The 72,089-nt window shown below is 36.0% G+C and overlaps 3 protein-coding genes, 1 long non-coding RNA gene and 1 pseudogene across 4 annotated transcripts; 3 read left to right on the top strand and 2 right to left on the bottom strand.

The window, feature by feature from the left end:
* Positions 1–29,903: 29,903 nt before the first annotated feature.
* LOC110923090 lies at positions 29,904–31,916 on the bottom strand. The gene is made up of 3 exons (XM_022167269.2): positions 31,761–31,916; positions 30,521–31,104; positions 29,904–30,306 (listed from the first exon to the last, which is right to left on the bottom strand). Exons 1-3 carry the CDS (start codon positions 31,818–31,820, stop codon positions 30,162–30,164), a joined length of 789 nt encoding a protein of 262 aa, XP_022022961.1. The 5' UTR covers positions 31,821–31,916; the 3' UTR covers positions 29,904–30,161.
* Positions 31,917–37,940: 6,024 nt separating this feature from the next.
* On the top strand, positions 37,941–39,082 carry LOC118479341. The gene is made up of 3 exons (XR_004887116.1): positions 37,941–38,195; positions 38,294–38,689; positions 38,797–39,082. It is a non-coding gene; the product is annotated as an uncharacterized LOC118479341 (long non-coding RNA).
* A 472-nt stretch (positions 39,083–39,554) lies between these two features.
* On the top strand, positions 39,555–40,940 carry LOC110924180 (annotated as a pseudogene).
* A 14,451-nt stretch (positions 40,941–55,391) lies between these two features.
* LOC110926352 (putative transferase At4g12130, mitochondrial) lies at positions 55,392–59,373 on the top strand. The gene is made up of 5 exons (XM_022170102.2): positions 55,392–55,904; positions 58,152–58,414; positions 58,492–58,590; positions 58,658–58,816; positions 58,901–59,373. The coding sequence occupies exons 1-5, from the start codon at positions 55,459–55,461 to the stop codon at positions 59,140–59,142; spliced, it is 1,209 nt and encodes a 402-aa protein (XP_022025794.1). The 5' UTR covers positions 55,392–55,458; the 3' UTR covers positions 59,143–59,373.
* On the bottom strand, positions 59,250–61,786 carry LOC110926351 (probable leucine-rich repeat receptor-like protein kinase At1g35710). Its single transcript, XM_022170101.2, has 4 exons — positions 61,263–61,786; positions 60,988–61,176; positions 59,986–60,852; positions 59,250–59,910 (listed from the first exon to the last, which is right to left on the bottom strand). Exons 1-4 carry the CDS (start codon positions 61,684–61,686, stop codon positions 59,438–59,440), a joined length of 1,953 nt encoding a protein of 650 aa, XP_022025793.1. The 5' UTR covers positions 61,687–61,786; the 3' UTR covers positions 59,250–59,437.
* Between the last annotated feature and the right edge of the window lie 10,303 nt (positions 61,787–72,089).

Here is a 72,089-nt window from a genome sequence, read left to right as displayed (position 1 = left end):
TAGCTGTCTTTTTGTTTCTTTTGTTAATTTGAGCTCATTTAATCCTGAAAATACAAAAGGAAGACAAAAACACACTTTTTCCAACATTAGTACTTAAAAAGGGTTAGTTTTATGCCTTATTTGATGTAATTTATATGTTGCATTTTACACACATCAACCACCTACCCAAAATCCCCCTAGTTAACCCCTTTGAGCCTAAACCTTTTCATTTCTTAACCCAAAACAATCACCCTTTTTACCCACCTAAACCTTTTTATTTTAACCCTTTCTTTTAATAACAAAACTCGGTTTTTCTTATGACTTTTCAAAAAAAAAAAAAAAAAAACTTATAGTTGATGAAACCAAATAAACTAACAAGTTCATCAAAATTAACCTTGTTTGAAAGAAATGGTTCATCATAATAAAAAAAATAAAATTGTGAAAACTAAAAAGTCTTTAAAAAAACCGATGCTTTTTACGATTTTCACCCTTTTACTAACCACTAACCCAACCACCCACCTTTAGCCCAAGCCTAACCCTTCACCCAAAAAAGTCCTCTTGATATTTACAAAGGTATATAGTTAAAAAGGAGGAGGATTGATTGCTTGGCAAGCCTATGGTAGGAGTAAGTTCCATGCCGCTCTCGAGTGATTCACTAAAAATACACCTTCGGTCGAGTGTTGAGTGATCCCCCGTGAGGTATGTGAACTTGTATATAAATGGAATTTTAAAAAGGCATGTTATGCCCTAATAAGTAATTTATCTTATGAAACGTTTTTTATAAATATGACAAATAGGATTGTAAATAAATAAAAATAAAACTTAAATAAAGAATCTTGGAAATCCCGACACTCTATGACAAGTCCAAAAACCTTCTCTTCTACCCATTCCATTTGGGAGTGAAAAAACTACATTACAAAGAGTTTTGCTTGAGGACAAACAAAGATTCAAGTGTGGGGGTATTTGATGTGCACAAAATGCAACATATAAATTACATCAATTGTGGCATAAAACTAACCCTTTTTAGTACTAATGTTGGAAAAAGTGTGCTTTTCTCTTCCTTTTGTATTTTCAGGATTAAATGAGCTCAAATGAACAAAAGAAGCAAAAAGACAGCTAAATCTAACATAAATACAAGAAAAGGAACAAACGTGGCATGCCCGACTGTAACATCCGTCAAAATAGATTTCCCAAAATCCGACCCGTTTTAAATTTTGGATCCTAACCTTTGAAACCTCAGAATTTTTCCCGAATTTATTTAACCGATTTAGAAATTCTATGCTATTTAATCTAATTATCAATATAGTTATTTTGTTTATTTAGTAATTAACTAATTTAATTAACCTCTTGAAACTTAAAATTTGAAAATTTATTTCAGTTAGTTTGGTTAAGTTTTAAAACAAGTTTTTAAGTTATAGATTGAAATTAGTCAAGTTAAAAAAGAAAGATAAAACTTTAATTACTCAACATAAAAGCACAGGGACTAAATTTGTCACTTTTCAAATCCTTTTCTTCTTTCATTTTTTTGCCGCCAAGCTAACAACAGTTCATCACCTTCCTTTTTGATTATGATCGCTGACTTCTTGGTAATTAGAATTTGTTACGCATTTCCATCTTTAACCCAATCCTGAATCTAGACCTATATTGTAACATTCATGCAAATCAATCACAGCCAATTTCCATATATTACGAGACTTTTGAAGACTATAAATAACGAACCATTCTCCATCACTGTTTCCCCCACACTACCGGTTTCGACACCCTCGCCATCACAACACATCTCGACACAATCCTTACATAGCACACGTACTGTCGAAGGGCCTGCCTACTCGCCGGATTTTGAACATCTCATCGGAGTCCGTCGGAAGGACGTCACGAACTCATCGTCGCCATGTTTCGGTATAACTTCTTGTTTGTTCTTAGTTTAATACCGTTGACACATACCTCTTTTTAACAATGTTCAAACAACTAAAATTGCGGGTTTCATAACAAACAGTTGGTTTTCTTAATGAAGAAGGTGATACGAACACGTCGGGACTCGGGATTCATGTCGGAGTTTAACTCGGTTCGTTCGGTATACAATCCTTTCCCTCTTGTTTTATTTCTTTCCTGTTCTCAAATCCTTTGCGTTTGAGTCTTATATATGTAGCTTGATTAAGAAATAAACTACATTAAAGGGAATGGTGGGTTTTCACAAAGATGAACTACTGTTGATGGTTCCCATTAGTTAAAGATGATAACATGTCTGACCGTTATAATGAAGGATGAACCAACTGACTAATGTGTAAATGATATAAAGATCTAATTCTTTCACATCAGTTTAAGGTGGTACAGTGGATGAGTGGTTGAGCCAAGGCAAATGGTGCGCGTGTTCGGGTCTCGGACCCGACCTCCACGTTGCAATTCATCTCTTAAAATGGCTTTCTTTTCATCTTTTTTATTCATATTTACTGTTTTATTTTCTTTTATAATTTAACCCTAAAAACTAATAATCACATTAACACATAATAATCCTTTTATAACTTTAAAGGGGTAATAACCTAAGATCTAAATAATCAAATTGTGAACCCTAAATATTAGGAATGTTATCTTTTTTTTTATATTAACTAGATCGTTACATATTATTCCAAATATCTAGGATAATTGCTTTGCTCGTTCTCTTGGATTATTCTCCATCTTTACTCGTACGTTCTTACAAGAATCGCAACGCAATCAATGTGAGTATACATGACCCATTTTCCATTTTAACACTTTCGGGTGCAATATGTATTCTATATCAATCACATTATTCACTTCAAACAGCTTTATGCACACTCTATCCAAATTGCACGTGATACATTTGATTCATGTTATACATGTTATGCTATTGTAAACTCTCATGACTATGTGTTCATTAACTTTGCAAGCCTCCCCTAAAAATGGTAGCGCTATAGGTTGAGAAACGCCTCTCCCGTTATTCTCGCGGGTATTGTTAGGTTAATCTATGTTAAAACCTCCCGTTATTCTTTGGGATTGGCACGTTAATTGCGTTAAACTTTGGTTTGGACACATAGAGTAACATCGTTTCGAGTATATACTGTTAATGTGAAGTCATGTTATTCACGTTGGATATGAGCAACTTCAAACATTTCATTATGCTATGTATCAAACTGGTATATTCGCCAACATATTTTGTTGACTTTATTTTAATACATATTGCAGGTTGATTAGTACAAGACTCAAGAAACAAGCTAGGATGGCTTTAGATACCCATTTTAGCAATTAAACAATGTTTGAATTTATGGTTATTATTTGAACAATATATTATTCTTTAATTTTTAATAAAATGATTTAATTCATATTGTCACATTTAGTGTTATGTTGTTTTGAGCAATTTGTTCGTCTCATCCCGATGTTTCCGCCATCGGTTGGGGTGTGACAGGTTGGTATCAGAGCCATAACTATAGGGAATTAGGAAAAATGCTATACTTTTCCCTAGTCTATAGTAGGAATACTCTGATACCAGATTGGTATCAGAGCCATAACTATAGGGAATTAGGTAAATTGCTATATTTTCCCCTAGTCTATAGTAGGAGTGCTCTGATACCATATTGGTATCAGAGCCATAACTATAGAGAATTAGGAATGCCTTGCCTAGTCTATAGTTTAAGAGCTTATTCACTATGTGTTGCTTAAAACAACTTCCTTTCTATCTTCTTTGCTTCCCTCTACTTTCTTGGACTCTTAATATACATGCCCTTCCTAAGGCTAACACAATACACACTTGGATTTGAAGACACTCTTATAACACAATCGAAATGACTCACCAAAATAGGCGTGATTCCCACATTTGGTGATGACTTTCACTCAGCTGTACTTTGAATTTTGCACGAAATCTACCCTCAAGTTAGGAGTGATATCCAAATCTTGAAGGGGAATTTCCATTTCATACTCTAGTGGACCCTTATCTTTTGATAAGTACCAACCACGTTAGGGTTCGATGTTATCAAGTTAGACGTAAAACTCGCATCTTGTTAACTAGTCCCATTCCTCGATTTTCAATCTCGCCAAAGTTTTGATTTTCCCAATCGATTAAGGACGTGTAGTAACTGGAAGGACAAATATCATTAGTCGTTTCTCGATGAGAGTATTTGTCTATTAGGCCAAAGCACGTTTCCTAAATTCGAAATGGACTTCGATTTACTTTGGAATAGTCATATGTTACGTTCCGTGACAATCCATGTTTTACGTTGAATCTCTTTTATGCTATTTTGATTTTCATGTGTTTTACATTTGTACGTTATATCATTTCAATTTAATACATGCATACTAATATGTTATACTGGATTCGTGATTATTGGGTTATTCTTATGTGATGAACTTGTCCTTGAACCCACACCTTAATATGTATAGCACTATGCGTAGTGCTATAGGAGTAGCGCCCGCCCATATTCTAGTGGTCATGTTAAGTTATTCAATTGCGGTACACGATGGGTTGACATGTTTATTCACATGCCAGTGATACGTTAATCTTGTTAACTAAGTATGTCATGTGAATTGGTCTAAACTTTTATGCTAATACTCATATTCCCAAAAAAAATGGAAGCTTATCATCAAGATAGGAGTGATTTCCTTACCTTGATGATTAACTCCGCCCACTTTTCAACTTCACCAATGAGCTAGGGGTGATTTCCTTACCTCAGAGGTAGTTACCAACTCTTTTTCGTGCTCAATGAAACTTTATTTTTTTAACGTTACTTTCATTTCAAGTTTGGAGACACGAATCGCACTATCTTCGCATTCTAAAACAAATAATGATAATCTCTCGTGAACAAACTAAATGTACAATGCTTTCATTTTACATATTACACTATGTGAAAACTCATGTTATGCTATGTGGAATTATTTGAAAACTATATGCTACGTGAAACTATATGCTATGTGATGCATTCATGAAAACAATTTCCTTAAGCAAAACATTATAATCAACTCTCATCTACTCTCTCTTTCGAATCTTTAAATGTCATCTTTTCGAAAGTCTTTCACTTAGATTTCGAGGACGAAATCTCCTAAAGTAGGGGAGACTGTAACATCCGTCAAAATAGATTTTCCAAAATCCGACCCGTTTTAAATTTTGGATCCTAACCTTTGAAACCTCAGAATTTTTCGCGAATTTATTTAACCGATTTAGAAATTCTATGCTATTTAATCTAATTATCAATATAGTTATTTTGTTTATTTAGTAATTAACTAATTTAATTAACCTCTTGAAACTTAAAATTTGAAAATTTATTTCAGTTAGTTTGGTTAAGTTTTAAAACAAGTTTTTAAGTTATAGATTGAAATTAGTCAAGTTAAAAAAGAAAGATAAAACTTTAATTACTCAACATAAAAACACAGGGACTAAAGTTGTCACTTTTCAAATCCTTTTCTTCTTTCATTTTTTTGCCGCCAAGCTAACAACAGTTCATCGCCTTCTTTTTTTATTATGATCGCTGACTTCTCGGTAATTAGAATCTGTTACGCGTTTCCATCTTTAACCCAATCCTGAATCTAGACCTATATTGTAACCTTCATGCAAATCAATCACAACCAATTTCCATATATTACGAGACTTTTGAAGACTATAAATAACGAACCATTCTCCATCACCGATTCACCCCCACAACCGGTTTCGACACCCTCACCATCACAACACATCTCGACATAATCCTTACATCGCAAACGTACTGTCGAAGGGCCTGCCTACTCGCCGGAGTTTGAACATCTCATCGGAGTCCGTCGGAAGGACGTCACGAACTCATCGTCGCCATGTTTCGGTATAACTTCTTGTTTGTTCTTAGTTTAATACCGTTGACACATACCTCTTTTTAACAATGTTCAAACAACTAAAATTGCGGGTTTCATAACAAACAGTTGGTTTTCTTAATGAAGAAGGTGATACGAACACGTCGGGACTCGGGATTCATGTCGGAGTTTAACTCGGTTCGTTTGGTATACAATCATTTCCCTCTTGTTTTCTTTCTTTACTGTTCTCAAATCCTTTGCGTTTGAGTCTTATATATGTAGCTTGATTAAGAAATAAACTACATTAAAGGGAATGGTGGGTTTTCACAAAGATGAACTACTGTTGATGGTTCCCATTAGTTAAAGATGATAACATGTCTGACCGTTATAATGAAGGATGAACCAACTAACTAATGTATAAATGATATAAAGATCTAATTCTTTCACAGTATAGTGGATGAGTGGTTGAGCCAAGGCAAATGGGGCGCGTGTTCGGGTCTCGAACCCGACCTCCACGTTGCAATTCATCTCTTAAAATGGTTTTCTTTTCATCTTTTTTATTCATATTTACTGTTTTATTTTCTTTTATAATTTAACCCTAAAAACTAATAATCACATTAACACATAATAATCCTTTTATAACTTTAAAGGGGTAATAACCTAAGATCTAAATAATCAAATTGTGAACCCTAAATATTAGGAATGTTATCTTTTTTTTATATTAACTAGATCGTTACATGTTATTCCAAATATCTAGGATAATTGCTTTGCTCGTTCTCTTGGATTATTCTCCATCTTTACTCGTACGTTCTTACAAGAATCGCAACGCAATCAATGTGAGTATACATGACCCATTTCCATTTTAACACATTCGGGTGCAATATGTATTCTATATCAATCACATTATTCACTTCAAACAGCTTTATGCACACTCTATCCAAATTGCACGTGATACATTTGATTCATGTTATACATGTTATGCTATTGTAAACTCTCATGACTATGTGTTCATTAACTTTGCAAGCCTCCCCTAACAATGGTAGCGCTATAGGTTGAGAAACGCCCCCCTCCCGTTATTCTCGCGGGTATTGTTAGGTTAATCTATGTTCAAACCTCCCGTTCTTCTTTGGGATTAGCACGTTAATTGCGTTAAACTTTGGTTTGGACACATAGAGTAACATCGTTTCGAGTATATACTGTTAATGTGAAATCATGTTATTCACGTTGGATATGAGCAACTTGTAACACCTCGAAATTTTGCGTCCAATAATGTATTGACACATGTCATAGGTTTACACGTGGTAATAAATACTAAATAAGGAGTAAAGTTGACAAACATAGAAAGTATGTGAAACCGAGGGTTAAAAAATGTCAACGAGGGATAATTATACTGCTTAAGGTATCAACCTGGAAGGGGGATATGCGATCCGTTAAGAAAGGAAAGCTAAGCCCGAGATATATTGGACCTTTCGAGGTAATCGAACGTGTCGGATCGGTTGCCTACAAATTAAACTTACCGGAGGAGCTCAGTGGTATCCACAATGTGTTTCACATCTGTAACTTGAAGAAGTGTTTCGCTGATGAATCACTGGTTATACCGCATACAGATGTACACATCGATGAGAGCTTAAAGTTCGTTGAAAAACCTGTGTCGATCGAGGATCGACAGGTTAAGAAGCTTCGCAGGAAGTATATACCGATAGTGAAGGTAAAATGGGATGCCCGTAGAGGTCCCGAGTATACGTGGGAGGTAGAGTCCACGATGAAAGAAAAGTACCCTTATTTATTTCAATAAATCTCGAGGTCGAGATTTCTTTTAAGGGGGTGAGGATGTAACACCTCGAAATTTTGCGTCCAATAATGTATTGACACGTGTCATAGGTTTACACGTGGTAATAAATACTGAATAAGGACTAAAGTTGACAAACATCGAAAGTATGTGAAACCGAGGGTTTAAAAATGTCAACGAGGGATAATTATAATGTACAGTAACCCAAAATGATGCTCGTACCTTCAAACGAATGAATCATGGATCGTACAGGACGAAATGCGGAAGAAAGTGAGAGATTACAAACTACAGGGGTTAAATGTGTCAACATGTTTAATTTATACCTCTGAGTGACCCTTTAACGAAACCGAGACTTTGTAACAGTAAATTACGCTCACTAGAGTATACGGTATAAATTTCGCAAGGTTCCGTTTTAAAACGAGAAAGTTATGATCAAATTCGTATGCGAGGGGTTAAAGGCGTCAAACATAGAAAGTTATGACTTTTTGGGTAATAATAAATTAACCAAGGGTTAATAAGTTGGGTAAAAGCCACGGGGCCCTTATACGTAAATAAACGAGGCCCAAAGTGCAAAGTTACCCCTTCGAATGGCCAAAGGCCAGTGCAATAATTAAAAAGATTTGAAAATCTTGAAAAACAGGTCTCAGGCGGGCCGCGCTAAAGAAACAAGGGACTTTACGCGGGCCGCGAGCACAGGTAAGATATGGGCTCTGACATAAGGATTCAGGCGACCCGCGTAAGTGTTGATGTACCATTTACGCGGGCTGCGGCAGCCCCCCAGATACAGAAAAGTCGGACAGAAGCACTGTTTGCTGTTTTAACCGACTTATGTGCCATTATTGTGAGCATGGGCGCCTCCTAAACGTCCCCTAGCACTCAGGGACACTTGTTGATGATCTAGAAACACTTGTAGGCATGTGTGGCAATGATCTAAGGTGCCTAAACTAGTATAAAACGACCTTATGTAGCAACATTGTTCTTCACACCTTCATTCTGCTTTCTGATCATCTCTGGAGCTCAAGCATTCTCTCTAAGCTTCACAAGTCGTGCATAGGACTCTTGTAAGTGTGTTTAACCCTTTGTGGTTTAGTTTTTGCATAGTTATAGCTTAAAAGTCAATCCGTCGTAATTAACGATTGACTTAACGGTTAATCACAAATGGTCCAGTGATTAATCGAAATAAAGGTAGTTATATGTTGGTAATCATGTGGGCTTTAAACCCTTAAAAGGGCACCCTCTGATTCCCACTCTAACTAGTCCAAATGTCGAGTCAAACTTGCTTAGAAAAAGTCAACAGAATGCTAACTTTCGATTTTATGCATAATCAGTAATGTAGATGGCGTGTAACCTGTTTTGACACTCATAAAACATGATAATAAGTATTATAATTGGTCTAAGCTTGTTTGATCCGACCATTTACTGTTTTGACCCGGTTCGGAACCGAAAGTCGCAAAACTTTGACTTTTGCTTTGACTTCAGTTCTAACCCGTTATGGTATGATTTAGATATGCCTTGGGACTCTCTTAGGACCAGGTTACATGATGGTATAACCCTCTGTGACCGGTTCTTTGTTTGTCCGAGTCTTTCACACATTTTCCGTTAAAAGCTCAAAAGTTGACCATAACGCCCTTTTCACTTTAAAACGAGAATTCTGGATATGTGAAAGGACAATAACCTTAGTTACTGATTTCTAAGCATGTCCCTAAAATTTCACGTCAATCCGAGGTCTAGAATAGGAGTTATGCTAAATAGCGTAATTACGGAAACTTTAGTAATTAAACGGCGCATTTAGCATAAAGCCTATCTAAACCCAAGTTTCGACACCAAAATTTTTACACACTGATGTAAAATAATATTTTGGATTTTTTAAAGATTTTTAATTATTTTTAACCTGCTCGTAACCTGTGGTTATGGCATCGATTCGGTAATTACCGAATATACCCTTTTCGGACATAACTTGAGTTCTACATGGTATTTTAACCCGATTCCAGTTGCTACTGATTTTAAATAATAAATAAAGTGTTTTGAACTTTATAAACTGTTTGGAAAACTCAGATTTCCTGTAGAACTCAGAAACCTCTTTTATAAATCTTTAAAAATGACCGAAATACCCCTACGGGGCGTATTTCGGGATTAAACTCATTATGGGCATATTGGAAGGTATCCTACTGATACCACAACCTCTTTAAAGCATATTAACTTAGGAAACTTGTGTAAGACTCTTACGGTTACCCGTTACGCCTTTTACGCGCACGTTTCGGTTTATGTAACTAGTTTACATAAACTAGCCGAAACGGGTCAAACCTTATCGCTTTTACTTCAAAATCCAGAGTGTGGTTATTATACCCATATAAAATAAATCTTCAAACTTGTTGGGTCCAAACCACATTCCATTCCCGGTTTTCGCCTTTCACGCGATTAAACCGTACTTATCCTTTGAAACCGACCGGTCTAAGCTAAGGCTAAATTAAAGACCCGTTAGGATTCTAATAGGTTGTTATAAACCTTCATTCCAGAATAGGAGACCAGTAAAAGATACTTGCATTTGTTTATTGAGGTTATTACTTGCTCAGGTAAATACTTTTAACTTATTTTCCGTTATACGGGCTTTGGTTACGGTATATAAAAATACCGCTTGGTCGGGCAATTGACCCCAACTCATTAGTAGTTGGGTATTATCAATGTGGCCCGTTTAAAAATTCGTTTTGTTGGCTTTACGCCTTTGGGAGCTTAATGACCATGTCCCGGATATCCTTGGCATCATTTTACGAAATGGCCACGACCTCGACACGCGGGTGTAGGCGTACACCCGACAATGTGTCTATATTTATAAAGGTATAACCGTTGGTTTTCCCGCCACGGCTTTATGCTTTGTGGCGTGTCTATTAACCTTAAACCCGACACGACACGGGCGACTGAACGCATAGTGAACATGTAATTCTTTTACAAGATTTAATTGATAAATTATCCCAAGTTATAAAGAGTTTGTGCCTTGTGCATTCAAATCAATTTTATTAAACATTTTTACAAAAGTGTCGGTTGAATGTATTTACCAGTGTAAACTAACGTATTTTCCCCAAAAAGATTAAATACAGGTTCTGTACGAAATAGGCTGGCCACTCCTAAGCATCGTTAGAGTCTCGCAAGCTTGGGATGCCACTATCTGTTGAACAATATTTCTATTTTTTTTGATCCCCTGTGGATTTATTTCGACTACTTGTGATACTTGGATATTACATTCGATGGTTGAAATATATCAATCTTTATGCTTCCGCTGTGCATTTAAATATTGTGTGGTTTGACTATATTGTTGCCAACTACGTCACGGTAATCCCCCACCGGGCCCACCGGTGAAACACGTGGAAATCGGGGTGTGACACAACTTCAAACATTTTATTATGCTATGTATCAAACTTGTATACTCGCCAACATATTTTGTTGACTTTATTTTAATGCATATTGCAGGTTGATTAGTACAAGACTCGAGAAACAAGCTAGGATGGCTTTAGATACCCATTTTAGCAATTAAACAATGTTTGAATTTATGGTTACTATTTGAACAATGTATTATTCTTTAATTTAATTTTTAATAAAATGATTTAATTCATATTGTCACATTTAGTGTTATGTTGTTTTGAGCAATTTGTTCGTCTCATCCCGATGTTTCCGCCATCGGTTGGGGTGTGACACCGACCTCCCGACAGCATCTTCCCAAAGCAAAACAAAAAGACAGAAGATTGAACACGCCCCTTGCTCAGTGAGCACGGGGGCGTGCCCAAGTGTCAGCAGAAAAGACAAAGTGATAGAAGCTTCTACTGCCCACCACGGGGCCGTGCTCAGCGGACACGGGGGCGTGGTCAACTGTTGCAGACGCATTTAATGAAATTGCGAATTGCAATTAATGAAGAGAGAGAGTCGGAGGAACACGGGGCCGTGCCCAGTGGACACGGGGCCATGCCCAAGCTTCTGTTCAGCCTATAAATAGGAGTGCTTGGAGCTCTTGCAACTCATCCCTTGGCACACCACCTCTCTCAAACTTCACCCACCACCCACCACCATCATCCACCACCATCATCCATTGTCCATCATAGAGTGTGTGAGTCGTCTCGGGATCCAAGATTGATCGTAAGAGTTCTTGACAATCAAAGGCCATGTTTGCCTAAGTCTCTTACATCACTTGGTGAAGACAAGTGTTTAGTGTAATACTTTTTATTTTTAATCTTTTGCACTTTTTAATTGGTTTTGTATTAATGACTTTAATTACTAGTTTCTTATGTTGAAGGTGATTCTTCCTTATCGTTTGTCCGTGGTGTCTTGGCATTATTTTACTGTCTATATAAAATAAAAGATTTTCTCCATTCATATCTCCACGGTCTATTTGGAGGTATGTTGGCTACCTGGTCGGGGGTTAAGGGAACAGTTTGGTAAGAGTCTTGCCATTGTTCAGTGTATAGATCCTGCAAAGGACCTGGGTCAAATTTAGTAGGACCTCCTTCAATACCCAACGGTATTGGATGGCGGGGGTCCAAACTCTTTGATCCCCTCATAAGTTAAACTACTATTAAAACTTTAACCCGGCTACTTAGGATTGTATCCCTGCTAACTCAGACTACTTAGCCGAGGGTAACGTCGCCTTCAAAAGAGGGGCCTACCACATTATGCATTAATAACTTAATTAATTATCTTTCAATAATCCAACCCTTTAGGATTGTATCCTTGCTGACTCAAACTACTGGGTTGAGGGTAATGTCACCTTCAAAAGGGGGGCCTACTACAATAACTAAGATAATCTCTTAAACAAGTGCAAAAGTGCAAAAATAATCATAGGTTACACTACACACGAGTCGGATCCAAGTGATTCATCTTGTCTATCTGTTTTTACTTTTATTTTCTTTTTCAGCATTTTAGTTAGTTTTATTTTTCTAGTTTAAAAATCTTTTTCTAACATTTTGATTTGATTAGACGTTGAGGATAAACCGGTACTAAAAGCTCTTGTGTCCTTGGACGACCTCGGTATCTTACCAACACTATACTACGTCCACGATGGGTGCACCTGCCCATATGTGTGTTTAGTGTTAGTGAATATCGTGTTCATAAATTTAAAACTTGGCTAGAAAGTGTAAAAAGGGCTTAAAATATATACCTAAATTATATTACACCTAACGCACATCACTGTCCGATCGGCTGGCTGTCCGTTCGGACAGTAGTCCGATCCGTCAGCACCCTGACCTGATCAGCCTGTTCGTCTATCACTTGGTCGTTCTGATTGTTTGTCGCTTTATTGAGGTATTTTGACAACGAGTTGAACCATAGAACCCTCGTTCTTACTTGTTTTCCCTGATCGAACATGAATCACCCAAATCCGGCCGGTGAACTGTTCGGAACGAAGTTTAACGTTTAACCCGAAATCGGTGACCCTCGTGGGTAGAATCCGGATCTTGAGCCATGCAACCACCGGAATGATTAGCAAGTCGGCACAAGCTCCGTTTCTATCGGTTTGAAGGCATTGAGTGTAAAAGAGTTGAAAGAAAGTTGGAAAATCCATCTTTCAATCCTTTTCACCGTGTATATGTTTAGATCTATGAAAGATCTTTGTTTGTTTGTGTGGAAATCGGCTAGATCCAAGTTATTCTTGGTGGATTGAGGCCAAAACATGAAGTTCTTCAAGAACACCATGATGACATCATCCTATAATACTTGAATCTTGATGATTTCACGGTTAAAATCAAGATTCGAAACATAGAAAGGTGTAGGAGTGTGTGTAGATCAAGAAAGTACAAGATTTAGGACGAAATCTTACCAAAATCGAGAGAAATCTGAGAAAAGGATGAGCTAAGCGTGCTGGTCGGACAGAGGTTTCCAAAAGTGAAAAGAATGACAATGGCAGGGGTATTTATAGGATGCCAAATGAGGAAAGTGCCGGCCGATCGGCCAGGCAGCTTGATCGGACAGCCTGTCTGATCGGACAGTAGTCCGATCGGCTGGCTGTTCGATCGGCTGGTAGCCTGATCGATCAGCTGCACGATTCGAGTGTTCGATGCGACGATTTTTGATATTTCAATTTCGATTGAGGACGATGCGAGTACGATAGAGTTTCCTATTCAAATTACTTTTAATCCCAACTACTCATATCTAACATACAAGCATCTATATCTTGCGCTATCTCTTCTCCACCAATTGTCATAATTCGGTTTCGATTGGGTTCGATTGAGTTTTGATTGCGTTTTGATTGATCACCACATATAACATAAATAAACATGCACAAGTAACACATAAGGCACACACACACGTATAATAACAACCAAAATTCGCGTAATTCGAGTTTCGAGTTCGATGATGATTAGATTAGTTCGATTACTGATTAATTGACTTTATCGCATTGTTACTTCCTATTATTCATAGTCGTAAAGCGGTTCGCATCGAGAAATATACTTCGATTGTAATTAAATACTCCACATAATACAACTAACGTAAAAACATAAAATAGTCTAACTACAGTCAAAGAAGTCAAACAGGGATTGAGCAAGGAGAGACAGATCGCAATTAGCGATCTTTTCTTCCTTTGACTTCAATCTTGACTTTGACTATGACTTTCGGAAATACGGGGTGTTACCGGTGTCACTGTCACCCGTTCGTTAAAAAAAACACTAACTGAGTTAGTTTTTTAAGCCTATGTGGCATTTAGATGATGACTTGGAAGCATACGTGGACAGAGCCTCAATAAATACCCCCGTTCCCTCTCTAATCAGTTGCATTTCATCAAAACCCAGTTCACCAGTTCACTTCGATGTTGGCGATCAAACCCTAGTTCCTTGATCATCGACGATTGCAGGCAAAATTCAGACTCCCAAGAGGTAAGGTTTGTGTTAGGGTTGATTGCGTTGTGATTTTACACACTGATTTAACTTATGGAGCGTATAGATGTTATGCTTTGGTACGGTGGTTGTCTTGATTTCTCTTTTGATCAATCTCAGTATATTGATGATAATTCTAAGTTAATCCAAATGGATTTTGATCATATCGCATACTTTGAGCTAGTTGATTGTGCACTGGAAACCAACGAGTATTAAAGTAGGGATTTTTATATGTATGGGATGGATGCGGATAATGGTGATTTTAAACTGTTTCGTGATGATAAAGATGTGTTGGAACTTGCAATGAAGGCTAAAAATTGGAGTGAACCGTTCATTGAAGTCTTTGTTCAACATATCCCAATTATGTCTGAACATAAGACCCACCACTGTTCCCAACCCAGTAAACCACAGGCCCAGTCCAGTTGCCAGTCCAGTACCCAGCCCATTAAACCTAAGTCTAGTTCCCAGCCCATTAAACGACAAGCCCAACCCAAAAAACTAGTACCCAAGCCCAGAAAAAAAGTAGTACACGTGAAAGTGGGTAGGGCATCTGGTAAATGTTTTACAGCTCCTGAAGTCCCTAGATCTGGAAGTACATCAGGTGTAGAACCAAGTGTTAGACAGGTTGTTGAAGAACCAGTACACGAGGCTTGATGGGCATTTGATATAGATAAGGAAACAAATCTTAAAGAGGTTGTGAAAGAATCAGTAAAAGAGGTTGTACAGGAAGAAGTCTTTGGTCAACATAGTGATAAAGAGGCTGATTTAGAGCAGGACAGTGAAGACAGTGATTACAATGAAGAGTCCAGTTGTGATGATGATGAGGATTGTTATTCTGATGATGATGAGGTTTTGGAAGAATTGGTTGGCTTAGATTCAGACAGAGAAGATTTTGAATGGAAACAATCACAAGATGCAATTAAACAAGCTACCAAGGATGAAGAACCAGCCACAAAGAAGATACTTGAAGAGTTTATCAAACATAATGAAAAAGAAGGTAATTTGCATGAATCTAATGATGCAGGTTGTGCACATGTAGAGGGATACAGTAGTTATGAAGAATCAGATGGTGATATTGCCACACAAGGTGATAGTGAAGAAGATGATGTTCGAGGTAAAAAGTTTAGGGAAACTGCTCCTAGTGTAAGTGCACAAACTAACTGGAAGAAGTTTGTTTGGAAAGTTGGGACAAGGTTTGCTTCAAGGGATTCCTTTAAGGAGGCAGTTAGAAGATATGTTGTGTCTAATGGTAGGAATCTTTTCATAGCAAAGAGTGATAGCAAACAAGAAGGTCGTGTAGTAATCAAGTGTGTAGCAGGGTGTCCTTTCTATCTATTTTGTTCAATGCACACAGGGAAAGAGTGTTACATGATTAAAAGTGTGAAAAACCATCACACTTGCCAAAGAAACATGATAAAGAACAGGCAACTAACTGCTAAGTTTATAGGTGATGAGTTCCTACCTTTATTTAAGGCCAAACCACACTGGTCTGCTAAGGAAATCATAACTGCTGTCAGACAAAAGTACAAGGTGATTATAAGTAAGTGGTTGGCTTATAAGGCTAAGAAAAGTGCACATAAGAAGCTTCATGGATGAATGAGAGATCATTACAGTAAGATTGGTTCATATCTGAATGCATTAAGGAAAGCAAATCCATCATCAACTTTCAAGTTGGAAACTGCTCCACCAGGTTTCATTAATCTAGATCCAGAGGCCACATGTGAAACATTCTTCAGACTGTTTGTATGTTTTGATGGTCTTAAAAAAGGGTTTCTAGCTGGATGCAGGAAGGTGTTGTGCTTAGATGGGTGTTTTCTAAAGACCTTCCTTGGAGGAATGTTGTTAACTGCTGTTGGGAGGGATGCTAATGACCAAATGTATCCTGTGGCTTGCGCAATTGTTGAAGGAGAAAACAATGACAGTTGGGAATGGTTCATGCATGAGCTACTGCTATGTTTGGAAGTAAATGATGCTGGGCTTTCATGGACATTGATTTCTGACCAGCAAAAGGTTGTTACTCAATTTTGTCTTCCTAAATCAGTTGTTTAGTTATTCATTACTTATGTTTAAATGCTTTGACAGGGTATGTTAAATGATGTTTCAATGATGTGGCCCTATGCAGAGCATAGAAACTGTGCAAGGCACATCTATGCAAATTGGCACAAATCATTCAAAGATGAGGAACTGAAAGAGTTGTTTTGGAAATCAGCTAGGGCTTACTCTGAAAGTGATTATCTACAAGCAATTGAAGACATGAAAGCAATCAATCCTGATGCAGTAGAGGCCTTACTGAAGCAGAATCCCAACTGGTTTAACATGTGCTATTTGAACACCCACACCAAGTGTGATGTAATAGTAAACAACATGGCAGAAACCTTTAATGGTTTTATCATTAATGCAAGGTCAAAACACATAATTCATATATTAGAGGATATAAGGATTCAGGTCATGAGTAAGTTAGTGACAAAAAGGACAGAAATGGCTGCCAGAGATGTTATCATATGCCCTAAAATCCAGGAAAAACTTGAATTTTCAAAAGCTGCTTCTTATAGATGTGAGGTGTATCCCTCATCATATCAAGTTTTTCAAGTAAGGGATTTTGATGATGCCTCTGTGGATCTAGAAAAGAGAAGCTGCACATGTAGAAAATGGGATTTAAGGGGATATCCTTGTAAACATGTATGTGTTGTTGCTGGTTTTTTACATAAGAATGCTGAAGAGTATGTTGATGTGTGTTATCACAAAGATACATACATGAAGGCTTATGAGTTCTCAATACCTCCATTGCCTAGTGAAAGGTAATGGACCAAGATCAATCAGCCAATGGCTCCACCACCAATCAAATCTGCTCCTGGTAGGCCCAAGAAGAATAGGAAGAGGGATCCTCATGAAGATCCAAAAAGGCCTGGGAAACTCACAAAGCATGGGTTATAATGAAATGTAGTAAATGTGGGGCTAGAGGTCACAACAAAAGAAAGTGCACTGAGAAGGGGAAAACAACTGAAGGTAAATGTTATTAACTTTAAGTTTTTTCTTTAGTTAATTACATGGCTTAAAGTTTGTGTCTCAGGTGGTTCTGCTCCAAAGAGACAGAAGAAGTCAACTAAAAAGGTAACAAAGCAGTCCACTCAAGAGGCAACCCAGCAGTCCACTCAAGAGGCAACTCAAAAATCTACTCAAAAGGGAACCAACAAGTCAAGTCAAAAGGGATAGAGAAAGACCAATCAAGCCTGAAGTTATATGTGATCTTTTGTGTTTGTGGCGCTGTTATGTATGACTTATTTAAGTAGGCAATGTTATGTATGACTCTAATATTTTGTCTAAAAACACCTTCTAGTAATGTGGGACCAGTTAAGTAGTCAATGTATGAAATTTCAGTGTTGTTTGACTTTTTCAGTGTTGTTTGACTTTTTCTGTGTTGTTTGACTTTTGTTGTTGACTGAGTCACACATTGGTGTACAGATTCCATTATGGTCATTGTGTACTAGGGCTGTTCAAATCGCTCGCCGCTCGTCGCTCGCTCGACGCTCGTTCGGAAATTGCTCGGATAATGCTCGTTCGATTTGACGCTCGGTTGTAAATGAGCCGCTCTGCTCGGTTCGGTTTGTAAACGAGCCAAGCATGAGTAAAGGTTCGCTCGGCTCGGTTCGGCTCGAATTATTATTTTTAATTAATAATTAGTATATATATACATACACATATACACATACATATATAAACATGTATATACACATATATATATATATATAAATATAAATTATACATATATACACACACACCTATATATATTCACACACATTACACATACATATATACTTAGATATAAATTAAATTTATAGTTTTATATATACAACTCTATTAGATTTTGGTCCACTATATACAAATTTACAACTATATCTATGTGTACTAGCCCAACCACGCCAATACAAAATTAATATCAAAACCTATAAGTTAAATCCTAAATCGATAAATGACAAGCTGCTCATATTCTCAATGTTTTATGTCGTTACCCTAAGTCGATCGTCTCCTGCTCTCAACGTAATTGTTCGTGCAATATGATCATCGCCTCATCGGCCACAACATTGTTATTCATAAGAAAAATATTATGTCAAGAAACGTGCATGTTTTTAAAGACATAAAAACTTGAGATCGAACATTGTCACGAGCTCTCTTAGCGAATTTCAATCGGGCGACACGGTTGTCCAAATCGCTCGAACTTCGCTCGACGCTCGCTCAGAATATTTACTGCTCGAAAAATGCTCGCTTGATTTGAGGTTCGGTTTGTAAACGAGCCAAGCATGAGCAACGGTCCGCTCGGTTCGGCTCGGCTCGTGAACAGCCCTATTGTGTACACTTTAATAGGTTGACTCAAAAATTGATGACCATGCTTTCTGTTTGGTATGTTTTGGTCAGTCTGCAGTTTGGTTTGATGATTCTACTGTTTGGTTTGGTGATTCTGCTGGTTGGTTTGGTGATTCTGCTGTTTGGTTTAGTGATTCTGCACTTTGGCCAATTTTGATTCAACTGACAGTTTGACAGCAGTTTGGTTTAGTGCTTCTGCACTTTGGTCTGTTGTTTCTACAAGTGCACTTGCACTTTGGTTCAAAATTTGGCCAATTTTGCACCTAGTTATGCAGTTTGAGTCACTTGCAAGTGCAGTTGCACTTTGGTTCATATTTTGGCCAATTATGCACCTATTTACAGTTTGACTGTAGTTTGGTCAACCTTTGGCCAATTATGCACCTATTTACAGTTTGACTGCAAATTGGTCAAACTTTGGCCACTTTTGCTTTACACAGTTTGTCAATTTTGGTTCAAACATTGGCCATTTTGGCTTCATATGCAGTTTGAGTCACTTGCAAGTATGGTCAACATGTACAATAACTTAGATGTCCAGTTGAGTCAAAGTAACAAAACACTTCATTTCATAACAAGTGGGCATAAATGGTTACAAACACTAAATACCACAACAGTTCATTATCAATAAATACTAATTCCATAAATACAACAATATGGCAATTGCAATTACAAAGGTTAGCACATATGGTTTCTTCGACTTCGTCTTTGTGACAAATCTCATTGCTTTCAAGTTCTTGTTCTCTTCTATTAACAACATATTGTGTAATTCAAGGTTCTTTATCTTCAGCTCTTTAAACGTCACTTGAGTTGAGGTGCCGTATGAACGTTCAACGAACATCTTATCAACATCTTCTTTCCAGAGGAAGAATTTGCAATCCCCTCTCTACAAAACACAACAACTATAAGGAAATTGCAATGGAATATCTACATAACACCAAATTGATATGCAAATTCAACTTACAGGCCAGTGAGAACACCCGTAAAATTCTTCATCATGTCTTTCACTTTTAAGACCAACTACTCGAAGAACAGCAACAATGTCGTGATGACAGTACACATTTCCATCCAAATCGACCTTGAAGACTTTAGGTTTTCGAATTAGACCAGAGGTAGAAGATGACGACATGTTGACTGAATGTTTCAATGGGCAATTAGGGCAAGAACGGCTATGGGGAAGAGGTATTAGGGCAAGAACAGCGATGACCCTCTACCTGCAATTGATCTTCGTCTGCAATTTGATGGGGAGAAGATGAGATTGTTTGGGAATTAGGGTTAAATGGTTAAATTGATGTTAAACAGATGATATATCAAGTTTCTGTCCACGTATGCTTCCAAGTCATCATCTAAATGCCACATAGGCTTAAAAAACTAACTCAGTTAGTGTTTTTTTAACGAAGGGGTGACAGTGACACCAACTTGTCGAGTAGAGGGTGGTGGGAGCCAACTTGAAAGTTGAGTGTGATATTGGCCAATTTTGCATAGTTAAGGGTGATACAGTCCATTTCCCCTAAATAAAACCTAAAGTTAAGGTGTAATCGTTGTTGGCCTGCAGTTTGCATGGTTTGTTTCACATGGTTTATCTTTTAACGTTTTCAACTCCACGAGGAGTTTGGTTTTGATCACGTGTTATATAAAATATGTTTGAAATATTATTAATTTATACATTTATCTGATAATCATAAAATATTGATGAGTAGTACTGATGAAAAATTTTATACATTTATCTTAATTATAGGTTACAAAGGTGCCGAAATCACTAAAATGCCCCTAAAGTGTCTTAAATTTTTGGGAAATGCGCAAGTTTACCCCGTCTAAAATAATTTGGCTCTCTTATACATGTTGCTTCAAAATGTGTACACAATGTAAAATTACCAAAAGGGTAAAAATCATAGTTCTCTTAATAAGGTAGTATAGATTATTTATATTTATACATACTTTTTTTTTGAATGGCAAATTTGGATCACTGACGGACCACTGGAGTATCATCATGCCACCAGTGGAACCACCCGATCATATCCATCTCCACTAGGCATAATGCCTATACACTAATTCAGGAGGAAACCCAATAAATATGGGAAACCCCCTTGTGGGAATCGAACCCAGGACCTATTGGTCCCAAAGTCTTATCCCACAACCAAGATGCCACTAGGCTATAAAGCCATGGACATACTATTAAATCATACTATTAAATCATGAAAATCTCAAAGGTTGCATGTCTAACCTTTAATTTAATCAATTAATTCTTTTAGTTATTATAAATTTTTTATTTAATTCCTTAATTTAATTCAATTAATGGAAGATATAAGTGGTCATGGGTTCCATGGATGAAATGTCTAGATTGCCGTCAAAGTGTCTTAAAACTTCGGACAATGTCCAAGTTTCCCCCCTCTAAAATGACTTGCTTCATTTTTACATGATGCTTCAAGATTTGTACCTATGGCAAAATTACGAAATGGTAGAAAACTCAGTTCTCTTAATATAGTATTATAGATATAGATATGTATAAGATAGAGATGAGTGATGTGTGAATATTAATTTTTTTATCATCTTTATTAATTAGTGGACGTTTTCTAATTTTTTATGATTAAAAATATTTGTGGTGTTATCATTTCAAATTTAATGAAAGGGTAAATTACTTTTTGAGTCCCTGTGTTTTATGGGTTTTAACTAGTTGAGTCCAAAAACAAAAAGTTTAACGACCTGAGTCCCCATAAGCATTTTCTTTAACCATTTGAGTCCAAATTTCTAACACTGTTAGAATTTTTTGGTTAAATATTATTAAATGACCAAAATACCCTTATAATTAAAAATAAAAAAAATTATGTCTTTCTTATATCCCTTTATCTCTTTCTATGAACAACCATGATTCAGTGGTATCTCAAACAGAAACTCATTATAAGAATTTCAAGATTTCTTGAAACATATGTGAGAATGCAAGCTAGTAAAGTAGAGCTTCCCCATGTAAACCCATGCGATCAAGTAGTGGAGATTGGAAATTGAAGAAGGGGATTTTAGGGTTTTGGAAATAAAAAGGGGGAACGATGGGATTGCTCAATCCAGACCCTCCCTTTTCTGGCAAAGATCAAGTAACGCCTTCTCTAACCACTGCTTCGCTGTCTCCATTCTCTCTGCTCCGGTGAGGTGTTGCTGCCGATGCAGATGTTGGTTGGTGGTTTCAATTCTAGGGTTTTCACATTATTAGTCCAAAACTTTAGGGCCGTAAGATCAACTTAATTTCATACAGGGTTATGCAACTCCAGGATCTGTATAATCGATTGAAGGTATAATTACAGGTGATCCTTTAGCAACATTTATCTGTTTTATCAAATAGTTGTTGTGCTAAATGGTAATGTTGTTCTCGGAATAATAGGATTGACAAAAACGAATTTGTTCTCAGAACAAAGAGTGTGCTGAAGGTTTGTGGTTGAGGTGGTGGTTGGAGACAGAGGTGGTTGTGGTTGTGGTGGTGACGGTGGTGGTTTTGATGGTGATCTAGAGAGAGAAAGAAAGATGAGAGGGAGAGATGAAGGTGATAATTTAGAAAGGAGTAAATTACAAGTTTTGTCCTTTATGTTTGTCCCAAATTTCAGGCGCTGTCCTTTACCTTTAAAATTGACGAGTTTTATCCTTAACGTTTCAAAATCCTGCACGTTATGTCCTTTAGGCCAAACCCAGTTAGATTTTTTTGTTAAAGTTGGTCATGTGCCTTGCACATGAGGGCACTTTTGTCATTTTGTCTCCCTAGGGGTTATTTTGTAAATAACTTATAACAAGGGTGCAATTGTGTAAAAATAAAAAAATAAAGATATAAAATAAAATTTGTTCATTCACTCTCTATCTCTCTCTAACTACCTCTCTCCTCTCCTCTCTCTCTCTTTACAAAATGTTCTCTGCCCTCTTTCTAGAATTATACCCATGTAATCTTTTCTTATAAGAGACAAAAGATCAAACCCTGATTTGTTCTAAACCCTGATCTGTTCTAAGCCCTAATTACCCAAACAAGATCAAATTGCAGCAAGTCAGTTGAGGTGGAGTGGTTGATTGTGGTGGGTTAGAAGCGGCAGTGGGTGAAGGGGTGGGTGGTTGATTGTGGTGGGTTAGAAGCGGTTGATTGTGGTGGGTTAGAAGCGGCGGTGGGTGAAGGGGTGGGTGTGGCAGGCGATGGGTGAAGGGGTGGGTGCGGCAGGCGGTGGTCCAGTTGAGGTGGAGTTGGGCGATTGCAAGTGGTGGTGGCCGGAGACTGCTTCACCGGAATTCTCTACGTGTTATGTTCGGACCTCACCATAAAATACATGATTCGCCGGAATTCTCTGCGTGTTAGCCGGAGTTCGAATTTCGCCGGAGTCCACCTTCCTCATCGATACTCGGATACTCAGAACTGGTAAGATCTTAGTTTTGAATCCGAGAACAATCCTCCTTTATTTTAGTTTCTGTGATGTCTGCGTGTTAGCCGGAGTTCGAATTTCGCCAGAGTCCACCTTCCTCATCGATACTCGGATACTCAGAACTGGTAAGATCTTAGTTTTGAATACGAGAACAGTCCTCCTTTATTTTAGTTTATGTGATGGTGGATGGGGGTGGTGGGTTTAACGGTTGTGGTTGTTGATTTGGGTTGTTTGCACGGTTGGGGTTAGGGTTCCGGTGGGGGTGGTGATGTCGGAGACAGTGACGGGTTTATGGTGGTGGTAGTCTGGTAGAGAGGGAGTGGTTGTGGTGATTTAGGTGCGGTGGTGATGGTGCTTGAGGTGGTGGTTGATGGTGCTAGAGAGAGGGAGTAGAAGAGAGTTAAAAAGAGAGTTGTAGATAAAGAGAGAGAGAGATATATATATAGAATTTTATATCTTTAAATAATAGTAATAATAATAATAGTCTTTTTTTTATTTTTTTAAATAATAATATTAAATATATAGGTAAAAAGACAAAAATACCCTTTGGTAAGCAGATTTAACCAAAAAAATCTAACTGGGTTTGGCCTAAAGGACATAACGTGCAGGATTTTGAAACGTTAAGGACAAAACTCGTCAATTTTAAAGGTAAAGGACAACGCCTGAAATTTGGGACAAACATAAAGGACAAAGCTTGTAATTTACTCTTTAGAAAGAGAAAGAGATAAGGGATATAAGAAAGTCAAAGATTTTTTTTTAATTATAAGGATATTTTGGTCATTTAATAATACTTAACCAAAAAATTCTAACAGTGTTAGAAATTTGGACTCAAATGGTTAAAGAAAATACTTATGGGGACTCAGGTCGTTAAACTTTTTGCTTTTGAACTCAACTAGTTAAAACCCATAAAACACAAGGACTCAAAAAGTTTTTTACCCTTAATGAAATGAAATACAAAGGCTGAGTTGAGCGAGTAGAGTGGATATTTTGTATGTAATAAATAATACACAAGTCAATTAGGTGGTGTGAGCTGGTAATGTAGAGACTTGGTGTTTTAAGAGACTCAAGTTCGATTCATAACCTCTCTAGTATTTTCTACGGCGCCTGGTGATGATGAGAGACTAGACGAAAAGGTGGAGATCGCTAGTTCGATCCTTAAACTGAGCGGGTTTTACCTCACCGCGCTATCGTGCCTTCGGGCAAGTGTTCACGGGCTTCGGCCCTAGGTGAGGGTCTTCCCCAGTTCGGAGACGAGTGTATCCCGATGTGATGAATTTCATCAGTAGCTCATTTAAAGGATTCGTTAGCCATTAAAAAATAATAATAAATAAATAATACACAAATTTCAAGAAATCATAACATACACACTTGAAGACTAAAGTAAAACTAAAATGTGCAAAGGTCTTTGTTGGCCATTTCTTTATGTGACTCCCGTCTACGGTCCACTAACATTGGTCGATAAGACCAAGAATATTAAAATTGTTTTTTTTTTTTTTTCTCATCTATTTAAATAAAACGAAAGACAAATTATTACTTACATATACATTTACCATAGCGGTAATAGTTCTGCCATTCCATTAGTGGAAAATGGGCAGCTGTCCTATTTTTTTTTTTCATTTTTAGTTTTAATTTAATTAATGTTAGTATAATATAATATAATTATAATTGCCCCTTTTAAAAATTACGATTTCGCCCTCAATTCAAAATTACGTTTTTGTACTCAGTTCAAAATATTTATGCTTTTGTCTCCAGCTAAAAATTACGATTTCGCTCTTAGTTCAAAACTATGATTTTCCCCTGTTCAAAACAAATTTTTGGTTTTGCGCCCAAGTTAAAAATTACGAATTTGCCCTCGGTTTAAAATTATGAGTTTGTCCTCTTTTAAAAACTTATGATTTTGCCCTCAGTTAAAATCTGGAGTCTTGCTATTGTTTTAATTTTTTTTTTTAAAACTATAGTAGTTTTTATTTTACTTGGTTTACTCAATCTAACTTTTTTGTCAAGCAGGTGTCTGACACTCGCTCATTATTTATGACAAATTCCTATTTTGCCCCCAGCTCAGGCTTGCCATCTTTTTTGTAGCAAAACTATGGCAGTATTTTGGTTTAATTGGTTGAGTCGATATAATTTTTTTGAGATCGTGTTATAAGTAGTATTCACAAGTAACTAAAATACATGCGTACATGTTATTAAAGTAAGAAATATTCAACTTAGCGCCCCGTAACGCAGACGGGGCATCCAACTAGTATGATATATATGTTAGATATAACAAAAGTTTATATATAAATCAACATATTTAACGGTTCACTGGTTATATTAGCTTTTTATCGCGTATATAGGTGAGCAATGTTGGCGAAAGTCAGGGGCGCACGATAGAAGGGGCCCGGGGGGAGGGGGAGTGGAGGTGTCCGACCCCCCGAACTTTTAACTCAGTAGTGTTTGGTATGTAATTTTCGTAACGCGTGGCGTCGAAAACACTAGTTAAAATATTAAAAAACAAAAAGCTAAGAGTTATCATTCCTGTTCATCGTCACTTTAAATTCATTTAAGTCAGGTGCGCATGATAGAAGGGGCCCGAGGGAAGGGGGAGTGGAGGTACCCGACCCCTCAAACTTTTCACTCAGTAATTTTTAGTATGTAATTTTCGTAACGCGCAACGCGTGGTGTAAAAACACTAGTTAAAATATTAGAAAACAAAAAGCTAAAGAGTTATCATTCCTGTTCATCGTCACTTTAAATTAATTTAAGATAATAATAATAATAATAATAGATAAAATAATATAATAACTTAAAGTTGCAAGTACGACAAAATAGAACCAGATATAGTATATAGTCATCTTCAAGAAGAAAAAAATAATAATATATTAGTTTTCATGGTTTGTTGGGTTTGTTATCTTCAAGGTTTTTTATTCGGCCCTATAATATGAAAACGTATTTGGTACTCTTGTCCCCGTCACGGAACATCTAACCACCAACTATTGACATTATTGTGTTTTTGGCGTATTTTCTCTTTCTTAAGTCTTAACTCATTTTCTCTTTTCTTTTCCCTCTTCATAATCCTCTCACATAACCCATTCTCTTTTCGTCCTTGACCGCCCTTAAAGAGACGGTATGGAGCAAAAAGCTCCCGATCCTTACACCGATCCTTACACCTGATAAAGGGGACGACGTTCCTGCTCTCCCGATCCCCTTCGTCTTGATCTACTCTCCCACTCTTCATAAATTGTTCACCCTCTCGATAACTACTTCCCGCTTCACTACCCGAAAAATATGACATCTGTCGACGTTGATTCAACTCCTAGTCTTTCGCCTCTCGCTCCATACCCTCCGCCAAGGATCTTCTCTCCTTTCCCTTCTCTCTCTTTGCTCCATATAAGAAAGATTCTCACGGATCCACCTCCACATAAATATGAGGTCTTGAGTTTAAGTCTTATAAAGAGCAAGAAATTCGCCATTCAAAAAAAATATATGATAACTTCTAATAAATAAAAATACATAATATATTCATATATTACATGATGAATCTTATATATTTATATGTGTGATTACAATCATAAACATATATATATATAGAGAGAGAGAGAGAAAGGTTATAATCACATACGCGACAATGGTAACCGTCAGATCAGGGCTATAATCACGCATGGAACATATAATTACGCATGGGATCAGTTATTTGGTGATAATCACGCATTGGAGGTGATAATCACGCATGGGGAGTATAATCACGCACGTTAATATGCTCGAAAATGTAATCACGCACGTTATGTATTTGGTCGCGTACGTTAATGTAGGTTAAGCCGTGAAGTAAATTATACTTTCTCTCTCTCTCTCTCTCTCTCTCTCTATATATATATATATATATATATATATATATATAGGGTAAGGTTCATGCGAGAACCACCTTTATTGCGAGAACCGCGAGAACCAATGTGAACACAATCTAAAATAGCTAAAAAAACCCTAAAAAAAACCTAACCCCCACCCCCCAAAAACCTAAACCCCCACACCCCCCCCCTAACAAAAAACCTAACCCCCCCCCCCACCCCCCAAAAAACCTAACCCCCCCCCCCCAAGCTAAATGCTAAAAACTAAAACCCTCAAAAAACCTAACCCCCCACCCCCCCCCCAAAAACCTAAACCCCCCTCCCCACCCCCCCACCCCCCCCCCCAAGCTAAAATGCTAAAAACTAAACCCCCAAAAAACCTAAAAATCTAAAAAAATAAAAAAAAATCTAAAATTTTTTTTTTATTTTTTACTATCTTTTATGTTCAAATCGCTAGTTTTAGTAGCCAAAAAAAATTTTCTTTTTTAAAAAAAAAAAGTTTTTTTAAATTTTTTTTTTTTGGATACTAAAAGTAGCGATTTTTATATAAAAAATAGTAAAAAATAAAAAAAAAAACTTTTTTGGGTGTTTTTTAGATTTTTTTAGGTATTACTGTTTGCGTTCACACTGGTTCTCGCGGTTCTCGCAATAAAGGGTGGTTCCTAACGGATCTTTGTCCTATATATATATATATATATATATATATATATATATATATATATATATATATATATATAATAAGGATCATTACAGAACACTAATTATTGCGAGAACAAAAAGAACAGCTCTAAATCACTAAATTTTGGGATTTAAGGTTCATATTTCTTAAATTTTGTTTCTTACATTCATATGTGTATTATATATACATAAAAAAATCATATATTTTTTCCTACACATAGTCTACATACATGTAGGTAATTTAGGCTATACATAACCTACATGTGTGTAGGTTATTTAAAAACCGAAGATTTTTTATTTTTTGTTTTAAATTCTAGTGTAACAAACAATAATCTTACTTTTATAACATTTTTATTTACTTTTTAGGTCTTTAAGATTGAAAAAATGACTGATTCATTTTGTTCTGCGTGTTCTCGCAATATTTAGTGTTCTGCATAGAACTTTCCCCTATATATATATATATGTGTGTGTATTTTACATGAAATAATTAATAAATAATAAACGAGTCAAATTCGAGTTGAAAAAAGTAGTGACGAGCTGATCCCACACCTTATACATAAAGCTCAAAATGAACCGAACTCGAGGGGTTGTAAGTTAGGTGAGCCAAGGTCAAGCACTCCTACAAGAGACTAATGGGTTAGATTTCTCTATTGAGGCTAGATAAAAATTAAACAAATCAGTTAATCAGATATCAATGTTGTGTTAGATGTTAGTCAATAGCATAAGACACTTTTGTACCAAGCTTCTTGAAGTCTTGGAGGGTTTGTTTGACCTTAACTTGTTCTTTGTAATTAAATTAAGAGTAAATTGCCATTTTAGTCTCTGAGTTTTGTCCAAATTTGCCATTTTGATCCAAATAGTTTTTTTTTTTTTTGCATCTGGGTCCCTGACTTTTACATTTTGTTGCCATTTTGATCATTTTGTTTAACTCCATCCAAAAACCCAGTTTGTAACAGGGGTATTTTGGGGATTTCCTTAAAAAATGTTTTCAGTTGCCATTTTGATCCAATTCCAAAAAATCAAAAAAATTCCAAAAAATTCAAAAAATTCTAAAAAATCATAAAAATTCTAAAAAATTCAAAAAAATATAAAAATAAAAAAAATTCTAAAAAATCATAAAAATTCTAAAAAATCAAAAAAATACTAAAAAATCCAAAAATCATTAAATGTTTCGTCACGAACCGTTTCGACCCGTACCGTATCGAACCGAACCGTTTCGACCCGTACCGTATCGAACCGAACCGTTTCGACGCGAACCGTTTCGAACTCGTACCGTATCGAACCGTACCGTTTCGAACCGTACAGTTTCTACACAAACCGTTTCGAGCTGAACCGTTTCGACGCGAAGCGTTTCGAGCTGAACCGTTTCGAGCTGAACCGTTTCGACCTGAGCCGTTTCGAGCCAAACTGTTTCGAGCTGAACCGTTTCGACCCGTACCGTTTCGACACGAACCGTTTCGACCCGTACCGTTTCGAACCCGAACCGTACCGTTTCGACGCGAAGTGTTTCGACCCGTACCGTTTCGAACCGTACCGTTTCGAACCGAACCGTTTCAACGCGAACCGTTTCGAACCGAACCGTTTCGAGCCGTACCGTATCGAACCGAACCGTTTCGACGCGAACCGTTTCGAACCGTACCGTTTCGACGCGAACCGTTTCGACCCGAACCGTTTCGAACCATACCGTTTCGAACCCGAACCGTTTCGAGCCGAACCGTTTCGAACCGTACCGTTTCGACGTGAACCGTTTCGAACCGAACCGTTTCAACCCGTACCGTATCGAACCGAAGTGTTTTCGGCTTCGAAACAACGGTTCGCGTCGAAACGGTTCAGCTCGAAACGGTTCGGGTCGAAATGGTACGGATCGAAACGGTTCAGCTCGAAACGGTTCGGTTCGAAACGGTTCAGCTCGAAACGGTTCGGTTCGATATGGCACGGTTCGGTTCGAAACGGTACGGGTCGAAACGGTTCGGCTTGAAACGGTTCGGCTTCGAAACGGTACGGGTCGAAACGGTTCGCGTCGAAACGGTTCCGCTCGAAACGGATCGTGTTCGAAACGGTTCAGCTTGAAACGGATCGTGTTCGAAACGGTTCGCGCCAAAACGGTTCGTGTTCGAAACGGTTCGCGCCGAAACGGATTTTTTGGATTTTTTAGAATTATTTGGATTTTTTAGAATTTTTATGTTTTTTTAAGAATTGGATCAAAATGGCAACTGAAAAGGTTTAAATTGAAAAGAATAACTGGGTTTTTGGATGGAGTTAGGCAAAGTGATCAAAATGGCATCAAAATGTAAAAATCAGGGACTCAGATGCAAAAAAAAAAAACTATTTGGATCAAAATGGCAAATTTGGACAAAACTCAGAGACTAAAATGGCAATTTACTCTTAAATTAACTCTTGTGGTAACTCGTTCTAAGGTTTTGTGCCTGGCCTAGATGCCTTGCACGTTCTTAATAGTTTTTTTTTTAACGTCAAGCAATGATGTGCCAATTATCGTGACACCGGGCGCTGTGACCAAGGTCGACTACTCGACCAATGCCAGCCCTTTGGCTCTCCCAGATGCGCGGAAACCCGACCTCTGCCCACCCGAAGGCACGACAGTGGAATAATCAGTAAACCTCGTCTCCCATCCAAGACGAAACAACGCCATCCGTATTCGCCCTACACGGCTGCAGAAAATAACACATTCAACCTAACACAATCTCTCAAATTATACTATGAACATATATGATCAAATTAACTACCATTTTGACATGACATACCTAAAACTAATAATTCCGCAAGAATTAACTTGCACTAACAAGAAAAAACCCAAACTATAAATAGTCAAGAAACAAGGGGTTATGTTTTAAACTAGCAAAAACTTGAAACAAACCATCTTACTTTCGGATCATAAACTCTTCACCCGAATGCTTATCCACCCGCCGGATCCACCTACTCTTCTTCACTTTATCCGAACCCGACCCGTTTTCACCCGCTGCCACGTGAGCAATATCCAACCCTTTCCCCACCGGCAAAAAAACCGACCTCACAATCCGCCGTGATCCACCATCAAACAAACTCCTCAACTGGAAATCCGCCGCCACCGCCGCCGCGTTCTTGCAAACCAACACTGCCCCACGGTGCCCGAATTTCGCTTCCTTTATAACCCGACCCAGATTATTCTTCCGAGAGTCCACAACCAAAAAATCTATTACCATCCCTTTAACAGCCTCCTCCGGCTCCCCAACCATCACTTCGGGCGACATTCCGGCTTTGTTCATTGCGGCGATGTACTCCGCTTTCGAATCCTCGTCCGGAGCTATGCAAACATGTCGCCCGCGTGTGTGAATGCTTGCTACGGACAGACCAATGCTCATCGTTGTCACACCGCCACGCGACCATGTCTCGACAATAAGCTTAGCGTTCCAACCGGCCGCCATAGCCGATACTAGCTCCGCCGCGCTTGATCCTTCGAAAAGCTCACACTAGAAATAACACAAGTAATAACATAAGTAACAACATATGACAACACTGCCAATTATGTTTAATTCTAGACGGATCAAACGATAAAGATTCTTAGAAAAGGTTACGCTAGAAATAACACGAGTAACAACATATGACAACACTGCCAAAGATCCGTAGAAAAGGTTACACTTTTTAAACAAAATTTAAAAAAAAAAATCATAAAGCGACCGGAAATATCGTAAGTAACAACATATGACAATACCGCCAAAGATCCTTAGAAAAGGTTACACTTTTTAAACAAAATTTAAAAAAAAATCATAAAGCTACCAGAAATATCGTAAGTAACAACATATGAAAACGCTATCAAAGATCCTTAGAAAAGGTTACACTTTTTAAACAAAATTTAAAAAAAAATCATAAAGCAACCAGAAATATCATAAGTAACAACACATGACAACACTGCCAAATTAAGCCCAAAATCCTTAGAAAATGTTACACTTTTTAAACAAAATTTAAAAAAAGAATCATAAAACGGCCAAAATATTGTAAGTAACAACATATGACAATACTGTCAACGAGGTTTGGTCCTAAAGAGGGACCAAACACGTAGAAAGCCGCTAGAAATACCGTGTAACAACATTTGACAACACTGTTTGATCAGGGATAGAGAGCTTACAGATTTGACGGTGTCCGTAAAAGCTTTTGCAGCAATTTCCGGTGACCAAACAAGCTTCATCTCTTCCGATGAATGTCTTTATTTTTCAGGGTTGTGTGTGAATCTTGGTTTCCGTTTTGGAAATTGTTGCTTTGCTGGCTATTTATATTTCATTTAGTGATGAAAGGGAAAGACATTTAAATATCTTTAAAAGTTTTCAACAAACATCAAATAAATTAATGTGTAATAAAGACTACGATATTTTTTTAAAAGACATATTCTTTCATTGGATAAGTGGTTAAATGTATCACTTTTTAAAGTGTGTGTAGCGGTGTAATCAATTTCGAATTAAAGCTTTTATTTAAGAAATAATGATTAATGTGTAATTAATTTCTGGTGGTTCGTCTGGTGATACGATAATACTTTATGGTTCGTCAGTGATCTAAAATTACCGTTAAAGAAAAGTTAAACCGCAGAAGGAAAGGGTAAATATGTAAATTTTTCTCAGTGAAATACTTTATTATTTCTTGTGAAAATGACCTAATTTTTTTAATTAATTATTTGATATTTGATTATAAAATAGTTTGAGATATTAATGACATCTGTTCTCATAAAAACGTCTTTATTAAGTACAAATTAACTTTTTTTTTGAACGACAAATTTCTTTTATTCATGTCGTTTGTGGGACTTGAACCCAAGACCTCTCTCTTCCAAAGTGTTTAAAGGCTTTGTCTTGGCCAATGGATGGGCGTCACTACTCCATTGATTAGTACCAATTAACTTAGTGATTTAGTTGTTATTTTATTTTTTTTAAATTCAATTGCACATTAAATAGAAATACTTCTCAATAAACTACATGTTTTTATAATCGATGTGTATTCATTCTATTTTAAAAGTATAGGGTTCAAATTCTGCAAAACATATGTATATAAGATTGTCTGTTATGGGCTTTAAAATGTCACAACTCTCGATCCCACCCTAGGCGGGAGCCGTTAGCAGATACAAGTGGTACCGGTGTTTATTAAAATTTTTGCAGCGGAATTTTCATCAGGACCGAGTGTCAAGAAGAAAATATCAAAGTTTTTCAAAACACCGTAGTTTTCATTTCATAAACTATGGAATGAAACCCATATTTACATAAAGGATTTTCACAGGGATAAACCCTTGATTACAAAACACGTTTTTATTCAGGTTACATAGCTACTTATTTAAGCTTGAAGTGCCTCATAGCACTTTTACTTCTTTTCAATGTAAATTACCTGAAACGCATTTTAAAAACATTTGATCAGCGAAAAAAACTAGTGAGTTCATTCAGACTTATAAAAAGACACAATCTTATAATTACAGCCTTAAGTGTTTTTACATTTGTTTATATCTTACAATTACTCAAATCAATATTTGTCACTCGGTGGCAGTTCCTGTGACAGTGGTTATATCACTCATTGGCTAACCCGTTGTCCGATAGTGAAGATTATCACGTAGTCTATACAAAACCCCACATACCGACAGTAATTTCAGAATACAAAAACTTAATCAGTGTAAATACAACTTGGAAAACATTCAGGGTTTTGCAAATCATTTGAGTAAAAGAGAATGACTCACTTTGCAGATTTAGGGTTTTCAGTAATCGTCTCCTGGTCTAAGTCCTGCGTTCCTAATTAAACACACAATGCAACATGTATTAGTGTATTAACCCAATCCAACCTTAACGATAATCACGAGATCAAAACCTCAACGTAGTTAACAAAGTATAGCTTTATTCAGGCAACACTTTGACATCCGTTGATTTGGTTTTGGTGGACCGGGTATCGTACCAGTAATAAGGGTTAGCACGTCGTCTACGGAGCAGAGTTTCGAGTGTTTAGAGTTCTCGGGTATTAGGACAATACTTCGGGAGAGAAAGAAAAAAATAAGCAGTTTGAACTGTCCAATTCTCGTTCAATTTATAGCTGAAATTCTATCTCGTCGCGTCACGCGACCATTTTCTCCAATCACCTTCGCGTAGCGTGACGAGGTGATCTAGGGATTAGGTGGCGTGAGTCACCACGTAGGCTTGCGACGTGGCAGCACGTGTCTTGTGTTGAAAAATGAGGTGCCGCGTCACGCGACCGACTTTTACAACCCTCGTCGTGTAGCGCGACAACAGGTAAAACTTGATTTCGTAATTTTTCATTCTGGTTCTCGTCGTGCGTGTCCGGGGCTTCGATCAATGTTCTTTCTAAGGTATTTCGGAAGTTGTTACATAAAAGCAGGGGGTTCAAATTCTGCAAAGCATATGTATATAAGACTGCATGTTATGGGCTAATGCCTATGTCCAGGTGGACACCAACGGGCGTGGTAGGGCAGCAAAAACACTAGCGGAGGTGGCGGGAAAAGGCGCATGAGAGGGAGAGGTAGGGTTGGGCTGACAGCGTGAGGGTTTGGATGTGGGCCCTATCTTTCTCAACCAATCAAAATTTTCTATTTATTTTAATGTTTTTAAGTTTATTTAATATAAATATTATATTGTGTAATGGAAGGGTGTGAAACCATAGTAGGGGTAAGTAAAAGGATTATGGTGTAGTGATGTGTTAAAGAAATCCAGGCAAAGGAGAATTTTAATACTATCTTGCTGATAATAAATAAATTCTAAACCTTAATACTAACTTGAGTTATTCTAAAAAAAAGTATTAAATAAAGTTAACCTATCTATATACTATATATAAGCATTTCCCATGTACAAATTTGTAATTTCCTTTAAAATTTTAAGGTGGGATATCAAAAGCCAAGTTAAAACCCCTAATTTTTCACAATTCTTTTCCCTTTCTACCCTTTTCTCCATATAATAGAATTTTTCTCCATATAATAGAACTAGTGGGAAACCCGCACGTTGCGGCGGAGTCAACAATACGTCACTTGGACCAGAAGGGCGTATAGAAAAATATCACGATCATATCAACATAAATATTACCTGGAAACTATATTTTTTTTCAGTCGTTTTAGTTTTTTAAGGAAATGTGATTTTGTAGAAATGTCTCGTCGGACCGTCACCGTTGCGGACACCACCAGCTTGACACTTTTTTTTTTAAACCGATCCGTATGGACTCAAAACTCATTTTTGCAAGTCTACCATTGTTGCTTGCATTCTCTCAATATATGAATCCATTAAGGGATCCATTGCACCACTTTCGAAACAAACTTGAGCTAATGATTCAACAACTCCAAATACACTTGATCATTTCAAGACATTTTGGGACACAAGGCACCTACATCAGTAATAAATATTAACCAATTATAATATATATGAAGAATGGATAGAAACTTATTATTAACGGAAATAAATAACATTATCTACATCGATCAAAACTGGCAAGCGAAGCTGGCAGCGGCTCCGGATGGTGGTTAGTTCGTGGCAGAGGCAGGCAACGGCTCGTAGGTGCGCGCCCTGTCTCTTGCGTCGCAACAGGGCGGCCATCACCAGCTTTATAGTTTTTTTAAACCGACCCGTATGGACTCAAAACTGACCTCAGGGGAAGATGACGAGGCCTGTATGCTTGCAATCACCCTACGTCACCAACAAGATATCAAATTAGCTGCTGTTAAGAGGATGTACAAAATGTAATAATAAGAGCTTTACCTGATGACAGTAAAGATACCCTGCCCCAAGTCCAAAACTCAAGTCACAAACACGCGTGGTCTGCATCGGGCGGGCTCTAAGTTGCGGTAATTCCGGTCCACTTCCACTGCCTATTAACTTTTTCTGTTTCTGCTGCAGTTCACCGGATAAAATACATTCCCACTTTTCAAATATATTATATGTTCTTGTCCTACTAAAGCAACTTATCTATCCACAAATATTAAAGTATATTAGTATACACTATCAACATATCTTACTTAAAAACAAGACCTTTGACCACCAATAATATCCAACATCAGCATACGATGTTGTACAAGTTTTTATAATATAATTCATTACCTTTGTTACTTGGAAACGGGCCACGGTAGATATAACACCATGGGTTCACGAGCAAACGACTCAAAAATATACTTCTTAGAAAATGGAAATTATATTGACTTACACAAATATAAAGCTAGCTTTGTCAAAAGAGCTTAGCTACATGAACAACCAGATGCATAACAAAAAGACATATAAATTTTCTTTCAAAGACAAACTTTTAAGAAAACATGAAATACCATAGTAAGAAAATTTAAAAACCTCAAGGTCTGATTAGTTACAAGCACCCAGATCTTCTAGTACATCAATAATTATACTCCCATGTGCAGATTAGCTTGACCTGGTACTTTGTGCTGGAAAAAGTAATTTGAATCATTATGAACTCTACACTTTCATAGAATATATTAAAAGCATTTACTCACTAAATTGTTGTCTTGATTGCCTTATTTTTGCCGAAAACACACATGCAACTGCTTATTTGCATCATTTCCGTCATGAATCATCGTCCCTTGATCGGCTTCACCAAACCGCATGCAGCCTTTGCTGAATCGCCACATATTGGCGACATCTCTACCATTGGTCGCTTCTCCTGTTCGATTGCCAACTCCTGCTATATAATACCACATCACCGCTATGCAATGAGGTGTCAACTAAACGAATACCAGAAAATGGAATAAAATACAATCTCTTTCTTGTATGCCTATATGTATTCCGAATCCTCAAAAGCTAAGAAAGACGTAAAAAACATAGCTATATTGTTTTCACAATTTCATTCTTGAAGGGGTATGGTCTCAAGTGTGGCGGCGTTGTAACACCCCAAATTTTTACAATGATTTCATGTAATCCTTTAGTGCGGAAAATATGTCCCAGAAAATTTATTTTGATTACATCATATCACAAATACCCACTAAATAAAAGAATGATATTTGTTTTAATTCGAGCATTTGATCGTCAATTTCATTCATCTAGTGATATAAATCCCTAATTCTCGACAACTTTGCAACATAACATAAATGAGTTACCAAATTTATTATTGTTATTTTTTTTACCTTCCAAAGCAGCTATATGTATTGAATCCTTGACCTTCAAAGTTTCAAAAAAAAAATCCTTGACCTTCAAAATTCTTGGCCACCGGAATTCCCCATTGTCTTAAATTAGACATGATCATCATCAAGTTTTTTCCTTCTATCTCCTTATCCATGAGTTGTCTAATCATGAACTTGTTGATACTCTACGTCTAATCCTGCAAATATATATAAAAGTATTTATAAGTTAGTGAGTGTATGTCACGAGCTCTTTAATCATGAATTTCCTAATTCTCCATCTCCAATCCATAATCCGGGTTGGCGTATGGTACGCCACTGCTTTTATTTTAATATTTAGCTCACAGGTGATTGGCATGTGAGCAGAGTATAGGAAGACTTGTGCATCGTACGATGTGTTGTATAATACCCGAATACTCCAATCTCCATCAAACACTATCATCGTTGCACAATCCTGTTTCGCAAAAATATATAAAAAGCCTGATGTTAGTTAGACATATACCTTTCCAAATAGCGAAACAAATTGCTGAAACGTAGTTACTCGATCTAAATGACAAAAAACGATAAATTAATGGAAACCCAAATTACAATCTATTAAAATCACAGAACCCAAATTCTATTAAATCGGAGAAAAGCTTATTAAAATTTTTACCATACTCCAACACGTCATGTTGGTAATAGTATTAAACCAAGAACCAGGGTTGAGCTAATCATGCTAGACATAAACTGAATTCAGGAATCTTACCTGGCCAGAACGCCTCCCAGATTCGAGCAGTAGCGTCACGGACAAGAACCGAACAAGAATGTGTCACCTTATTCGTCACTAAGAAACCCTAATCGAACACCCTTTCTTGCATCTGACTTTCATTGACAACGGGTTAAATCAGATTCAGTTGGAACGGCTGGCAAATGGAAGGGTTAGGGTTGAATTGAAAGATTTAACCGGACGTGGAGGTGAAGGGATGCGATTCAATGCTCTCATACGATGGTGAGGGAATTTATTATTTATTTATTTTAGCCATCTGATAACCTACTAAGGGTAGAGATGGAACAAAATGGTAAAAGATTATGCATTTTAACTTAACTCTTCATATGCCATCTTAAAAAAATGATGTGAATTTACCTATTTGTACATGGGAAATGCTTATATATAGTATATAGATAGGGATGTGGCTTTATTTTTAAGATGCCGTAGGGTTAAAATAGAGCATTTACTATCCGGAATTCCAATTGTAAAAACCGTCGATGCTTGGTGTTCTGTGATGTTGATAAATCACGGCAGACTTCAATCAAATCGCCTCCCCCGTTTATACGACATCCTCCATCTCCAAACACCACCTCCACTTTGCCGGTCACTCACCCTCATCAAGCACCGGTCACCCACCACCGTACTCCTTCTCCACCGTGAACCCCAATCGCCGTACAAGGACGTATTTCCGGTGGCCGTCTCCGGCGGTGGAATGGACACATCAATCACTGGTGAGTTTCTATTACTTTTCATTTTTTCAGTTTGATTCATCTTCAATCTTATTGGAACCCTAGAATTCGTATCCATGTATATGTAACTCAATATGCAGGGTTTGAAGAGGGGTTATCGCATACATGGTCAGCCTAGGGTTAGGATGAAGATGCAATGAGATGACGGCACAGGTAAGCAAATGACATCTTAATTTATGCAAAAAAATCTGATTTGTTTCGATTCAGTATGGTGGGTTGAGTGTGGATTATTGTGATTGCAATCCTGAATTTACTATTGGTGATCCGGCTACAGTTGTTACTGTTAAACCAACCACTAAACAAACTGTGGAGATTATCGTAAATGAGGTAAAATTACAAATAGTTTTGAGAGCTGAAATCTTAATTTATTTGGTTTGTGAAAGCTCATAAGATGACAGTCAATAAACTTGAGATTTTAAAGGACTTCACCCGGTCATGACGATGCCATTTGGGCCCAATCAGCCACCCTCCTCCAGGTTTCAATTCCCTCCATTTTGACCTTTTTTATAGTTGAATTCAGTTTTGTTAGTTTGTTTCTGTTTTTGTTTCAAATCTAACTCGGATCGATACTCTTGATTTGTAGTTGAGACTAAAAGGTAAGTACTTTTTCAAGCCATTAAGGTTTTGGTGAGTGAAGCATTGGATCTGGATTTTCTTGTCAAACCAAGTAAGTCCGGTTCAGCTGCTTTTGACTTGAATGTATTAAGTGTCAAGCCCTTCATCTCCAAACGCCAGTGAATCCCAAACGATGTTCCCAATCCCCCAACGTACACAATTAAATAGTTGATCAGATGAGACTTAAATCAAAATTTAACTGAACTTCAACGATTCCCCAATTAGCAATAACTGGAATCGATATGATATGATATGATATGATATGATGATTATGAAATTGTAAGAGCTCAGAAATCACCAAAACGCTGGTGAACCCAAATGACGTTCCCAATCCCCCAACCGGTGAATCCCAATCGTCGTACGTTATGTGTTGTACGTTGTAATTGTATACTGTTTATTACAGGTTAGGTATTCGATCAATCACTTTTGTAATTCAGATCAGTTTTGTTGTTTTGTTTGGCGGTGTTCGGTCAAGAATCATTACATCGAGATTCGCTTTATGGGATTACTAATTCGGTACATCTAACATGGCAACATACAATTTTAGAATTTCATGAAAGCTACAAGGTAACCTATGCTCTATAAATCCTTTTTTTATGTATGGTTACTTATATGCCTGTTCGAGGTTTGTATTGATTTGTTAGGGCTTGGATAGATTCAACGGTTGTAGATAGATTTTCAGCTTAGTTAGGGTTTAAAATGATTTATTTTGAATTAATTTTAGGACTGATACATTTGATAATTTGTATTTGTAATTTTAGCGTAGTTAAAGTATAGTTTGATTTTAAAATTTATAGATGCTCAATTTGTATTTTGATGTTGGTTGAAGTTAACCAGTTATAAGTAGAATGTTATGTGGTAATGGAATTAGAGATGTTGAGTTTGTGACTTGAGCTATATTGATCTTGTGTTTTGAGTTTTGAAATCTATTAGGTTTAGGTCCCTTGATTGTATTTTGTTTGTTTGTTTTAATGTCGGAGCGAAAAATCAGTTACAAGGTTTTGAATGATAGAGAAAGCGTGAAAGATCTAAAGCATGAAGTGGATAGTTTTTGCTCAGTTAGTGTCATGATGATTCAGGTTATCATGTCTTTATTAACAGGCTGTGTCAGGACAAGCGTTGCAGGGCTCTAATATTCGCGAGATGGTATCTGGTGCACGCTCGTTTGCAACCAAACACTCCTTTTCTACTGATAAAGGTATGACTCAGGCTGTTAAGTTTCTTTTTTATCTTATGGGAAACGTTGCATAAATACTTATGAGAAGCTTCAAGAACAGGAAAAATACAACTTTCTGATCAGCAGATGGTACGTTGCTACTGGATCAGTTTATTTTTGACGTTTTCTTGTTGCTTGGGTGTTCTTCATGCAAGTGTTGGAGATGCTGACCCCTCAATCAGGTAAAGCTTGTATTTTGCCAACATATTGATATTCCTATATTAACTATGCTGGGATTTTATTTTTTTCTTATCTATATTCGTCTCCTGCACTGTCCCAATTCAAAGGCTTCTCATCTTGATATTAATTGTCCAATGATTTGCAGCAATTCTGGTAAATTTGTGAAGGATTCCCCTGTTTCTTTTACATATATTTTAATTTTTATGTAGGTCATGCTTAAATGACTGTGAGATAACTGGATGTGTGGGTGAGATATGCTTTCCACACTGCAACTTTTCATCTGACGGTGCATCGGTTGATGGTCCTTGGTACATGCAAGAACCGCTGTATTTACGGTGGAAACAATGGGATTGCCATAGTGATTGCAAGTATCATTGTAGGTCAATAGGGAGAAAGATAGAGCAGCATCTGGTTATGAGCCCGTAAAATATCATGGTAAATGGCCCTTCAAACGAGTATTTGGAATTCAGGTCTGTTATCAGCAATCTTATACCTCATAATCTCAATGCTTTTTTTGATCTTCAATCTTAAGCAACGTATTGTAATTTTTCTAGGTGCCTGCTTCTGTCGCATTTTATGCACTTAACCTTGCAATGCATTTTCATGGGTGGTTATCGTTCTTCATTCTCTTGCATTACAAGCTACCGGTGAAAGCAGATAAAAAGCTGTACTATGAGTATGCTGGTCTATGGCATCTATATGCACTCCTAGTGTAACGCCCTGCGTTTTCAAACTTCCTACATTTAGAAACCTTACGTGAAATTCTAACTTTGGAAATCTTGTGTTCTTATAACCATTCTTTCATTGTAATCGTTGTAAAATACGGAACTTGCTTCGTAAATAAAACTTGTACGTTACACTTTTTACCTAGTTAAATCATGTTTTATTTCATATTTCACCTTGTTACAAGTTAGGGGAAACATTGTTGCATATTATTACACAACTTAACTAACAAAATTACTCATTATAATGTTTTAAAAAAATAAAAAAATAAAGAAATATGGCAGCCCAAATTCAGCCAAATTCAGCCCCATATAGTTGGGTTTTGTGGGCTAGTTTCAAGGTGTAACCCCTTCTAAACACTTCCAAAGCCCAACCCATTGAAACCCTAATCCTTCCCCCTATAAATACCACTTATAACCAGCCTCCATACCACTTTTGCAACCCTAAAAACTCACAAAACATCCACCAAACCGTAGCTGAAAGTAAGGGTTCGAGTAGATTGACACCCCTTCACGAAAATGGGCATAACTCACTCAATTCTTATCCGATTCACTCGATTCTTTTTCCTACTTGCTTGTATAATCATGGGGTTCGATTCCTAGACTTCTCCTTGGAGAAATCAGACCTGGAAATGCCCCGAAATAGTCCATAAACTTTCTGTTTGTTTTTATGTTCATCAAAAACTTGTTTAAACCTATGCAACTTGTGTCTAACACATCTCATACCTATGTCCTAATGCTTACAACTTATCCCATGGTTGGTTAAGCTTAAAAACAAGGTTGAGACATTTAAAATCAGAGGATTAAACCTCATAAACTTGGTGTTTTGTTTAGGGTTTTTAACCCACAAGTCATGTCAAACATTGTCTTTGATACATGAGTGATTATGGAACAACTTGGGTTGTCCAAACATACAATCCTCACATGATTTGATGATTTCTCTTAGTTAGTGTGTATATTTCTTATTCTTTATTGTATGTTCATGACCCTCCTTGGTTGTTTTTTTTACATCAAGTGTAGTGGTGAACACATAGAGGTGCCTAAATGGAAGACTTGATCTTCCTACCTCCTACATGACTTCTATGACATTTAGAGGTACCAGAATGAAGATTTTAATCTTCTACCTCATGCTTGAACTATTGGACATATATTATATAACCTAAATATATTATTCGAATAATCGAATCTTTGATGATGAACTAGTGTTCATATGTCGGGGTACTAGATTACATCATCCTAGACTATGATAACTTGTCACGATTCTAATGGAACCTTGTTCCATGAAAACATCTAAACTCCTTCGAGTTTCCTAGTGTCAAGAACAAGCATCATATGTACTAAATGATTATTTTCCATGTTATTCTCATATCTTATTTTTATGTTGTTTTAAACACCGAATCTCGACTCTAAACATACTTGAACCTTAACCCTTATACATTCGGACTCTAAATCTCTACTCGTCAACAACTGGATAATCGGAAAACATATGCAAACTTTGTGAGTATACTCGTACTTTCCCCCTTTTTACTTTTACCACTTTTGGGGTGTAACATGTTTACCTATTGAAACTTACACATGAACTTTTGTCTAAACACATGAACATTCCTATAACATGCTTGTATATGTGATGAGTTGATACTTTAAATTTGGGTGATTCTTATGTGTTGAACTTATCATTAACTTCGTACGAGCCAAACCTTGACATATGTAGCGCTATAGGATTAACGACCCGCCTCTACTGAAACTTTGGTTATGTCATGAGCAAGTTGCGTTTTCTTGGTTTGATATGTTAGACACATGCCATGTTTAAATGTTTATCTTGAATCACATGCTTGCTATGAGGAATTGTTCAAACTTATCTTTTGCTATATACGTATCAAACTTGTATACTCGCCTTTGCTTTTGCATTGAACTTTATTTTAAACATGTTACAGGTTGATGAGGACGATGCTAAGATAAGAAGTAGCGTTGATGCCTAGATACACATATAGACGTTAGGGTTTAATATGTTGTATCAAATTTTGTTATGTTATCATGTTGTTATGTTAAACTTGTTGTATTTGAATTTCTTGTAATGTTGACTATTTGAAGTTATGAAACGAAATGAAATTTGGAATTTCTAAATATTGTCACAAATAGCGTTATGATGTCTCTAGCAATCTTCACACTTCGTCTCATCCCGATGTTTCCGCCATTGGTTGGGCTGTGACAGATTGGTATCAGAGCCATAACTATAGGGAATTAGGAAAAGTAGGAATGCTTTAGCCTAGTCTATAGTTTTAGAACCTTATTCGTATGCTTTGCTTGGACTACTACATGATACTTTATTTGTTACTTATTTATGCTCTTTTAAACATGTATGTTACTCATGTGTAATATTCGACATGTTATTCTTACGCATTAATGCTTGTTTTATTATGTGTTAACACTTGTTTCGTTGTTCGATTCTTTATGTGTTATTCTTGACATATTTCTCTATGTGTTAATACTTGTTTTATTTCATTATTTAAGTATCATCCTTGATATGCTTTCTTATGTGTTTATACTTGTTTGTGTATCTCCTTCGACATACACTTCCCTCATGCATTTTACTCGATTATTCTAAATCCGACAACACTCATATTGTACAAATGAGACGAATTCACCAAAATAGGCGTGAAACCCACAATTTAGTGAACGACTCTCAATCTATCTATTCTTCTTTTTACACGAGATATCGCCATTGAGCTAGGAGTGAAATCCACATCTAAATGGCAAATCTCAAATTTGAAATTCTAGTGGACCCTCGTCAACATGTCGAAATTTAAATTTTGACCCGACGAGTACCAACCACACTTAGGATACGAAATCGTCAAGATAGGGGTGAAACCCGCACCTTGTCGACTAGTTCCACTCCTTGATTTTTTTCATAAATCCCGCCAAGTCTCGAAACTTCGATTGATTTGGGACATGTAGTAACCGGAAGGGTAAATACCGTTAACCGACTTGTCGGCGAGAGTATTTTACCTATTAGGCCAAAGCATGCTCCTCAAATTCAAAAGACTTTTCGACCACTTTGGTTAGTCAAAGTTCCGTTTGGAACACTCCAAACTTTGGTCAAACATGTGTTTCTATTGTTCATTTTATACGATGCAATCTTTCAACCTCGAGTTTACCTTTGATTTCTCTTTTCACACGCACAACATATCGAACCTTTTCGATACATTTATATATGCATGATTTTCATATAATTTAAATTCATATTCCTTGTAACAACTAGTGGAGAGGTATCATCGAGATTGGAGTGACTTCCTTACCTTGACGATTGACTCCACCCCTCTTCCCTTAAAACGACCTCACCAACGAGTTAGGGGTGATTCCCTTACTTAGGTGACCGTTACCCAAAACTTCTCTTTCAAAATATTTTATTATGCAAACCCGATCATGTTTTATACCTAAATCATTTATCATTATTCAAAATACCTACTTATACCGATTTCAAAATACAATGTTTATCAAACGTACTTCTTATTCTACCATCCATTTTCACTCAAATCATATACACAAGATTCTTAATCATGTCTTTACCGTTTTACTACATGAATTTCCAAACCTTACGAAATGCTACCTATCAATTTAATCGGTCTAATGAATCTCTTGCCCATGAACTTCACATCTGATTTATTAACTGAAACACGTTCACATTATATCATCATACTAGAGACTTCCACTCTTAATCGAAATCAAACTAACCTTTCTCAATTACTTATAAGACCTCATAGATGTTATATGACCGTTTACCAAATACTCTTTCCAACATCAATAAATCCTTTGTTAAAATTATTTTTAAACAATCACTAAGTTCTTTTACTAAATTTCTTTCTTTTCTAAGGGTCGACGTTTTCACAAGAACTTTCAAAGTCCAAAATTTTCATGTTTTGATGCAAATGAAACAAACCCGTTATTTAAAAAAAAAAAAAAAAAAAAAAAAAAACCTTCTCTACAACGCTTAACTCGTCATCCAAATTTCAAAACACGTGGGCTAGAAGACTTCATGGGGACCGACAATTTTCAACATACGTGAACTCCTTTTTTTTTTAAAACAAAAGTAGCATTTCAATCATTACAAAATACGTTAAGCATGACCAATGAGTACTTTATGTTCCTTTACATATACAAACTATATTCTACCTTTCAAACCAAGCTCAATCTAATTTTGATTCGGCAAACTCAACGTTTTGTTTAAACAACTATACATGCACATCATCATACACATTTTAGTCGGTATCTCGCGATAACATCATTTATATCGTTCGTATCTACATACTTAACCTGTTTTTTTCTCCGCAATGTCTCAACGTACACCATATACGCAATATTTATTTTTCATACCTACACCTATGTTCATACGTTTTATGCTTGTACTCATACACATACTACTTATACGTTTTACGCTTCTGCTTGTACACATACTACTTACATGTTTTATGTTTATGCTCATACATACATGCGTATTCATACTTAAACTTATGCTCATACTTTCATCCTTACTCATGATTCGTACATTCGTACCTATACGCGAGCGTAATCCGAGGGATTCGCTTACGTGGGTCCCATACATGCTTAAACATAAACATGCTTACATACGACATTCTTCTATGTACACATTCTTATTTTCAAATTCATGTATACCTTGATTCATACATAACTAGTACAAGCTATGTGGATCATGCGACAATCAGTATAATCGCGGGTGCACACGGGATTATAGTGATAGGCGTATGAGAACCATAGAGTGTACTACTGTGTATGGTAAGACACGGAACGTAACATGACCCCGAGTAACGAAACGGACGTAATGTGGTTAAAACATGGTGGATACGCCGCTGGTACTTCCTATATATAAGTGTTTTCACCATGTTACCAAACTTTCGTAAAACGTGCCATGAGAAATTCAGTGTGTTGCAGACCTTTTGGACCTAATACAACTTCACGCAACTCACAAACGCATTATATCCGATTATTCATGACGAGACTTCATCCTTAACACACTACGTTCATCTATCCAACACTTATGCTATTCACATACTTGTACTCTTTAAGAGCCATTCGTTCATTCTATACTCGTATTATTTTATACAAAACTCGTTCGCAATCCAGCTTGTTTAAACATTTGAGTCCTAACTTACCTCATTACCTATAAAATAGCCTCCCTATTCTTGATTCTTGTGTAACTATACTTAGTATCTCTCTATTGCTTTATTTAAAGTAACAAACCTTTTCGTCCCTCTCAATAAACAGGTTTTACGAAAGTATGATTTTTTTATACTATCCTTAAAAACTTCCCCTTGCAAATCTACCTTGATGTTCTCCAAAATTTGGTACTTTTCAAAACTTTCAAACTTCCCAAGTTTCAATTCTTAATGATCACCTTTATGCCAAAAACTCTTTCAAGCCTTCCTCTTGAATAAATTTCGGGACGAAATTTCCTAAAGGAGGGGAGACTGTAACGCCCTGCGTTTTCAAACTTCCTACATTTAGAAACCTTACGTGAAATTCTAACTTTGGAAATCTTGTGTTCTTATAACCATTCTTTCATTGTAATCGTTGTAAAATACGGAACTTGCTTCGTAAATAAAACTTGTACGTTACACTTTTTACCTAGTTAAATCATGTTTTATTTCATATTTCACCTTGTTACAAGTTAGGGGAAACATTGTTGCATATTATTACACAACTTAACTAACAAAATTACTCATTATAATGTTTTAAAAAAATAAAAAAATAAAGAAATATGGCAGCCCAAATTCAGCCAAATTCAGCCCCATATAGTTGGGTTTTGTGGGCTAGTTTCAAGGTGTAACCCCTTCTAAACACTTCCAAAGCCCAACCCATTGAAACCCTAATCCTTCCCCCTATAAATACCACTTATAACCAGCCTCCATACCACTTTTGCAACCCTAAAAACTCACAAAACATCCACCAAACCGTAGCTGAAAGTAAGGGTTCGAGTAGATTGACACCCCTTCACGAAAATGGGCATAACTCACTCAATTCTTATCCGATTCACTCGATTCTTTTTCCTACTTGCTTGTATAATCATGGGGTTCGATTCCTAGACTTCTCCTTGGAGAAATCAGACCTGGAAATGCCCCGAAATAGTCCATAAACTTTCTGTTTGTTTTTATGTTCATCAAAAACTTGTTTAAACCTATGCAACTTGTGTCTAACACATCTCATACCTATGTCCTAATGCTTACAACTTATCCCATGGTTGGTTAAGCTTAAAAACAAGGTTGAGACATTTAAAATCAGAGGATTAAACCTCATAAACTTGGTGTTTTGTTTAGGGTTTTTAACCCACAAGTCATGTCAAACATTGTCTTTGATACATGAGTGATTATGGAACAACTTGGGTTGTCCAAACATACAATCCTCACATGATTTGATGATTTCTCTTAGTTAGTGTGTATATTTCTTATTCTTTATTGTATGTTCATGACCCTCCTTGGTTGTTTTTTTTACATCAAGTGTAGTGGTGAACACATAGAGGTGCCTAAATGGAAGACTTGATCTTCCTACCTCCTACATGACTTCTATGACATTTAGAGGTACCAGAATGAAGATTTTAATCTTCTACCTCATGCTTGAACTATTGGACATATATTATATAACCTAAATATATTATTCGAATAATCGAATCTTTGATGATGAACTAGTGTTCATATGTCGGGGTACTAGATTACATCATCCTAGACTATGATAACTTGTCACGATTCTAATGGAACCTTGTTCCATGAAAACATCTAAACTCCTTCGAGTTTCCTAGTGTCAAGAACAAGCATCATATGTACTAAATGATTATTTTCCATGTTATTCTCATATCTTATTTTTATGTTGTTTTAAACACCGAATCTCGACTCTAAACATACTTGAACCTTAACCCTTATACATTCGGACTCTAAATCTCTACTCGTCAACAACTGGATAATCGGAAAACATATGCAAACTTTGTGAGTATACTCGTACTTTCCCCCTTTTTACTTTTACCACTTTTGGGGTGTAACATGTTTACCTATTGAAACTTACACATGAACTTTTGTCTAAACACATGAACATTCCTATAACATGCTTGTATATGTGATGAGTTGATACTTTAAATTTGGGTGATTCTTATGTGTTGAACTTATCATTAACTTCGTACGAGCCAAACCTTGACATATGTAGCGCTATAGGATTAACGACCCGCCTCTACTGAAACTTTGGTTATGTCATGAGCAAGTTGCGTTTTCTTGGTTTGATATGTTAGACACATGCCATGTTTAAATGTTTATCTTGAATCACATGCTTGCTATGAGGAATTGTTCAAACTTATCTTTTGCTATATACGTATCAAACTTGTATACTCGCCTTTGCTTTTGCATTGAACTTTATTTTAAACATGTTACAGGTTGATGAGGACGATGCTAAGATAAGAAGTAGCGTTGATGCCTAGATACACATATAGACGTTAGGGTTTAATATGTTGTATCAAATTTTGTTATGTTATCATGTTGTTATGTTAAACTTGTTGTATTTGAATTTCTTGTAATGTTGACTATTTGAAGTTATGAAACGAAATGAAATTTGGAATTTCTAAATATTGTCACAAATAGCGTTATGATGTCTCTAGCAATCTTCACACTTCGTCTCATCCCGATGTTTCCGCCATTGGTTGGGCTGTGACACCTAGCCCTCAATTCGTGGTTTTGGAGTGCTGATAAAAATAAACCAACTCAAAATAGGTATGATTTTTGAGGTAAAAGGTATGATTTTATCTTTGTTTTTTAAGTTTAGGATCATCAATGAAGGCCCAACACTTACATATTTTGTTCCTTTTTTGCTTTCATCTTGCTGCACTAGATACCATATCTGCAAATCAATGAATTAGGACATTTTTATATTCATAGTGGTCATTGTTATCATATTAACCTTGATATAACTTGACTATCTTGATGTAACTTAACTGTATTGATGAGAGGAACATAATTAACATTCTACACACTTGTAAACGTTGGGTAAGTAAACTGCATTATGTTTTTAATAGTTGCTGCTTTAAACTGAAATTTTACTAAACAAAGCATTTATCTGCAACAGAGGAAAGGCTAAGGGTGAGAGGGGCACTCCTCTCTTAGGGGAGTGACCTCTCTTACACACACCGAATCAGCACGCGCTACGTCAACTCCCATCTTAAGTCCCCATTTTGTACTCAAACGTTGGCATCACTACACTCACACAATTATTTTTTTATAAAAAAAGAAGAAAAAAATATGATTGGTGGAAAAAGGGTGGACCCACATTAACAACCAATCACCCCCTCTCTCTCTCCTCTCTCTCAATCGGTGAGTACACACCGCTCCCCCACCCCGAATTGATGGCGGCGGTGTTCCCGCTCAGGGACTTCACTCCCCGCTCACCCTAAGCAAGAAAAGTAGAACCGAAAGCCCGCATCAGTCGAGATAGAAGCCGTTTAAAACAACAGTCTCTCAATTCACATTTTTGCATATATACAACTTATATACGTTTTTTTTTCATTTTGAATTATATTTCTGTCCCGTACTGTCCACTCCGCCGCAACGCGCGGGTTCCCGACTAGTTACCTTTTGTGAATGTGAATTTAATAGAATAAATGCAATCAACTCTTAATAACTTGATAAATATATATATAGTTTGGATCAAATATAAATAGACTTAACTTACAAAACGTATAAGGAAAAACACAAAACGCATGGTGGGAAAACTGTCATTACCTAATTGATCAATTGAAACGTTGCGAATCATTTTAACCGAACACTTGAAGCTTGAGAATCAAGTTTGATTAACTAACTAAAGCTTTGTGAATCGAATTGATAAATCCAATTGGGGTTACAGAGGGTCAGTTGTGCTTTCTGTGAATTGGTTTTGTTTGCGATTATTGGTTAAAGAGATAAACAATTGATTTGCATTACATGTTCACTTGATGGTTTGTTTTCACTTTTCTTCCTTCTTGCTTAATTGAACACTTGAAACATCAACTACACCCATGTTTATAATTACTTATATGATAATTACGCTAGTTGTGAAACAACCCTTATAAGAACAATAATTGCTCTAGTTATATATGATAATTACTCAACCGACCATGTGTTAATACAATTCAATATTGATTGAAATTATATCGCAGTTTAGTAATTTTCATTCAATTCTAGTACTGCAAACTGCAAAGTAATTATTGAATGAAATCGTATCATTTTTTAATATTTTTCAATTGATTCTAGTGTTGGAGAGTAATTACAAAATTACACTACTTGTATACAAAATTACTCTACTGCATATAACTACTTATGTTAAAGATTTGTAGTTGTAGAGTAATTACTTTTATAACTAGTGTAATTATGTAACTATATTATGATTCAACTACACTACACCAAAGTAATTACATAACTATACTAGAGTAATTATGATAATATTTACTCTAGTTATATAAAGTTGACAATATTTACTAAATTACTATCATGAGTTTCTAGTTTTTTGTTCAATTCTTACGCTTTGTGTTATATGTTTATTTGTACAGGATCTTGACTCAATAAGTATAATATACTATAATATTATCTTTGCAAACTGTGCGATATGTTTATTTGTACGGGATCTTGACTCAATAAATATAATATACTATAATATTATCTTTGCAAACGAATTAGAAAAATAAGTGGTGTTAAAAACTTTGTGGATATGGTATTTGCAACAAAAAAAAAAGAAAAAAAGAAAGAAAAGTACGTTTCTTGTGTCTTTTTCATGTGTAAATTACAAGATAACTGGAGTATATGGGAATTGGTATTGATATTATTTTATGGCTAAAGAAATCAAAATTAATATTGTTCTTCCAATAAAAATATTAAAACGTTGTCCCTTTTACAAATCACCTCCCAATTCTAGTAATCTTACTTATATTCCATTACAGATAAGTTAGATAAAATTTAGAATAATAAGATATTAGGGATTTATTCTTTATGGTATGCAAATAAAACCGTTAATAATATAAAGTTGTATGACGTTTAGAAAATGTACCAAAGATATTTCATAAGCAGTGCACCAAAGATATTTATGAGAAACTAGTGCACCAAAGATATTTCATAAGCAGTGGAAGTGAAAAGAAAAAACAATAAAATAAAGAGTAAACTGTCATTTCTATGAGGTTTTGGTCACTTTAGTCCAAAACTAAAAACTTTTAAATTTGGGTCGCTGTTGTTTCAATTTTGTTGACATTTTCATCAAAAATCAAAATCTGGTAAGATTTTTCAGTTAACATCTAGTTTTGGATGTTAACTGAAAAATCTAACCAGATTTTGATTTTGGATGAAAATGACAACAAAATTAAAACCACAGGGATCCATATTCAAAAAATTTGAGTTTTGGACTAAAGTGATAAAAGTGATCAAACTTCAAGGACTATTTTAGCAGTTTACTTTAAAATAAATAACGTCCTTGTAGTTTACACCCATTTGCAACCAAGTAAAATTGGATTTTTAATAAGCTTAACATAAATGTTCAATTCAAAGAAACCACACAATTTTCAAACATAGAGCAAGTTCAATATAATTGTTACACCAACGAATAATCGGCTAATGTTGATACTCATACGAGTTTTTCATTTATCAAGATTTTATAGAAGTTCAAGTTCTTCAAAAAATTATCACAAAGATTATGTTACAAACTTACAATAGAATCCAAACTTCCAACTATGATTCTTATCGTTTATCAAGTAAAATATGAAATGATTTATAAAAATGCGTGAAAACAAGTTAGTTATTCCAAAAGTAATCTTGACAACTTTCAATTGAAATATATGTAGGATCATCATCAAAATGTTTGTGTTCGAGGTTGTATCAATTTGTACATCTAGCAAATTTGGATTATAGGTCACTCAATACATACTTCAATTAACAAATAGAGTAAAGTTCTTTTTGAGTCTCTATGGTTTGTGCATTTTTAACTATTTGAATCCAAAAATTAAACATGTCTTGATTTGAGTCCCTATGGTTTGTATTTTTAACCTTTTGAATCCAAAACGCAAACCTCATCCAAATCATGGACTAAAAGGGTTGGATTTAAAGGGTTAAAAATACAAACCACAGGGACTCATAGAGTTGGATGAGGTTTCATTTTGGATTCAAAGGGTTAAAAGTACAAACCACAGGGACTCAAATCAAGACAAGTTTGATTTTTGGATTCAAATAGTTAAAATACACAAACCACAGGAACTCTAAAAAGACTTTACTCTATCAAATATTTTCACACTCCATTTTCACCGATCACAAAATTCTTTAATGAAAACATCAATCGTCAGTGATGCTCTATAGAACAAGACGTGAGTAATAGATTTATCAATAGATAACCGACATAGCACTGGCAACCTTAGAAAACATAAATTTATTTTATTTATTTTTTTTTTGGGATTTTATTTGTTTTATTAATGATTTTTTTTTTCGTCGGTTGAAATCTTTTAAGTAGCGATGGATATAAACAATATATAAATCATGAAACTAATTTAGTAGTGCAAATATTGAATTTATATCACTCTATCATTCATGCATATGTATTAACTTAAGTTGAAATTGATTATTGATTCATGTTACAAAATATATATATTCAGATAATGCAAAACTTATTACACACATTTGATATGAAAAGTGGTCCCGTTCCATGCCGCTACTCGATTTGACTTTGTGGTTCGTCACTAGATGTACGTGGTTCGAACCTAAGGTTACAACTTGGCATTTGACCAAGTATAAATGTTATAAATATATCATATAGCTACAACTTGGGCAAAGATGTTATTTTCATCCTTTTACATAATATTTTCAAAATGATGTTTTAAATAAAAAAATTAAAGTGTAAGTCATAATAATAATAATAATAATTATAATAATAATAATAATAATAATAATAATAATAATAATAATAATAATAATTATTATTATTATTATTATTATTATTATTATTATTAAGTATAATTTGGAAAGGAAATGCTAATAATAAGTTATTACTTAGACATTAGCAAGTAACTATAACTATAATCACAAACAAAAATATTATTCTAATTTTTATTTTTTCAGAAAACCTACACCCTAAACTAAACTGATCTACTCATAGATGGTTAGACATAACGCTATAAGGCTATAGGATGTGCTCCCTCACTCCTCTATCTTTCATCTCAATGACTCTTCTCTTTTACCTCATCCCCTTCTCCCATCTAGGGCTGGCATATCGTGTATACCCGTACACGATAAGACATGACACGATAAGACACGATACACGAAATCCAATACACGAACACGACACGATAACTTATCGTGTCCTTTTTTTCAAACACGAACACGAACACGACACGATATACAAAAAAATTACCTGTTAATACCTGTTAACACGATTGTTCAACTGTTATACACGAAAATTACCTGTTAATACCTGTTAACACGAACAAAAACACGAACACGACATGCTATCTGAGAGTTACAGCGGGAGTTTGGGGTTTTATTTTTTTTTAACTGAATGGGAGATGAAAATAGAAAGTAATTAAGGAACCCACACGCACATGGCTAATGAGTTTTATTTAATTTAATTTCTTATCGTGTACTAACGGGTATTAACAGGTAAACAGGTATTTAACCTGTTTATACACGAAAATTAACAGGTAATATCATGTCTACCTGTTTGGTACACGATACCTGTTAAGGCTATACACGATACCTGTTAACTTCGTGTAGATTCGTGTCGTGTATTCGTGTATTTGTGTAAAATTGCCAGCCTTACTCCCATCCAAAGGTGTACTACCCCTTTCCTTTTCCATTTTTTATTTTCTTTTTTATACTAAACCAAAAAAAAAGTTTTCATTAGAATTAAAAAAAAGTACATAAAATGAAATAAAAATAGAAATTAAATAAAATAAAAATGACATAATAGTTTGTCTTGAAAGAGTGTTAATAGCTTGCACGTTAACGTGTCCCAATCTCTCGTACCATAATTCTGTTTCTTTTATTGATGCAACAAAAACTAATCAAATATTTGGCACATGGTTATCTTTTCACATGTTCATTACATATATATTGCCATTTCTATGAACAAGTGGTGTAGTGCTGTCAGCTATAATTTTATCAATTTTTTTCACAACTTCTTGACCAACAATCTTACAAGTTTTCTTAGTGAAGAATGAGCCATACCATTGTCACTTATTTATGAAACACTAAGCAAGTTAAACTTTAGATTGTCAATATTATTAACATTTTCAAATTTTAGCTTACCTGCTTTGGACAGTTCCTAAACCCAACACCTTACCTTTTGAATTATTACCAAAAGATATATCACCCCTTTCATGAGCAGAAAAGTTTAAAAGTAGAGCTTTACATCCTGTCATATGCCTGGAGCTTGCACTGTCCACATACTATAAACTATCAAAGCATATAGAAACTCTATGCACATCAATAATGAATTAGTTATGGTGAGGGTCCAAAGCCATATTGGCTTTGCTTGTGATTATTCCGTCCTCAGACTCAATCCTTTGAGAATGATATGAGGATTAGTTTTTGAATCATCTCATGAGTGGTGATCATTCCTTATGTTTTTTTGGGCAAGAGAAGAGTTAGAGAGGGGAATTGACATGACAATAGATGATTGGGTGGGTGGAAAGTTTACCCCATCCCATGACACCCCTTTCACCCTAAGGGGGTGTGGGCGCTCCGTAGTGGTGCATGGTGGTTGTCCGACCACGCGTGGAACCAGTGGCGGACCCATGATTTTATTTCAATGGGGTCCATTTTCGGGTCGGTTCTCGTTCGGGTCGAGTTAAAGTGAGGTTTAAACTAGATTTTTAAAAAAAATAAGAAAAATGGGCTTATCAAGGATTGAACCCATGACCGTTTGGTGGAAAAGAGGGAGATTTACCACTACACCAGCTTTCTTTTTATTTTTATGGTGTCCACCTAATTGTATTTATGGGGTCCATATACAATTTAATATACCGAATCTACTATTTTTTTTTAAAAGATTGGGGTCCGAAGACCCCGGTAACACCAATGTGGGTCCGCCCCTGCGTGGAACACCGCCGCCACCATGGGTGACCACGCGTGGTGACCAAAACGCGTTGTGGCAATGACACGTGAAGATGGAATGTGAATGTTGGTTTGGTAACTGTTGGATGGTGTGGTGAGTGATGAACACCCTCACTAAAATCCATCTCTAGTAATAGAATCAAGTTTGATAACGTGAGATTTAATGATTAGGTGTGGTGAGTGATGGAAAGTGAAGCACCCAACCCGTAAGAATCTAGAGGACTAGATGAAGCCCAAAATCTATTTTTTCACATTAATTTCTAGAAGGCTACCGCAATGCCCACACAACACCCCCACGTGTTGTCTACCCAACAAAGCCCCAATTCCACGTATCAAACCAAAAGCCCACAAACACCTTCTTCCTTAACCCCCCAAACTCACCGAACACAAAAAAACAACAACAAAAAATGAACTTCTTAAAATTCAAACCCTCAATCCGTTCCTTAAAACCCATCTTCAAAATCAACCACTTCTCGTCCCACCTTCACGATGCGGGTCCAATGGCTTCTCTTCTTAAAACCCGATCCGTTGTCCGGTTCCGGGGCCCCGACACCATCAAATTCTTACAAGGTTTATTAACAAACGATGTTCGCCGGTTCGGTGAACCGGCTGGTGATGAGAAGTCGAGCTTGGTTACTCCTAATGTGCCGGCTTCATCGGCTCGGTCTGTTTATGCGGCTATGTTGACGCCCCAAGGGAGGTTTTTGTATGATTTGTTTTTGTATGAGCCGCCCCGAGTTGATGAGAGGCTTGATGAGAGTGGGTCTGGGCCTGGACCCGACCCGGATGAGGTGGTGTTGCTTGCTGATGTTGATTGTTCTGTGTTGGATGAGCTGGTTGAGACCTTGAAAAAGTATGTCTTGTCTAAATTATGAAATTAATCTGTTTTTGGATAGAATATATTAGTATCCTAATTCTCGAGATATGAGTTGATTAGGTTTATTTCTAATTAGGTTAGAAAGCTGTGTATTACGCGGGTTTAGAAATATTGAATAGGTGGCAATGAAGATTTAGGGGCTGTTAACATCTGAATGGTTAAGTGCTGAACCAGTAAGAGGTCTGAACCATTAAGAGCCTGTATAATGCTTACCAATTCAGATTAGAGGTCTTAACCATTCACTCTGTATAATGCTTAACCATTTAGAGGCAAATGTCTGAACCATTCAGACATCTGCTCGTGAACCAAACAGTTTGAACCATTAAGTGCTGAACCAGTAAGAGGTCTAAACCTTTAAGAGCCTCATTATGAAAATTACCAAAAATAGATTTTGGAAACATTGAATTATAAACCCCACATTTGTTGCCATACAACTGACGTGGGACAAGTCCCGTATCTTGCAATGGTTTCAGTCCATAACATTCGACGGTCCTCGTTGGTCATGGCTGGCTTCCTCCAGGCCACCACTCCGAGATTGGCTCTGATACCAATGATAGCACGGCTGTTATCACACAAAAACCACCAGAGTTACGTATTTCTAAGGCGGAAAAACAAGGGCGGTTCCAATTGGGGGGGGGGGGAGGGGGTGTTTTTTTGATGTGGGGATAAATACGGGCATGGACACCGCTGCAAAACGGGGACCTTCAAGCTCCTTGAGGCTCATGCCGAGGAGGATAACCAGGCCATTATTGGTGGAACAGACTCCATTGACCATCATGACGGTTTCACTCGAACTATTTCATCTCGACTTGAGGACAAGTCGTTTTTCCGGGTGGCCAATACTGTTACGAAACCCAGTAACCTAGGGCTAGCTCCACTTGTAATTCGGAACCCATTGTTTGACCCAGGGGCCAGGGCCCAACTAGCTGCAGTTTAGAACGTGGGGTCTTAACCCGCGTTGTCAGGTATCTAGGGTAAAACCTTGGTTTTAAAAATCGTGAAGCGCACAAAAGCGACAAGGTCTAAAACCGAGGCGCAGAGCGCAAAAGCAGTGGGCTTTTCGTATGCGGTGCGCAAGGCGATTATATAATTTTTTTATATATTATATAGGTTTCTAGGATCATTTACCTGATATTTATACACAAATAAGCTGTATACATGTTTTAATTTAATATTGAAATTACATACAAGTACTGCCTGAAAAGCATGATTTACAACAATCTGCTGCACAAAAATGGGTCATGTACATGAGGTGCGCGCCTCAGAGTGGATTTTTCAGCAAAAAAGTGCACCTCAGCTGCGCCTTCTGTACAACCTGCGCCTCAGGCTACATAAGGTGCTGAGGTTTGCGCCTCAGTGTGCCTCGCGCGCGCCTGAGGCGTGCTTTTCTAAACCAAGGGTAAAACTATCCCCATTATTTTCTTTTCTTAGTTAAGTACCAACGTATTAGGGTTAATTAGTTTAGTTAACTAGTGGAAGGTTCAAATGAGAAGAATTTTTTTGTAAGAAGAAAAAAGAAAAAGCTTCAACCAATAAGAATGCTTCATTTCATTCATTTAATATTTGTATTTAATTTTAATATAAGGGTATATTAGTAAACTTACATAAATCATTAATTTGTATTCTTCTCCTTTAATAACTAACTAAATTAAATTTGTAACTCTTTTTCAAAATATATTCTTTTTCCAAATTAAAAAATCATCTTAATTTAAAGTGTAGAATAAATTAGTAGTTGTGTAGGATAAATTATGAGTTGTGTAGGATATATTTCGAGGCGTGTAGGATAAATTTCGACTGTGTAGGATAAAATTCTATAATTTGTAGGGTATATGTAGGAAAATTTTGATATGTGTAGGTTTTGTAGATTATATGTAGGATAATTAATGATTAGTTGACTAATTAATTAAAGAGAGAAAAATTAATGATATGAGTTATAAATGAAATAGTATTTTACTAATATGCCCTTTCTTCTTTTTCTTCTCAAATTAAATTTCTTCTCAAATGAACCTTCCCCTAGTTAACTATCCCCTTTATTTTCTTTTCTTAGTTAATGTATATTAGTTTAGTTAAGGAATGGAATGTGAACGCTCTCAATATCCTAATTGTAAGAGATATGATTTGAATGTGTTTTTATCGTTATTATCTCTCTATATATTGTGTATTAATAATGCATACTCTACTGGGTTTTCATTGTTCTGTAGTGTTTTATTTGTGTTGATACAGATATAGATTAAGGTCAAAGGTTGATATCGAGAATGTGGGGGAAGAGTTCTCCTGTTGGCAACGTTTTGGTGTTGATCTCCACAAAAGACCACCAGCTTCATCATCTGCAGAAGACCCTGTAGCCAATTCAGTAGGGTGGGGCGGTGCGATTGACCCAACCGGCAGCTCATCTTCACGAGGAAATAACATCGGCTGGCAATGGCTTAAAGACCCCCGTTTGGATTGCCTTGGGTTCCGAGGAATCTTCCCGTCCAATGTGACTCGTAAGATTAATGTTACATGCTAATAATCGAAAAATTTTACACTAACCTTGTACTGTCGTACAAAATGTTTGTTGCAGCACCGATGGTTGAGGCGAATACCGAAACCGAAGAAGAGAATTATCTTCTTTGGAGATTAGAGAAGGGTGTTGCTGAAGGATCTATTGAGATCCCCAAAGGTACATTTTAGGTTTATTTATTTATTATTAATTACGGAATACATTTGCTAATTATCTGCTCTTTTAGGTGAGGCAATCCCGCTGGAGTACAATCTTGCGGGTTTAAACGCGATAAGCTTCGACAAAGGATGTTACGTTGGCCAAGAACTAATCGCTCGGTCCCATCACCGCGGGGTTGTTCGCAAGCGATTGCTTCCTCTCAGGTTCCTAAACGAATCTGGAACAGGTTTGAGTTTCACCATCTTTAAACACTTATCTTGATTCGACTATTTGGTCAACTGTTTTGACTTTCGAACAATGTTTTTCTCAGAGGTGGAGAAGGTTGCTCCTGGTTCAGAAGTAATAGCGTTGAAGTCCGGTAAGAAAGCCGGAACAGTCACCACTGCACTAGGGTCTCGTGGGCTCGGGCTACTCAGGCTCGAAGAAGCTTTTAAGGGGTCGGGAAATTTGGTCATCAAAGGTCAAGAAGACGTGAAGGTGGACGCTATCCGGCCTGAATGGTGGCCAACACAGTGGCTTTCCGAGCATGAGCCGTACCAAGCTGCTGGTTAGTATAATTGTCGGGTAGTCCTACCGTTTTGTTGAATGTTAACCTGTAAAAACTGTTTTATTCCGAGTTTTATTGTATACTTTAGATGCTAAATAAAAGTCGACACAAATAAAGTTAATCATCGCTTTTGTCAATCGTGCCGGTTTGCTGGTTGACAGGTTGGATAGGTGAACCCGAGCACGACTGACTTGTATCTTTTTGATGAAAAGATTTATACAAATGAAATTTTTGTTCATGAATTTTCTGAATGTGTTCAAAATTAAATAAATATAGTAAATTCAAGAACAGATCAATCGACTAAATAGAACTACTTAGTTCTCGAATCACATCCTCCATCGTCAATCTATTCTCAGGAAGCTCATCGACACAGATCAACCCCATTTCGGTCAGCTTATCTGCTTCAGATTCCGAAAACTTTCCCTCAAGATTTTCATCTATGAAATCATCAAACCTTCTATCTGCGGCAGCTGCCCGTATTGACCCGGCGACATTACCTTTACCCGAAAGTATTTGAAGAACCACAACCCCGAAAGCGTAAACATCACTTTTCTCAGTGAACTTGCCGGTTGTAATATACTCGGGAGCCATGTAGCCTAAAGCAGCACTCACTTTGAGCGCCGAGTATACAATATCATCGGCTAAGAGCTTCAACAGGCCCGCATCCGTGATTAAAGGGTTGTATTCTTGGTCGAGTAAAATCTTTTCCATCGATATGTTTCGGTGAATCATCCCGGGTTTTTCCGGGTCATCTCTGTGCAAGTATGCAAGACCTAAGAATTTTTTTAAAATTATTATTCATATCATGAAATGAAAATCAGAAAATAGAAACTTGTAACACAAGTTACCTTTGGCTATGCCATTAATAATGGAAACCCTTTTGGGCCAGTCAAGAACATGACCGGTTCTTCTATCTTCAACATCAAGATACTCTGATAGATTCCCTTTTGATGCAAAATCATACACCAAAAAGCATTCACCTCTGCTTTTTGAGCAGCAAAACCCTCTAAGCCTTGCTAGATTCTCATGTTTCAATGAGGTTAATAAGCTCAACCCTTTTGTAAACTCGGCTTCATCGGCTTTACAACTTGTGACGCTCACGCTCTTTATCGCGACGACTGATCTGTCGCGTAACACGCCTTTGTACACCGCGGAAAACTTGCTTCTCCCGAGCAAGTTAGCATCTGAAAAGTACCGTGTGGCGGATTCGATTTCCTCCAAATTGAAACTCTGTAACAAGTTCGATTCCAACTCGACACAAAACCCGCAAGATTTCGGTGATTTTTGTGGTGATTTTTGTGTCGGGTCCCACGCGCAAATGGAATCGCTGGTTTTTGGGGGTGATTCTTGCATGCTAAATTTGCGATCGGGAGTCTCGGATTTATTCCAGATTTTCTGTTTTTGTCGTCTGCGGATGAATATTGTGACGCATGCGGTTACGGTTAAAGTTGCAATGACTGTGACTACGGCTGCTATGATGGCAACCCGTTTAAGATTCGATGAGTTCGAGCAGTGGGTTTGGTGACAACGAGGTGTAACATTAGCCGATTGAGGCTTGTTTTGAGATACGGTGGTGTTTGGTGCGGGTTTAGATGGTTCGAGTGGGTCGATCTTTGACGCATCTTGGTTGCGACACCGCCTTAGTGAAGAAAACGCCACGCCACATAGACCAAGATTGTTCTTATAACTGAACCCGTCTTTCAATTGCTTCAAACCTATAATTTCAAATGAATATGTAAAAAAAAAGCTGAAAAAAACAAGAACTTTTCAAATCATGATGCCGTAATGAGATCGCAGGGAATAAAAGAAATTTGCCGTTAAAAAAATATATATAACGTAAGTCAGCATACCGGTTGGTACGAAGCCGGAGAGTGTGTTGTTCTGAACATCAAGAAACTTCAACTGTGGTAGTTTGCCCATGCTTGCAGGAATCGAACCACTTAGCCCGTTAAAACTAAGATCGAGCCTCTGTAACATGGCTAACCCTCCAAGGGTCCATGGAATCCGACCAGTTAACCGGTTACACGACAACTCAACAACTGCAAAAACAAAAGAATATTCATTGATCACCACATATTTCATTCAAAATTTTAAAAGAACGAGTTTATAAACCGTATAAACCAACCTTGAAGATGTTTCATGTTTCCAATTTCCGCGGGTATTCCTCCGGTTAAATCATTGACATTAAGATACAATTCTGATAACTCAGTGAGACCCGAAATCTCTTTCGGTATCTCTCCAGTTAATGAATTGTAATGAAGGTATAAACCCGAGAGGCGCTTTAGGCCCGAGATTGACGTGGGCACCTTTCCAGTGAGGCTGCGGCCTGGCAACGAGATGTTGGTCACTTTTAGATGCTCATTGCACGCCACACCGATAAACGAACCGCTGCAGGGGTCCCCCGATTCGGTCCACGACATAAGATGCTTGTTTTCGGGGTCTAGAGAAGCCTTGATGTCCATTAGAAGAGTGAGTTCTGCATTTGCACAACATGGGTTTGGGAAAAGAGAGAGTGTTAGAGCAATAAAGAGGAGACAAAGAGGAAGCATGTTTGGTGAATTTACAAGTGTTGATTTTTTTTTTTGGAGGATAAACAAAGGGAAGATTTGTCAAAGATGAAGTGTGAGTTTGAAAGTGAGGGACAGAGATGCATGAGATGGGAAAATGCAGGACTTGTTGTTATGGATCCCTCTTTGACTTTTCTGAATTCTTTATTTTAATTGAAAATCTCAAAATTTAGAAAGCACCCATTTTGCTTCATTTGTTGTACTTGAGTCTTTGACAATAATGTTGGTACTTTTTTTAATATTTAACACACCTCAAAATTTTAATTTTTACGTCATGTATACAATCATATAATATTATACGACTCGTATAGAATAATTTGACATGATAAACATTTGGTCGTATCATATTATACGGCTCGTATAATGTTATAGAGCTCGTATAGATAAAGAAAATATTAGGTCATATAACATTCTATTCGGGCCGTATAACATTATATGAGTCGTATACATTATATAAGGTTTGGGTCGTATAACATTATATGAGATACAGGTCGTACAATGTTATACGGTCCGTATATACATGGAGACAAAAAAAAAACATTCCCTGACATTTTTGTGCAACAATCAGTTATACGGTCCGTATAACTCTATACGGGCCATATACATATAGAGATGTGAAAATAAGATTTTAGAGGTGTGAGAATAGTAATAGCTTTTTAGAAATGTGAAAATTATACTGAGTGAACTTTTTTTGAAAAGTTATGTTGATTTTTTGATGTTTTCAACCCTGCGTTGTTCGTGTATATGTTATTGTTTATAATAATTTATATTTAACTTTTCTATTCGTAAGTGCTCACTCTTGTCTTTAGTGTAACTTGTTTGTTTTTTTTACTAAAATTTCAATTTCAATTTCTAAAGTTTGTTAGTAACAATGATCAAATATGTTACACATAAATGAATAGTTTGGTAAAAGAATGTTACATTTAAATGAATAGTGGAGATCCCTAACGAAACATTGCCTGTTAAGAGATTTTTCTCATAGTTTGTGGGCAACCTTCTAGTAGTGTTAATCTATATAATAGATTATGGATTTATTAAAATGACTGGATTTATTTTTTCCTTAGAAAAAAAGCTAAAATCATAGGTAATAATCAATCTTAATAGTTTATTAACATTAAAAAACTTGTAAACCCGAAACTAATAATTTATTGATTTTGTAATTACTCTAATAAAAACGGTTGGTGATCATATTTGATAATATGGTATATCATGATCATGATGATTGTTAATAGATAAAATTTTGGAAATTGGCGTATGTCCAAAAAATGTTTTGTAATTTAGTCTACCCTTTATATATATTTTTAATTTATATTAATATTTTAATTAACCCAGGCACATCAATATATTTTAATATTAAAATTTGAACCTAATTCTATTTTACTATTAAAATTTGAACCTAATTCTACACCTACGAGTCCTATCATTTCAAATACAAAATTGTAGTCTCAAATTAAACGGATGCATGCAACGAAATATAAATAGAAACATGAGAAGAAAAATTTGATTAAATCTAGTTTTTTTTTCTATTTTTTTAAGTGCGCCTTTCATTAAACAAAAACTATCAAGAAGCTAGAAAAGTACAACCAACGGAATTACAAATCAAGATAACACAAATCTTTTCACTAAAGATTGGTGGGTGAGGATGATTTTTAATCTAAAGGTAAACTAAAAATTTTATGTTTTTCACTTTTTTTAGCCATGTTTGTCTTCTTTCCTTCAAAAATTGCTTCATTTTTCTCCTTCCAAAAATACACCAACTGGCGGTAAAAAAAATTCCATGCATCACCTTCTTTCTACGAGCTTCAATGTCAATAAATTTGAATACCGAAAACATATATAGGCGGAATGCCACACCAAGTACTCATGCTTTGCCAAATCTGACAGGCAAACTGACACAATGTCAATAAATGATCAATTGTTTCCCCACTTTCTCCACATAGGTTGCATGAACTATTCTCCATTGATACATGTCCTTTAATCAAAGCATCTACAGTTGGGATTATCTGGATCCTTCTTTTCTCAGCTCGCCATATAAAAACAATAGTCTTTTGAGGCATACAATTGTTCCAATGAGCCACGAATGGAGCAATTGTAACAACTGACTCAGACAATTTCTTTTCATGGACGTAACCGAGAAAATTGCATCCGAATCCGGTACCCATAACTAATTGTCCGGTTTGTTCTTCAAACCTACTCTTGTAATTAAATTAAGTCATGGTTGCAAAAGTCGCTGGTCCTATATTGTCACACCCCAACCGATGGCGGAAACATCGGGATGAGACGAACAAATCGCTCAAAGCATCATAACACTATTGTGACAATATAATTAAAATCAAATTACATAATAAATTGCTAGAAATTCATACATAGTTCAAATAGCTCAAACATAAAACAATTGTTCAAACATAACTTATTTTCTAGGTGTGTTTCTAGTCCACCATAATCTTGTTTCTTCAACATCTTGTCTGTCAACCTGCAACATATATTAAAATATGATCAACAAAATATGTTGGCGAGGATACAAGTTTGATACATAGCATAGTAGAATAAAATGTTTAAATGTGCTCATATCCAACATGAATAAGGTGATACTAGTTAACAGTTATGCCGAAACGATGTTACTCTACATGCTCAATCCAATGTTTACGCAATTAAAGTGCCTATCCCAAAAGTTTAGCGGGAGGTTAACATGTTTAACTTAACAATACCCAAGGATAGCGGGCGGGGCATTACAACCTATAGCGCTATAATTGTTAAGGTAGGCTTGGTCGAAGTTAATGAGCATATAGTCATGAAGTGTTTACATTAGCATCACATGTATAACAAGAATCAAACATTTCATGTGTAATTTGGATAGAGTGTGAATAAATAAAGTTTAACGTGTTTGTGAATTTGAATATGAATACAAGTTGCACCCAAAAGTGTTTAAAATGAAAATGGGATCATGTATACTCACTTTGGTTACGTATGCGATTTCTTGTAATAACGCACGAGTAAGGATTGGGAAAAATCCAAATAATGAATGGGAAACGATTACCCTATAATTCGAAATATAAAACGAACTCGTTAGAATTTGTAGATTACATATAACCCCTAATAACATTTTAGTTAGAATTTTAACTAAATGTTTTTGGTATTATATATAAAAAGATCTCGTTAACCAACACAGACGATCTTACCGAAACCAAGACCAACATAATCCATTGGCGCCATTTACATGGGAAATTCATTTACTCTCGCATGAATAGTGACATGAGAGAGTTGCCACTCTTGCATGAAAGTCCTATGCAAAAGTTGACCTATTTCACATGTGAACTTTTAACTAGACTGACTAAGTTGTCAGGGGGTCAAGATCATCCAACTTATAGTGAATAGAAGCTAGTTCTCTTAGGGGAGTTCTGGAACCCTTTTAAGACTATTTTGGTGGTGGTGTGCATACTTGATAAAGTATTTAAAGTAAAGCATGTTTTTGAAAGTAAATAGTCTTACAAAAGGAAAATATTGGGTTCTAGCCGGAACGTTGTGAGTAATGTTTTAATCACACAACGAAATGTTTTAAAGTTTGATGTATAATTGAAATACAAATATGACATAAGCTAATGTTGATACAGGTAAGTTGAAGGGATAATGTTATGTTAAGAACGGACCTGAGAAACGGCTAACAGTATGAGTACATGTTATGATATAACTGAGCGTTAGCAATAGCTAACGGTATGAACGGGTGTTGGCGACAACTAACATTATGATCATGCTTTAGGACATTTTCTTCGTGGCTTGTTAATAGTTCTACAACCAGGCCATATGATAAAAGACGTTAGCAATGCCAACAAAATGAAATGATGTCATGTTATACTATGTATGCCATGTTATGCTGTGTTATGATATATTGCGTTATACTATGTTATGACACATGATAAAGCTTTAATGGTGTTTATGAAACTAGAAGTCACTTAGTGTAGCTGACTTTTAGTATGCACATCTAGATAAAATGTCGATTTTTTAGGGGTTTGTGAAGACATGATTGGCTCGGAAGTGAAGGATACCCTACTTAGCGACTGGTATCTTGCTTAGTTATGTTTTGCTTTTGCAGCTTTAATTTTGTTGAGGGTTATGTAATAGACTTGGATGTTATATTTGAACGTATTTATGTTGCATTTGAATGAATTTCCAGTTTTAGGACTATGTTGATGTGTAAACCCAACAACTAAGATCCTCAGGTTCGGGAGTTTAACCTTCGACAATCCATAGCATGCGAGCTGAATTAACTAGGTGGTTGATCTAACCCGATTTTCAATACCTTGTTCCAACCTTGTTGTCTTACATTATTATTAAAGTATTAAAACAAGATCAATGGATGGTAAACATTTTTCTAAATGACCCTTAAACTGTAAATATAAATGCAATTTAAACATACACTTTCATTTGAGGTATTTACTTCTCCATCTTGTTTTCTCTAGCAAACTATTAGATTATAGTATTAATATAGTTTTAATTCTACTTATATATAATATCAACATGAAACTTCTACTGGGTCGTGGTCCATTGATAAAGGCAAACCCTTTAAATACTTGAGTTAAGAGGAAAGTCTTAGATTCAAATCCCACCGATGATAAGAATTAAAAGAATTAGCCGTTAAAAAAACAAGGATATTAATACAACCACAACACATCACACTAAATCAAGAGAGATAGATATGGTTGTATCCCCCATAATAGCAATATATACATGTATGATAAAGAAACATGATCGAATCTTATATAAATACACTAGTTTACAAACCGGTGTATTATATGAGTTAAATATAAAAAAAGTTAGATTGACTGTTATTTTAGGTATTATAAACCCGTGTATTACACTGGTTGAATAATGAAAAAATGTAAATCATAAACTTTTATATAATCCTTATCATACGGTTAAAAATGTAATAATATCGTAGTCTTATATATTCATAATTCATGAATATTATCACACGGGTTGAGGAAGTATAAACTATAATCTTATAAAAATGTGTAGTACCATTAATAAATGTAATAATATTATAATCTTATCACACGGTTAAATATGTGTTTTGTTATTGTGTATATCAATTGTAATATTACTTATATTTTTTGTGTGATAAATTCAATCGTTTTTTTGTTTATAAGATTTGAGTGGAGGTAGTATATTATAAAGTAGTATTATAATATTATTTGTATTATTATATAGCGTCGTTGTTATAATAATTATTTTATAATATCAGTAGGTTTGACCAATCTTTTAGGGTAAAATTTTTTTGAACGACTATAGGGTAAAAATTGATATATATATATATATATATATATATATATATATATATATATTAAATACTAATAATAAGGATAAGGATAAAAATTATTTTAAATAAAATATAAATAAAATTATAAAATTAAAAAAGAGAATACAACGTGACATTATCTATAACTCTATAAGTTAGACAATAGTATTCAAACTCAAATTTCTAAAACTCTTTAGTTTTCATTTAGTTCTATAAATATAAAAGAAATCAAATTAGACATCTACTAAGACTATTGTGAAGAACAATAATATTGTATTATTTGAGTCATCTTTGACTATGCCTACTTCCAGAAGTAGTCATTGGTAACATATATTTTATATAAAGACACGTGTCTTAATTTATTTTACATGATAAGAGTATTCACATCCATTCCACCATATTTTCATCCTAAATTACACTAAAAAACACTATATTTTCTCTCTCCTTTTCAATTAAATAATATTTTTTATATCTTTATCATTACCTTTTCTCTCTCCCCACTCACAACCACTTTCAAAATATATTAAAAAATTATAGAGGGTGAACAGTGTCCCCCAAATATACAGATGAACAGTAACATTTTCTCTCTCCTCCACTCACAACCACTTTTTATACTTTTTATATTATAAAAACTTCTTACACAGAATTTGATGGATTGAATGTAAATGCTCTAAGTAACACAAGATTATATAGCAAAGATCTGTCTTTTAGTAATTTGTTAGAATAGCATCAAAAAAGGAAGTACATAAATACTATACATAAATAATAAGTGAAAAAGATATTAACTCATTTGATTATTGTAGGTCCCCTTTCACCTTGGATCTTTATAATAAGATTGACAATCTAACAGAGAAACTAGTAAACTGTTAGTAAATAGAATCATAAAAACAGTCTTCTATTGATTATCAAACATGAGGTCTACAATCAATTCAAGACTCCAAAAACTCTCTCGAACTTGTCCCTATCACTCTCTCACAAAATATATATATATCTCTCTCTCTATATATATAATATGAATATTCTTTTTGATGTCTATTTATTTATTGATATTTTAGGGTGATTATTGTTATTGTTTTAGATATAATCCGTTTCTTTTCATGCGGTAATTCTCGTGGACCGATTCTTCGCAACCAGTGAGTAGATCTATGTTCCCCCTTTTAGAATTAAACTTTTTTGGGGTGTATCTTTGCGTCATAAAGTTTCATGATTATTTTAAACCATTTACCAAGCATGCCATGTTAGTGTGTACTACGTGTATTATTTGGTGGTTTTTATTTGGTTGATGTTTATTTGGTTGTTGTGTTGGTTATTGAATTCAAGCAAGCAAGCATATTATGGATTCACGGCTGACCTTTCTTCATGACTATGGGATGTGGTATCATCTCACATTTTCTTTCGTGGGTTGACCTTTCCTCATGACTATGAAAAGTTGGTATCAACACCTTATTTAGTCACACCCTTGTGGATGTGGGACACAAGCAGTTGGTTATGGTTTATTTTATTTATGATTCATTATCTTATTAATTGCTATATATGTTAAATAAAATAAATCAAATATTATAGCATAATATTTTATTTAAATTTAGATCCATTAACCAACTTTGTGTTGACCCAAAATTCTTTTTTTTACGCATGATACAAGTACACAAGTATGAGTGGATTGAAGATTGAAGACATTTCGGACATAGTGTTGTAGAGATCGCTAGGCGCTAGTCGGGCGGTGAGGTACCGCCTAGGGATTATTCGGGATTAATCAGATTGAATTTTTATACATAATTTTACTTTTTTTATAAATATGTAGTTAATTTTATACTTTTTATATATAATTTTACAAGTTTAGGAACCATATGTAAACTAGTGAAAGATAGAGGGGGCTAAATATCAAAATACCCAAACTTAATATAACCTAATACCCACCCACATTCATCATAAGTCGCCTCTTCCTCATCTCCATCGTTTTCATCTGACACAACAAGAAAACACTAACTCTATAACCAATTTTGCTTCTTTTGGTTGATTAATTCTTCAATGTTGTTCGATTTTGCACATTGGAGACAAGTGCATATCAGATTTAGGTTCTAGTCAAGGTAAGAACTCGTTCTAAATTGACTGTACTGTTCCGATTTCAACTCATTTTGATCCAGTTTTGACCTCATACTTGACCAACTAGGCTCGATTTTTGACCGATTTTTACGAGTTTGACCGATTTTGACCATTACCGCCTAATTTGGGTGATTTGGCTATTTCTGGGTGATGGACCTCCGATTACCGCCTAGGTGTGACAATTTAATTTGATCATGTTTTAAATATTAAACTTATAATAGTTGTCATGAGCTATGGACAATCCTCATGCCCCGTACCAATCCGCTGCGGGCCGGGGTGTGACAGATTGGTATCAGAGCCAATAACTATAGATAATTAGGTTTAGGTTATTAAACCCTTAGATTTATAGTATAGTTGATTAGGTACCTTAGGTATCTACATGCTTAATTGTTTATTTGTCTTAGCTTATAAATATTTAAAGCGTACATGATTTAAATTCTCTTATGTCACACAAATATGTATGTGGGCACTTTTAATTGTTATATGCTTAGTGTTATATGCCTTGCATGTCAATATGTGCTTTATTCCATAGTTTATTATTTCTTTTTCCTTGTCACATGCACACATCTTATATTATATATGAATATTAAATATTCTAATGTTATTTCATTTCTATTCCGATTTATCTAAAGCTTTAAAGAGAGTTATTTCTTCTATACATTTTAATCATTCTTGGACTTTATTGTATTTCATTCTCGAGTTTCTATGATTACTCAATTATTTTCATATTCAATGGATTTCGCTTACTATTGGATTTTTATTAATTTTATCCTGAGGTTATATTTTCATTTGAGTTTTCAATATCGTCAAAGTGAGTTCTTATGGAGGACATGTAGTAACTGAAAGGGTTAAGTACCGGTAGTCGGGACGTCCTGTCTAGGCTGACATTCGTATATATCCAATTAATGGACCAGTTTTCCTACCTGGGGGACTAACGATGAGAGTATCAATTCCTGTTAGGCTAAAACATGTCACACTAAACGTCACGTGAGCTAACAACACTTTGATAAACGTGTTCATGTTAATTCATTGATGCTATCAAAACACATCACGTTACAACACCCCAACTCGAGTCATTTATTAACTCACGATTTTTCTTTGGGTTAAGTTGTACATCAACGTGTAAAAATATGCGGACCATGCAAAAGCTCTATATTTGCGGGCGCACATGTAATTATGAAAGTGATGCATCGAAGTCATACTAAACCCTATGATGTGCCAAACCTATGAATTTTCAATATATTATGTTGAAATATTATTTCATCATAAGTTTTATTATCTTGTCGTATTCCATGTGGTGATTATATCGTTTCGTGTTTCTACCACCGGATTAAATCTTTGATAGTCCACGAGATTCTAATGCTTTTCAAATAAATCACCCTATCTTTTTGTACTTGTCAAAGGGTTAGACTTTTGCTACCCTTTGATGCGGCATGAACTCCATTCATCTGTCCTTCTATTCTCGCTATGGGCCGTACGCCTTACCTACGCTTGTCTCTCGTAGATGCCGCCTTATCGTCGTCGTCGTCACCCAAGAATCTCTAACCGCCTAATGACAGCTTTAATAGCTAACAAATGGTCGTAGTTAATCCTACTATAGTCGTTCAAGTTCAACAAGCGCTCAACACCAATACCTCCATGAATCAGATCGAAGAGGCTAAAGCTGAATCGTCTTCACACGACAAGAACCACCAGAGGAGTGAAACCAACAAAAACAATGCCATACTGGCGCGACTATTTCACTAAAAAGGTTGCCCCTAATCCTCCACGTAGCAGAAAACCTTATCGTGGACATTTTCCACAGTGCGCCACCTATCGAAAACATCACCCAGTCAACTCCCTATGCCGCATTTGCACTTATTGTGGACATTATGGTCACTTTATGAACACTTTTCGATGCTATAAACCTCAAACAGAACCACCTATAGCTCCATTCAATGCACAACTCGTGACTCCTCCATTTGACCGACCAAACACCCACCTTATAATCCAACCGTATGTTCAACCAGACACTCCACCTAGGATCAACCGACCATACCATATGACACCCAACTCGTTCCTTACAACCGAGCTGTTTAAGCTAACCTAGTGAACCAAGATAACTAGAAGGAACGCAGACGAACACTCAACACCAATCCAGTTCAAGGCAACAATGATGCGGTCAGCATCGCGACAATGTTTTTGTGCGATGAGTTCATTTTGAATAGAACAATTTGAGTTTGACTTTGAACGAACTAGTTTAAATCAAATAAAAATTTATATGATTTTTGAATACATCTGTAATGATGCAATTTTTGGTAATATGTTTTAAATCCTAACGAGTTGTCTATTACGACTTGGACGTCATAACCCTAATCACTTTCATAACATGTGCACAGCAATCGCCAAATTCGAGTCGGGGTCACACAGTGACCTTAAATTTTTTCTGACCTCAAAATTTGGTTTTATAAATATATATATATATATATAATTAATATCTTTAATATTCTATTTAAAAAAAATTTCTCTTAAAACTTAATGAAAATATTTTTATAAGCAAACTAGATTGTATTGTGCATGAAAAAAATAAATAAATAAATAAAATACAAATGTATAACAATTGGTAAAGTGTAAATATAGTTAAATACACAAAACTCAAAACGTGAGTCCAATTAGCAAAGCTATGGTGAATATAAGACCGTTTGAGAAATGCGAGTGTAACACCCCGAAAATTCCGTCCAATTATGTGACGACACATGTCTAATTCTCCAGTTAATCCCATTTACGTGGAGGGAGAAACCTCCGACTAGTCCCGACTATGTGGAAGGAGGAATGACGTACATTAAACGTTACCTGAAAACGTATCTTTGAATATCCAACTAATCCCGAATCTGGGAAGGAGAAATGAAATTTTATTGAGCGTTAGCTAAAACGCGTCTCGGATCTCCAACTAATCCCAAATACGAGGAAGAGAGGGACTAAGAGTGTCAAATGACCAAAGATATAAAGT

The sequence above is a fragment of the Helianthus annuus genome, chromosome 17, assembly GCF_002127325.2.
Source record: "Helianthus annuus cultivar XRQ/B chromosome 17, HanXRQr2.0-SUNRISE, whole genome shotgun sequence".
Classification (NCBI taxonomy): Eukaryota; Viridiplantae; Streptophyta; class Magnoliopsida; order Asterales; family Asteraceae; genus Helianthus; species Helianthus annuus.
This window is presented reverse-complemented; position numbering and strand designations above follow the sequence as displayed.

Excerpts from the sequence above, each read along its gene's own strand:
- LOC110923090 (XM_022167269.2), bottom strand. The coding sequence starts at position 31,820 with ATGAAGCTTGTTTGGTCACCGGAAATTGCTGCAAAAGCTTTTACGGAC. Across the intron at positions 31,105-31,760 it reads TTACGGACACCGTCAAATCT|TGTGAGCTTTTCGAAGGATC; the intron begins GTAAGCTCTCTA and ends TGTTATTTCTAG. Across the intron at positions 30,307-30,520 it reads GAAGAGTTTATGATCCGAAA|CCGTGTAGGGCGAATACGGA; the intron begins GTAAGATGGTTT and ends TATTTTCTGCAG.
- LOC110926351 (XM_022170101.2), bottom strand. The coding sequence starts at position 61,686 with ATGCTTCCTCTTTGTCTCCTCTTTATTGCTCTAACACTCTCTCTTTTC. Across the intron at positions 61,177-61,262 it reads AAACATGAAACATCTTCAAG|TTGTTGAGTTGTCGTGTAAC; the intron begins GTTGGTTTATAC and ends TTGTTTTTGCAG. Across the intron at positions 60,853-60,987 it reads CTCCGGCTTCGTACCAACCG|GTTTGAAGCAATTGAAAGAC; the intron begins GTATGCTGACTT and ends TTGAAATTATAG.
- LOC110926352 (XM_022170102.2), top strand. The coding sequence starts at position 55,459 with ATGAACTTCTTAAAATTCAAACCCTCAATCCGTTCCTTAAAACCCATC. Across the intron at positions 58,591-58,657 it reads ATCTATTGAGATCCCCAAAG|GTGAGGCAATCCCGCTGGAG; the intron begins GTACATTTTAGG and ends CTGCTCTTTTAG. Across the intron at positions 58,817-58,900 it reads CCTAAACGAATCTGGAACAG|AGGTGGAGAAGGTTGCTCCT; the intron begins GTTTGAGTTTCA and ends TGTTTTTCTCAG.